The sequence below is a fragment of the Hylobates moloch genome, unplaced genomic scaffold, assembly GCF_009828535.3.
Source record: "Hylobates moloch isolate HMO894 unplaced genomic scaffold, HMol_V3 SCAFFOLD_7, whole genome shotgun sequence".
Classification (NCBI taxonomy): domain Eukaryota; kingdom Metazoa; phylum Chordata; class Mammalia; order Primates; family Hylobatidae; genus Hylobates; species Hylobates moloch.
The window spans coordinates 100,077,197-100,140,260 of NW_026652282.1; the positions used below are offsets into that span (position 1 = coordinate 100,077,197).

Genomic DNA, 63,064 nt, shown 5'->3' on the forward strand with positions numbered 1-63,064 from the left:
TGAGAATTAAAGGAATTTCTGAACTTTTGATATAAAATAATTTTTAATGATGATTGAAAAGATATTTTTCCATGTGCTCTCCTCATTTGCTCCCCATTTTTAAAGTTGTTGAACATCTCCATTGTGTCCTCATATAGAGCCCTCATTTAGTCTTACTTCAATGTGTGGAGATACGCTTGATGCTCACTACCATTTTTTATGTCAACATTGCTCCAGTCATTTGGGTTGTTTGAAGCTCAAAAGTTTTCTCAGGAAGGATTCATGGGACCAGCATTTCCTGAATTATTTACAAATTGATGGAATTCACTACATTTATCATTGAAAGTCATTTTGGCAAGATATAAAATCCACGGCTCATAGGTCCTGCCTTGCGTATCTTAAATGTGTCATCCATTTTCTTCTGGCATAATATGTTTTTGTCAGAGTCAGCAGACGATATAATTTTCCTCCTGTATTAAAACACTTGGTCTTTTTGGCTGGTTGTCAAAGGATTTTTTCTTCAAAGTCCAATAATTTTACCAGAATATGTGTTGGCGTTGTGATTTTTTGCGGTATATGGTGTGCTTTCTCAGTATGTAATTTTAGATCTATTTTTTTTTAATTTTAGTAAAAGTTTCTTCACTTACAGATTTTAGTTGTTCTGTTCCCATGTTTTCTTTGACCTTTCACATCTTCTTTTTTGTTTTGGCACAGGATCTTGCTCTGTTGCCTGGGCTGGAGTATGGTGGCACCATGATAGCTCATTGCAGCCTCCAACTTCTGGGCTCAAGTGATCCTCCCAACTCAGCCTCCTGAATAGCTGGGACAGGCATGTGCCACCATGGCTGGCTAATTTTTAAATTTTTTTTAGAGACACAGTCTTGCTGTGTTGCCCAGTCTGGTCTTGAACTACTGGCTTCAAGTTATTCCCCAACCTGGAACTTCCAGAGTTCAGGAATTATAGGTGCGAGCCACTGCACCCAGCCCTTCCAGCCCTTTCACATCCTCTTGAATAATTTTCATCCACCTTCATTTCATTTTTGTTAAAAAATCCTACTTTTTAATCTATTTAAGATCTTATCTGATGATATGTTGTGTTTATTTGCCCTGTGTTTCTTCTAGCTTAGTCTTCAATTTTGAAATGATTATTTTCTTTTACTTTTCTTTTGTTTTATTTTTTGAGATGGAGTCTCCATCGCCCAGGCTGGAGTACAGTGGTGTGATCTTGGCTCACTGCAAACTCCGCCTCCCAGGTTCAAGTGATTCTCCTGCCTCAGCCTCCCAAGTAGCTGGGATTACAGGCACATGCCACCACACCTGGCTAATTTTGTATTTTTATTAGAGATGGGGTTTCACCATGTTGGCCAGGCTGGTCTCGAACCCCTGACCTCAAGTGATCCACCCACCTTGACCTCCCAAAGTGCTGGGATTACAAGCATGAGCCACTGTGCCCGATCTTCTTTTACTTTTAATTCTTCTGTGAGTTTTGTTATCCAATTTCTGAGTTGTTTATATTGACTTTTAATATATTCTTCTACATTGTTTACTTTTTTTCATATCATGTAACTTTTTAAATATACTTCAGCTAGTTTTGAAATATTAGGTTATAGTTTTCATCTATTTTTGTGGATATATCATTCTGTTATGTTTTAATTCTGTAAGAGTATTATTCTGTGGCTCATTTTTATTTTATTCTTTAATTTTAAACATTTTTTATTTTAAAAATAATTGTCACTTTGGGAGGCTGAGGCAGACGGATCACAAGGTCAGGAGTTCAAGACCAGTTTGGCCAACCTAGCAAAACCCCGCCTCTACTAAAAATACAAAAAAATTAGCCAGGCTTGGTGGTGGGCGCCTGTAATCCCAGCTACTTGGGAGGCTGAGGCAAGGAGAATCGCTTGAACCTCGAGGCGGAAGTTGCAGTGAGCCAAGATCACGCCACTGCACTCCAGCCCGGGCAACAGTGTGAGACTCCATCTCAAAAAAAAAAAAAAATTTTTTTTTTGCAAAGGTGGGGTTTCACCATATTGCCCAGGCTGGTCTCAAACTCCTGGGCTCAAGCAATCCTCCTGCCTTGGCCTCCCAAAGTGCTGGGATTATAGGCGTGAACAACCACGCCTTGCTGCTGTTGTTCATTTTTGTATGAAATCAGTTTCCTGAACTTTTAGAAGGAGACTTGATTGTGACAAGTTTTTTTTCCCCTAATTTTATAGCTATAGAGCTCCATCCTCTAGTGAATTACATTCTGAAATCTCCTGGCCCTTTCTGTCTACCTTTTCTGCTTTGATCTAGGCTTTCTTTTTTGTCTCTCTTGTCCCTGTCCTGGCCAATTTGTAATCCAGTCTCACCAGTTTCTCCTCAGAGTGCAGCTTTGCCCTGGAAGGGATTAAGGATTAGTTTTGAGTTTCTGGAGGCCCAGGCTGCTTTCAGTCTAGACCATGGACTCCTTGCACTCAATCACTGTTTGAAGATGCAAACCCTTCCCTTTATCAGTTGTTCATAAATTTGCTTGCTGAAGTTGAGTTATTTTACAGTTCTCAGATCTATAGGGTGCCATGTTGAGTCCGTTTATATACTCTTCCACAGCTGATACCATTTTGGTCCTGTAACTATCTCTAATTTGTCTGCATTCACTCTTACTCTGAGGTTCATGGGGGAAACGTTTTCATCTTGTTTTGTTGTAGATTTCGTCTTGTGTTGGTAGATTTTGGATTTACTTTCCTATGGGGGGAACCAGCCCCCAATATTTCAATGTAGGTTCTTTTCTATTTTCCCTAAGTGTCGGCCGGTCTGATAGATAAAGGGAAAGAGTACAAAAGAGAGAAACTTTAAAGCTGGATGTCCGGGGGAGACATCACATGTCGGCAGGTTCTGTGATGACCCCTGAGCCATAAAACCAGCAAGTTTTTATTAGCAATTTTCAAAGGGGAGGGAGTGTACAAATAGGGTGTGGGTCACAGAGATCGCATGCTTCAAGGGCAACAAAATATCACAAGGCAAATGGGCAGGGCAAGGTCACAAGGCCAGGGTGAAACTAGAATTACTAATGAGGTTCCTGGTCCCACTGTGCACGCATTGTCATTGATAAACATCAGGAAACAGGGTTTGAGAGCAGACAACCATTCTGACTAAAATTTACTAGGCAGGAATTTCCTAATCCTAATAAGCCTGGGAGCGCTGCAGGAGACTAGGGCGTGTTTCATCCCTATCTATGACTGCATAAGGCAGACACTCCTAGAGCAGCCATTTTAGAAGCCTCCTCCTGGGAATGCATTCTTTTCCCAGGGATGTTAATTGTTAATATTCCTTACTGGGGAAATAATTCAGCGATATTTCTCTTACCTGTTTTCGGCAATAAGAGAAATATGACTCTGTCCTGCCCGGCTCCCAGGCAGTCAGACCTAATGGTCATCTCCCTTGTTCCCTGAACATTGCTGTTATCCTGTTCTTTTTTCAAGGTGCCCAGATTTCATATTGTTCAAACACACATGCTTTATGAACAATTTGTGCAGTTAATGCAATCATCACAGGGGCCTGAGGCGACATACATCCTCAGCTTATGAAGATGATGGGATTAAGAGATTAAAGTAAAGATAGGCATAGGAAATTATAAGAGTATTGATTGGGGAAGTGATAAATGTCTATGAAGTCTTCACAATTTATGTTCAGAGATTGCAGTAAAGACAGGTGTAAGAAATTATAAAAGTATTAATTTGGAGAGCTAACAAATGTCCATGAAATCTTCACAATTTATATTCTTCTGTCATGACTTCAGCAGGTCCCTCCGTTCAGGGTCCCTGACTTTGCGCAACACTTTCCTATTTATATTTCCGACTTGTGTTTTTTTATGGTGATATTTGGGAAGATTCAAAAACGATGCTGCTACCACCATCTTCTTCACAGAATTTTTCTGCAAACTATAGACCAAGGGGCAAATTCTGCCTGCCACTTGTTTTTGTACAGTGTTTAACCTAAGAATAGTTTTTGTGCTTTTAAATAGTTGGGAAAAAAATGTAAGAATACTATTTCATGGCACATGAAATTAAGATTTCAGTGTCATACAGTTTCATTGGCCAGGCCCATTCATTTATATATTGCCTGTGGCTGCTTTCATGCTACAACAGCAGAGCTGTGTTATAGGCACAGAGACTGTATGGCCCCCGAAGTTGAAAATACTTCTTATCTAGCCATTTTCAGGAAAAGTTAGTCAACCCTGGTCCCCTATAATATAGCTTTTAGTGGCTAAATAATATTCCATTGTGTGCACATATTATAATGTACTTAACAAAATTCCTATTGGCATTTGGATGAATCCTAAATTTCATTATATAGGCATCACTTCACAGCTAAGTATAAGCATATGTATTAATATTTTATTACTGTCTTAGGATAAATTGTTACAAGCCAAATTGCATGATCAAGGGGGAGGGTATATATATTTTAAACTCTTTGACTGATACAGACTGAGTATTCCTAATCTGAAAATCTAAAATCTGAAATGCTCCCAAATCTGAAACTTTCTAACGTGATGTTCAAAGGAAATGTTCATTGCAACATTTTGAATTTCAGATTTTTGCATTAGTGATGCTTAGCTGGTAAGTATATAGTACAAATATTCCAAAAGCTGAAACACTTCTGGTCCCAAGCATTTTGCATAAGGGATACTCTACCTGTATTGACAAATTGTCATCCAGAAAGGTTGTACAAATTAAATTCCCATTAAGGAAACTGGCTAAATAAGTTATGGTGCATTCATACAATGAAATATTATGTAGAGGTTAAAATGAGGTAGATCACTTTTACTGATGTATAAAAATATAACATACACTGTTAGGTGAAACACCCAGGTTACATATGGAGAGTATGATTCCTTTGTGTTAAGGAAACTGGGGTATTAAAATGCGCAAACAAATTTTTTCGTAAGAAGCATAGATTACAACTAAGTTGTGCCAGTTCATATACCTACCAGCAGTATGTTCGACTGGTTGTTTGACCATACTTTTGCCAATATGATATTACCTAATTTTAAAATTCTTGCCAAGTTAATAGATGAGAAAAGAGCATCTTAATTTTACAGTCAGGTTTTGTACTTTTTCCCAAGTTCATTGGCTTGAATTAATTCTTTTGTGAAATTCTTGTTCCACGTCCATTTTTCCTTGTTGTATTCATCTTTTGGTGGTTTGTAAAGCTCTTTACATATTAGATATTAACCCTTTGGCTTCTTATCCATGTTTTCCTTTGTATTGTATTTAGGGTGATTAATGATGTACAAAAGGTTTTTCCTTTTTAATGCAGTCAAATCTTCCTGTATTTTTAGGTGTAAAGAGCCCTTTCCACCTTAGATTTATATAGTTGTTCCTCTACATATTTTTCTAGTACTTATTTGATTTTTTGTTTACATTGAGATCTTTAATCCATCAGGGATTTATTCATGTAGGCTATGAGGTAGGGTTTAGCATTGTTTTCAAATGCTTATATTACCCAGTTGTCTTAGTGTCATTTATTAAATAAGCCATTTTTTCAAGGTTATGTAATATTTTTCAAATTGTTTTTATTAGAAATCTGTACATGTCACGTTTTAAAATCAAGTTTGAGGTGTAATTTACAATAAAATATACTCTTTTTTGAGTGTTCAGTTAGAAGAATGTTAGCAAATATATGCAATTTTGTAACCACTGCTCCAATAAAAATATAGAATATTTCCATCATCTCCTAAAAGTTATCTTGTGGTCCTTTACAGTCAACCCCCTCTGTTAATCGTAGATCCTTGCAAACGCTGATCAATTTTCTGTCCCTAAAGTCTTACAAGATGTCCTATAAATGAAATCACACAGTACATAGCTTTTTTTTGTTTTGTTTGTTTTGTTTTCTTCTTTTTTTTTTTTTAAATGATAATTTATTTTTATTTTTATTTTTATTTTTATTTTATTATACTTTAGGGTTTTAGGGTACATGTGCACAATGTGCAGGTTTGTTACATATGTTTTTGAGTTTGGCTTCTTTTACTCAGCATAATGCGTTTAAGAGACATCCACATTGTGGTGTGTGTCAGTAGTTCATTTCCTTTTATTGCTGAGCAGTATTCTATAATATGATTGTACCACAGTTTAACCGTTCACTTGTTCAAGGACATCACAGTTGTATCTAGTTTTTAATCTATTATTAGTGAAAATGCTATAAACATTCATGTAGAAGTCTTTGTGTGACATGTTTTCATTTCTCTTGGGTAAATACCTGGGAGTGGGATTTCTGGGTCATGTGGTAAGTGTATGTGTTATTTTATAACCAAGTGTCAGACTGTTTTCCGTAATGACTGCACTATCTTATTTTTACCAACAATATATGGAGATGTAGTTTCTCTGCGTTCTTATGAGCACTTGGAATTGTTGGTATTTTTAATTTTAGCCATTCTAGTAGGTGTGTCAGGATTATATAATTTGTTTAGAATAATTTGCATATTTTGAGCAGTGTTTCCCAACTCATCCCCTCATCCCTTAACTTGCCCAGTCCATCTTCAATTGCACAACCTGTGGCAGCTCTTGTTTCTGTTTTTCTTCTTTCCATTTCTTTTCCTAAGAACAACTGTGCAGAAAACGAGCTTAGACATAATCTAATGCAGGGTTTGGCAGACTTTTTCCTGTAAAGGGCCAGATAGTAAATGATTTTTTTTTTTGCAAGCCATTCAGTCTCTGTCACAATTCAACTCTGCCATTATAACATGAATGCAGGTGAAGGCAATATGAAACAAAGACCAGCATTCAGCCAGATTTGACCTGTGGACCATAGTTTGCTGACCCCTGGTTTAGTATAACAACTTTATTTTACAGATGAGAGGACCGAGCTCATGTTTCACCCTTTCCTCTGATTTACAAGTAAAAGTAAAAAAAGGCAAGCACCAGGATATTGGCTTTTACCATAAGAGACATGCTTGAATTGGGTTCAAGATAAGTGTACTTTATGTGTAATTTCCTGTTCTAGCAAATGATGTTAGATGAAGCTCTTAATATAGGGTCTTTCAGCAATTTCAGTTGCAGTAAGACTTTAGGAACATCTTATGTTTTACCATTCATCTCGATGCTACTTGACTTTTTGAACCGATTATGTCTCTGGAGCAATGAGCATTAAGAAAATAAAGGTAATAAAGGTCTCAGCAAAACAGTTGGAGTAAGAAGGGCATGACATCTTTTTATTCTTCTTAACAGATTTTATTTCCAATGTTGGAAATGTCCAAATTTATTTCTGGAGACAGTCATTGTACATCATGTAACTATCTCATGATTCCCACCTCCATTTAATGTTAATTCCTGATTGTTCTGTTTCATTAATCATTCAGATAGATAAAGATTCTTAGGTCAAAAAAAAAACAAAAAAAAAAAACAGGAACTCATACCCCTACGGTTCCATCCACACAAACCTAAAAATAAGCGTTGGCACTGAGTACTCAGGGAAAGAACACTGTTTAGAAATGTCATTGTGTATGTGTTTTTTTTCCTCCCTTCTAGCACTGGAAGAAGTACGACATCTGTGAGAAGCAAACCAAGGAGGAAACTGACTCTGTAGTGCTGATAGAAAACCTGAAGAAAGCCTCTCAGTGATGGAGATAATTTATCTTTACCTTCATTGTGACCTTGAGAAGATTCTTCCCATTCTCCGTTTGTTATCTGGGGACTTATTAAATGGAAACTGAAACTACTGCACCATTTAAAAACAGGCAGCTCATAAGAGCTACAGGTCTTTATGTTGAGTCGCGCACCGAAAAACTAAAAATAATGGGCGCTTTGGAGAAGAGTGTGGAGTCATTCTCATTGAATTATAAAAGCCAGCAGGCTTCAAACTAGGGGACAAAGCAAAAAGTGATGATAGCAGTGGAGTTAATCTTATCAAGAGTTGTGACAACTTCCTGAGGGATCTATACTTGCCTTGTGTTCTTTGTGTCAACATGAACAAATTTTATTTGTAGGGGAACTCATTTGGGGTGCAAATGCTAATGTCAAACTTGAGTCACAAAGAACATGTAGCAAACAAAATGGATAAAATCTGATATGTATTGTTTGGGATCCCATTGAACCATGTTTGTGGCTATTAAAACTCTTTTAACAGTCTGGGCTGGGTCCAGTGGCTCACGCCTGTAATCCCAGCACTTTGGGAGTCCGAGGCAGGTGGATCACTTGAGGTCAGGAGTTCGAGACCAGCCTGGCCAAAATGGTGAAACCTCGTCTCTACTAAAACTACAAAATTTAACTGGGTGTGGTGGCGCGTGCCTGTAATCCCAGCTACTTGGGAGGCTGAGGCAGGTGAATTGTTTGAACCTGGGAGGTGGAGGTTGCAGTGAGCAGAGATCATGCCACTGCACTCCAGCCTGGGTGACAGAGAAAGACTGTCTAAAAAACAAACAAACAAAACCTCTTAATATTCTGGAGTCATCATTTCATTCGACAGCATTTTCCTCTGCTTTGAAAGCCCCAGAAATCAGTGTTGGCCATGATGATGACAACTACAGAAAAACCAGAGGCAGCTTCTTTGCCAAGACCTTTCAAAGCCACTGTAGGCTGTTAGGGGCAGTGGAGGTAGAATGACTCCTTGGGTATTAGAGTTTCAACCATGAAGTCCCTAACAATGTATTTTCTTCACCTTTGCTATTCAAGTAGCATTTACTATGTCTTTGGCTTGTGCTAGGCCCCTGGCTGTGAAGCACAGACCCCTTCCAGGGGTTTACAGTCTATTTGAGACTCCTCAGTTCTTGCCACTTTTTTTTTTTTTAATCTCCACCACTCATTTTTCAGACCTTTTAACTCCACAACTCCAACACTGATTTCCCCTTTTGCATTCTCCCTCCTTCCCTTCCTTGTAGCCTTTTGACTTTCATTGGAAATTAGGATGTAAATCTGCTCAGGAGACCTGGAGGAGCAGAGGATAATTAGCATCTCAGGTTAAGTGTGAGTAGTCTGAGAAACAATGACTAATTCTTGCATATTTTGTAACTTCCATGTGAGGGTTTTCAGCATTGATATTTGTGCATTTTCTAAACAGAGATGAGGTAGTATCTTCACTTAGAACATTGCTATTTGCTTGAGAAAAAAAGAATAGTTGAACCTATTTCTCTTTCTTTACAAGGTGGGTCCAGGATTCCTCTTTTCTCTGCCATAAATGATTAATTAAATAGCTTTTGTGTCTTACATCGGTAGCCTGCCAGCCAAGGCTCTGTTTATGCTTTTGGGGGGCATATATTGGGTTCCATTCTCACCTATCCACACAACATATCCGTATATATCCCCTCTACTGTTACTTCCCCCAAATTTAAAGAAGTATGGGAAATGAGAGGCATTTCCCCCACCCCATTTTTCTCCTCACACACAGACTCATATTACTGGTAGGAACTTGAGAACTTTATTTCCAAGTTGTTCAAACATTTACCAATCATATTAATACAATGATGCTACTTTCAATTCCTGCTCCTAGGGGAGGGGAGATAAGAAACCCTCACTCTCTACAGGTTTGGGTACAAGTGGCAACCTGCTTCCATGGCTGTGTAGAAGCATGGTGCCCTGGCTTCTCTGAGGAAGCTGGGGTTCATGACAATGGCAGATGTAAAGTTGTTTCCTCCTTGTGCTTTTATTCTTGAAGTCAGATTGAGGCTGAGAGACAGCCATAGTAGATGTTCTACTTTGTTCTGCTGTTCTCTAGAAAGAATATTTGGTTTTCCTGTATAGGAATGAGATTAATCCCTTTCCAGGTATTTTATAATTCTGGGAAGCAAAACCCATGCCTCCCCCTGCCATTTTTACTGTTACCCTATTTAGATGGCCATGAAGAGGATGCTGTGAAATTCCCAACAAACATTGATGCTGACAGTCATGCAGTCTGGGAGTGGGGAAGTGATCTTTTGTTCCCATCCTCTTCTTTTAGCAGTAAAATAGCTGAGGGAAAAGGAAGTTATGGGAATACCTGTGGTGGTTTTACAGTCACTAAAAAGTGATCCCTAGGTCTTGGGAGCTCTTGGAGGTGTCTGTATCAGTGGATTTCTCATCCCCTGTGGGAAACTAGTAGGCTCATTTACTATTTTAGGTCTAGCCTATGTGGATTTTTTCCTAACATACCTAAGCAAACCCACTGTCAGGATTGTAATTCTTATTCTTTCATTCAGTTAAGTTTTTCCTTCATCTGGGCACTGAAGGGATATGTGAAACAATGTTAACATTTTTGGTAGTCTTCAACCAGGGATTGTTTCTGTTTAACTTCTTATAGGAAAGCTTGAGTAAAATAAATATTGTCTTTTTGTATGTCACCCAAATGTTTTCCTTTGGTCTTATTTTGGGGAAATGGTGGGAGGTAGAGAAAATTGGAGTTAAAAGAAGAAACATTATGAAAAAATTCCAAGCCAGGTATTTTATCTTATAATCATTCATCATGAGCTTCTTTGATGTTCTGGATGTTCTGGTGTGCCTATGTTTTCTGATAAGGGCATGAATACACTTAGTTTAATATTTAGCCTTTGTAAGCAGCACCTGAAGGGACTTAAGTATTCAATAAATTGTAGTTATGATAATTAATGGAAATGGAGGGTTGGTCCTTTCTAATATTAAGCTAAAGTGGAATGCAATATGATTAATTATATACATGAGGTGTGACGTCTAGTCACAAGGGAATATATTAGCAGGTTAGACTACAGACTAAGAAAGTCAGTTTTCGACCGGGTGCAGTGGCTCACGCCTGTAATCCCAGCACTTTGGAAGGCCGAAGTGGGCTGATCACGAGGTCAGGAGATCCAGACCATCCTGGCTAACACGGTGAAACCCCATCTCTACTAAAAACACAAAAAAATTAGCTGGGCGTAGTGGCGGGTGACTGTGGTCTCAGCTACTCGGGAGGCTGAGGCAGGAGAATGGCGTGAACCCGGGAGGCGGAGCTTGCAGTGAGCCGAGATTGCGCCACTGCACTTCAGCCTGGGCAACAGAGCGAGACTCCGTCTCAAAAAAAAAAATCAGTTTTCAATAGCTGTCCTTTTAAAAGCAGGTGATATAGTTTCATATTTTCTATGACTACAGCAAAATGGTTTTAATGTCATGGAAGTTTTCTTCCCCTCATTTGTGTTAAGCTCAAGGAGTGTGTCTTCAGCCAGATCACCATTTGCTAATTACCCTGAATCTTTATAGAATCCAAACCCTAGGGTAACAGTGAGGGTGCTGATCTTGGTCAAGTTATTTCTTTATCTGGAATTATCCAGGAAGATTCTGAAAATCCGTTTCTAGGTAAGTATAGCTGTTTTGTTGTTGTTCTTGTTGTTATTTTTAAAATAAGAAACCTCTTTTCTGATTCTTAACACATCAACACTGAGTATTATAACAGAAAATATTTAAAATTGAGAACCCCCTTGAGGTCGTAAATTTGTATGAGATCTATGGAAAACAAATTCCTGTAGCCACAAACATGATCACTTTGTCTCAGGGGTAGAGGAGCCAGAATGATCTAAGCACATTTGATTTCCAGAGTAATTTATCATTTCCTTGTTTCCATGAACTCTTGCTCTTTTAAAGGTGTAACTTATGCTCACATGAATAGCACATTATGCTACCAACTTACTAGTAGTTTTAAAAGAAAGCAAGAGGACAAGAACATTTATTTCAGAGACTCTGTTTTCTTTTAAACCCTAACGGTTGAGTCAAGCAAAGTCTTTTTTGTAAATACTGTAGCTAAATCTTGGCATGCTTTTACTTTAAGCAAGGGAGGAGTTTTACTGACATTTGGATGTGCTAGATATTTTTGACATCAATCCCCAAGATGATTTCTTCCTGAAGGTTCTCTGGCTTTTTACTATCTTTCCTAATGGTCACATTTTTAGTTTACCATTAGCAACAGGAAAATATTTAACTGCTGGTTTTCAGCATTTATTGGGTAGACCATTATAAAAAAAAGAAAATCGTTTCTGAGTGGCTCCTGTGTGCCAAGTTACATGTGTGATTTCACATAATCTCTATGCTGGTCCCATGAGTTAGGTTGTGTTGTTAATGTCATTTTACAGATGAAGAAACTGAGACATGGAACGATTGAGCTATGTATGCAAGATCACATAGCTAGTAAGAGACTAAGACAAAATTGGGAAACAAGTCAGCCTGACTTTAAAGCCTGTGTAATATAGTCAGTGGTATATTTACTTGTCCCCAGAAGGCAGTTACCTAAAGAAAAAAAATCTTATTTCGCATTTTTGCCAAATTGCTTATCAACTGGAAGATTTCTGATTTTAAATCATTATTTGCAAAGTGAGCATTTTATAGCGTCTTTTTTGTTTTGTTTTGTTTTTTTGAGATGGGGTTTTGCTCCTGTTGCCCAGGCTGGAGTGCAATGGCACGATCTCGGTTCACCACAACCTCTGCCTCCCGGGTTCAAGGGATTCTCCTGCCTCAGCCTCCCATGTAGCTGAGACTACAGGTGACCGCCACCATGCCCGGCTAATGTTTATATTTTTAGTAGAGTTGGGGTTTCTCCATGTTGGTCAGGCTGATCTCAAACTCCCGGCCTCAGGTGATCCACCTGCCTCGGCCTCCCAAAGTGCTGGGATTACAGGTGTGAGCCACCGTGCCTGGCCTATAGTGTCTTTTAAGAGACTCATTTGTGCATTCATTTATCTGTGAGCTAGGCAATGTGTTACGTAATAGGAATTTAGAAGTGAATAAGATTTGGCTTAGTATCAGGTGGTTAGTTAAGGGAAGGCTACTTTGTATAGGGGAAAGAAACCTGGATTAGCATTTAGGAGTTCCAAATGAATGTGGGCAGATAACTTTCTCTGTCTAGGTCTGTTTCCCTATCTGTAAAATGAAGGTGTTAGACAGTGATGTATAATCCCATCCATGACTCCTAATGGTGACCATAGGTTGTGGAGTTCATTTGGAAGTGAGAATCTTTGCTATAAACACTAGCTCTCGGCATCTCTAGGCATCAGTGTTCTCATCTGTAAAATGATTAGCTCTATTAATTTTGACGTCCAATAAAGGTTAAGATGATTTTTGTTTTACAAATCAAGAAAATACCTCTTATTCACTACAGGTTGTAGCCAAACTGCCAAAAATAGAGGAGCAGGCCCTTTAATGCAGTGGGAAGAACAAAGGAATTAATACATTAGATGAAACCTGTGGTCTACCCAAATCAGGATTTTCACAAGGGCCCAGCCATGCTTGTGTCTAACAAATATTTCTTAATATGCATGTATGATACTTTAAAAGCCAAAGAGTATTATAGGGCTTATCATTTTAAAAAAGCAGTCTCCTGTCCCACTCCTCCTTACCCCTGATTCCTGCTCCTAGAAAAGATGTCAACACCCTAATTCTGGGACCTGTGACTATGTAACTTTACATGGAAAAAGGAACTTTGCAGATGTAATTGTGGTTCAGGCCTTAAGATAGATTTTCCTGGATTATCTGGGTGAGCCCAGTATCAAGCCCTTAGAAGCCGAGAGATTGGCTGCTTTGGCTGAAAGCAGAAGAGGGAGAAAGAGCCAAAGCAACAAAAAGGGCTCAAAGTGCTGTTGCTGGCTTGAGGATGTAAGGGGCCATGTAGGAAGTGTGAGAAGGAACTGGATACTACCAGTAACTTGAGTGGGCCTGGATGCAGATTTTCTCCCAGAGCCTCCATATAGGAGCACAAGCTGGCAGATGCCATAATTTGGGCTTTGTGAGACCCAGAGCAGAGAGTGCAGCCACACTGTGCTGGACTTCTGACCTACAGAAGTGTGATATAATACATTTGTGGTATTTTAAACAACAATTAACATGTTTTACCTGTTTCTTTTGGTATATAACCCTTTACTTTTGAATAATACCCTAATATTGCAATTTCTTATCTTTAGATTTAGAAATGATCTAACTTTCTTCTGTGGAAGATGAGGAATTAGCTTGCTTTTATGCCTCTAAACACACACATGTGCACACATACTCACACTTCTCTTCCAAAAATATAAATATTTTGGTTAAAATAGTCAATATTTGCATTATATTTATGTAAATATTGCTTGTGGTTAACTTATGCACTGTACCATTAATTATATATTTTTTGTTTTTTTCCCATATTATCTCCCTTTCTTTGATTTGCTTTTATATGTACCTGTCGTGAGTTCAATCTCAAACTTTTCTGAAGAACCATAACACTTCACTCAATATGATCAAACGTATTAGGTAATCCATGAGTTTCACGTATTTTTGGGGGGAGACAGCCCTCTTTAGAGTTTGCTGCCCTCCTGAAATGGTTGTTCTCTAGGCCAAGCACCTAGCTGCCATCCTGGGAATTCCCTCCGCTTCCAGCTTCTGTTTCCTGCATTCCCAGTTGTCCCCCTTCTTGGATTATGCCCTGGTTTTGCTGGACCACACCATTTACTAAGTTCCTTAGAAAGGTTGCATGGGAGGTGATTTTATTTTATTTTTTTCAGACAGGGTCTCATTCTATTGCCCAGGCTAGAGTGCAGTGGCATGATCACGGCTCACCGCAGCCTCGACCTTCTGGGCTCAAGTGATCCTCTCACCTCAGCCTCCCAATTAGCTCAGACTATGGGCACATACCACCATGCCCAGCTAAGTTTTATTCATTTTATGTTATTATTTTTTTTTTTTTGAGACAGGGTCTCGCTTTATCACACAGGCTGGCGTGCAGTAATACGATCTCGGCTCACTGCAACCTCCACCTCCCAGGTTCAAGCGATTCTCCTACCTCAGCCTTCCGAGTAGCTGGGACTGCAGGCACTTGCCACCATGCTTAGCTATAATTTTTATTTTTTTGAAAAGATGGGGGTCTCCCTATGTTGCCCAAGCTGATCTTGAACTCCTGGGCTCAAACAATCCTCCCACTATGGCCTCCCAAAGTGCTGAGATTACAGGCATGAGCCATCGCTCCCAGCCAAGGTGATTTTTGTAAAATCATTTTTCGTCTAAATATAATCTTCACACATGATTAAAATTTTTACTAGGTGAAGAATTACTAATTGGAAACAATTTCCTCTGAGAATGTTGAAAGCATTATTCTGATGTGTTCTTGCTTCTAGTGTTGCTTTAGAAATGTCTGATTGATTTCTAATTTTCTACGTGTAACTTTTATCTGCAAGGTTTTCTCTTGGCCTCTTTTCTCTTGGTGTTTTAAATTTTAATGATATGCCTTATTGTGGATCTTCTTCCATTTACTGGGCTGGACTTTGTGAGCCCTTTCAATCTAAAATCTCATGCTTCATTTTTGAGACATTGCTTTCTATTATTTCTCACACAATAGCTTCCCTTCTGTTTTCTTTATCTCTAGGATTCCTATTAGTTGTATATTGGACATCTTGGACTGATTCTGTAATTTTCATATCTTTTTTCTCCCATGTTCCCTTTATTTGTCTTTTGGTTCTGCTTTTTGGGAGATTTTCTTAACTTGATCTACCTGAGGCTCAGTCCTCATCTGTAAAATGTTGATAGAAGGACCTACCACTTAGCGTTGTTGTGAGGTGTCAATGAAATAAAACATAAAATGCTTAGCACAGTGAACTTTAATAAATGGTAGTTGTGGTTGCACATACTGTTATTCTGGAACCAACTTCTTGTCCCTTCTCATGTGAAAATGACAATCCTGGTTTACAATATCATATTATACTATAATATTTGCCTTCATTGTAGTGAATTTGTAATGGCATGGCATTTTTTCCAATTACACTGTTTTTAGAAAAAAATTCTATGGTATAAATCCAGTTAGCAACATTAATTCTTATTTATGCTTCTACAAACACTTAAAAGTATTTTTTTCTTTTTTCTTTTCTTTCTTTCCACTCTCCCCTCTTCCCCGGGGTAGATGAGAACTGGAAAAATAATGCTGGATATCCACTCCCTGACAGTAAAATAGGTAGTTTGGAGCCCAAATTAATTACTTTCTCAGGATGAGAGTGCAGATCAAACCTTTAACATGTGAGGGTTGCCATACACTCTGCCTGCCATGCAGCCCCAAATAAGGCTGGCCAGTACCTGGGGGCACTGAGGAGTCTAATGGACAATTAACAAACCTCAAGTCCAGAGGAGGCCTGGATTCGCTGTAAGCTTCGCAGCAAAAGGTGGCCCTGCCTGCGCACTTAGGGACCCATGAAGACTAGAACTAGAATTACAGAAAAAGAATGTCTGCAAGTCAAGAACAATCTGGCTTTACTACTTTATTTTCATTCATTCATCTGTCTAATTGGGGGGTGATATTAAAGCTATGTGACATGGGCACCAACCAATCAGGTCAGATGCTGGCTATAATTAGTTGGTAGGTATGTATCAACCCTGGATTCAACAAATACTTATTGAGTGTCTACCATGTGCCAGCCCTGTGCTACCTAGGTACTGTATGATGCACGGGCAAGTCTCTTTCTTTCTCTGAGCTTCAGTTTGCTCACTTGTGAAAAAAAAGGAATAAGTGATCTACAGGGGCTCCTTTAGGTCTAACATTCGCAATCAGTAAAATGGTAACTTTTGATTGTTTTGGGAAAATAATGGAAGCAGGTATAGAAAAAAAGCAGCTGACCTAAGACTTGTAGATTTGAAAATGGGGGAAAAAACAGAAAATTATTCTGAGTTATTGTTTGACTTAAGATTTGGATTAAGAATCAGTTCTACATGTCTTATTTTCATGATGTTTCCAAAGGGAGACAAAGATAGATCTAATCAAGGAGTGAGTTTGTTTTACAGCCTTGAACATTCAAGCTCCACCCCACTATCCCCCACCAACATACATATACAAGCCACCTTCCCCCTAAGGAGTCTACTACTTTCTTTTAGCATCCTCTCTCCAGCTGCTACACTTCAAACCCTTTCATTCAGTGGTTGGCAATAGCTTGTCCACTCTGGCAAGAGTCCGTATTCTAAGCCTTTCTTAACTTCCTCTTTTCAGACTTGTCCTGCCTCATTTCCTGTTCCTTGTGGCCTCTGCCTCATAAGATGTTTGATCAATTCATCTTTGCTAATGTAGCCAAGGAGGGCTAAGAAGTTTGTGGGTTACCATTTCTAGATAAAATTCATATCACAAGGAGCCTCCCCAAACCATGCTACCACTTTTATGGTGGATTTAAAAAAATATTTTATTACAGGAAAGTTCAAACATATATAGAAGTAAGGAGACTGTTACAGTGAATGATCATATACCCATCAACTAGCTTCAACAATTATCAAAATGGTCAATCTTATTTCATCTATGACGCCACCTATTCCCTACTTCCTACACAATGAATTATTTTTAAGCAAGTCCCAGACATCATATCATTTCATCTGTAAATACTTTAGTATATATCTCTACAAACTAAGGACGCTTTTTGTTTTAAAAAACTGCAATACCATTATCACACTTTAAAAATAAACAGTAATTGCTTAATATTCTCAATTATCTCGTCAGTGTTTACATTTCCCCAATTGTCTTATAAGTCTTTTTTTCCTACAATTTGCTTGAATCAGGATACAATAAGGCTCATGGTGATTTTTTAAATAATGATGCTTTGTGATATACAGGGGTGAGAATTTGGGAACGAACGATTGCTTGGCCTTTAAAATCGTACTACATTGGCATTTAGGAATGAATACAGCCCTGCTGCCACAAAGTAGCTCTTTTTCCCTTCCAGATTGCTTTGACTAAAAATTTGTTTAGCATCCCATTGGATTCTGGAAATTCTTCTTGTTTTCTCTTTTCCTTCCCTTCCTTCCTTCCTTCCTTCCTTCCTTCCTTCCTTCCTTCCTTCCTTCCTTCTTCTTTTTTTTTCTTTTTTCTTTCTTTCTTTCTTTTTTTTTTTGGACAGAGTTTTGCTCTTGTTGCCCAGGCTGGAGTGCAATGGTGCGATCTCGGCTCACTGCAACCTCTGCCTCCCAGGTTCAAGTGATTCTCCTTCCTCAGCCTCTCAAGTAGCTGGGATTACAGGCGCCCACCACCACGCCTGGCTAATTTTTGTATTTTTAGTAGAGACGGGGTTTCACCGCGTTAGCCATGCTGGTCTCGAACTCCTGACCTCAAGTGATCCACTTGCATCAGCCTCCCAAAGTGCTGGGATTACAGGCGTCAGCCACGGTGCCCAACAAATTCTGGAAATTCTTTATAAGCGTAGTCAGACATCTGTGAAAGAAGTGAAAACTCAAGTTTGGCCTTGAAGCTTAGAAGTTCTCACAACCAGGACATAGCCTTCCTTAAAATAGAAAAATAAAACCAGCCATGCATACATACACACACACACACACACACACACACATACATACACAAACGCCAACTTCTAATATGTCTATGGAATGTTTTTGCAAATGGTAGTACAGAACATATCTGTGTTGTATAATTTTTTTCCACATGATAAGGACCAATGTAAACAAATTGGAAATGTGATACTGAAAGAGAGTACTTCAGCATGGATTAATTAAGACCAATATGGGGCAATCCTTTTCTGATATTTTACAATGCACTGAAAATTTTAAAGCAGAGTGGAAAAATAGGCTTATGGGTCTGAATGTTAGGTTGAGAAAAATTATCTGTGGTCAAGTGTGTGCTTTGTAAATCTGCTGAGTTTACACTTGATAATGCAGTTTTCCATAAGTTGCTGGCTTGAATACCGCTGGGAAATATACAAACCATGTGACTATGAAACCACCCCAATTGTCCCACAGAGCTGATGTTTCTGATCTCTTTGAATAAACATAGAAATTGATCCTTCCAGTCTTAAAACTTGAGAAAGTTACATTTGTCTTATCTGAATTCCTTTCTCAGGAAACAAACCATCAGGCCTCGCAGATAGTATCAAGGATCTGAAAATCACCAAATCACCACATCCGGACAGTGAGAAGCCAGATCCCTCACCCTTCTTGATTGGCTAACAAACCAACTGCTTCCTGTTGACCAACTCCTCTTCCTTATCCCTCCCTAATTCCTGTTTTCCCACACATGGTTTTGCTTCTTCCCTGCTATACAAACACCTAATTTTAGTTGGTCAGGGAGATGGATTTGAGACTGATCTCTTGTCTCCTTGGCTGCTGCACCTGATTAAAGCCTTCTTCCTTGGCAATACTCATTGTCTCAGTGTTTGCCTTTCTGTGCAGTGAGAAACAGGACCTAGATGGAACTCCTGATGTTTTGGTAACATTACTACAGACCTCTCAGAATGGCTAAAATAAAAATAATGACAACACTTCAATAATAGTAAGGATGCAAAGAAATCATATCACTCATATATTTCTTGTGGGTACATAAAATGGTACAGCTACTCTGAGAAAGAGTGGCAATTTGTTTAAAAACGAAACATGCAACTATCACATGGTCCAGCAATTGTACTTTTGGGCCTCTATCCCAGAAAAATAAAAACATATGTTCACACAACAAACTTTACAGAAATGTTTATAATGGTTTTATTCATAATTTACAAAAGCTAGAAAAACTCAGATATCCTTCAATGGGTGGGTGAATGATTGAACAATTTTTGGTACAGTCACATCATGGAATACTACTTAGCAATAAAAGTGAATGAACATCACCTCACACTCATTAGGATGGCCACTATAAAACCCATAAAATAAAAAGTGTTGGTGTGGATGTGGGGAAATGAGAATCCTTGTGTGCTATTTGTGGGATTGTGAAATGGTGCAACAGCCATGGAAAACAGAATGGTAGTTCTTCAAAAAGTTAGAAATAGATCTACCTGGGCTGGATGTGGTGGCTCACGCCTGTAGTCCCAGCACTTTGGGAGGCCAAGGTGGGCGGATCAACTGAGGTCGGGAGTTCCAGACCAGCCTGACCAACATGGAGAAAATCCGTCTCTACTAAAAATACAAAAATCAGCTGGGTGTGGTGGTGGGCGCCTGTAATCCCAGCTACTCAGGAGGCTGAGGCAGGAGAATTGCTTGAGTCTGGGAGGCGGAGGTTGCAGTGAGCTGAGATCGTGCCATTGCACTCCAGCCTGGGCAATGAGTGAAACTCCGTCTCAAAAAAAAAGAAAAAGAAAAAGAAAAAGAAATAGATCTACCATATGACTCAGCAATCCCACTTCTGGGTATTTATGCAAAAGCATTAAAAGCAGGGTCTTGGGATATTTGCACACCCATATTCATAGCAGCAGTATTGAAACATGGAGTCTGGGAGCAGCATTTGTATGATCAATGTCTATGCTATTCCACTTTGTGCTTTTATTAATTCATTCAAGAAGGCTTTTGACGAATATAGATTGTGTACGAGATGCTGTAGTAGATTCAAAGAATAGGGCATGCTTTCTTTTCTTTTTTAAAAAATTGAGATGGTGTCTCACTATTTTGCCCAGACTAGTCTCAAACTCCTGGGCTCAAGTGATCCTCTTGTCTGCCAAGTAGCTGGGACTAAAGGTGCAGTGTATACTTTCTGTCCTATTATTGCTGATAGTCCAGTGCAGGAATGGCAAATTTGTTTCATTTTGTGGATCAGTTCTTCTGGAATACTGTTTCCAGAAGGATTTTGAGATTGGGTTTGGGCTCAGTGGGAAGATGGCTGAGATCTATTAGTGATGTCTCTTGTTGGGTACTGGTGTGGGGGGGTTGTTGATGTACTTGTGCCACATGGTTGCCACCTTGGCTAAGGGCTAGAGTGACATATTCATGTATATAAATAATGGATTATCAACAAGGCAGAATATTAGCAATTAGAGTTATGAAAGGAGGTCCAAGTAAAGTGTTGTATACAGGCAGTGGAAAAAATGATGGGGGTGTCGGGGCTGGGAGGATACCCAGAAAAGTTTTTTGAGGGCAGTGCTAGTTGGTCTGCACATTAAAGCAAGGGTAGAATCTGAAGAGATTAACAAAAGGGGTCATCCCTGTCCTCAGAAGGAGTTTGAGTAGAGTGGATGGATTGTGAGAGAAAGATGACAGAGATAAGCTGATGACCTAGGGATTAGGCAAGAGGTGGAGAGGATCCGTTCCATGCCTGGCAAACAGGAGAGGAGGGCACAGATCTGAAGTAGTTTAGAGGTGGACTCACCAGGACTCCATGAATGGGAGGGAGATGGTCAAAATGTTATAGAGAAGCACAGGCTTGGGTGGGGAATGGGGAGTGGATGAGAAATACGAATTTCGTTTTGGACATGTTCACTGTAGTATGCTAGAAGGAACCATTAGGTTATGATTTCCTACAGGGTTGGGAACACTCATGGATGGCAATGAGAGGAGGGCAGCTTCAAGAGTCAGGGTTATGGGAGCCAGCTGCCAGGGAAAGACCAATGAGGTCATTCCCAAAATAAGACACATTGCAAGCCCTCTCAGCACAGTGTGAGGACAACCCAAATCTAAGCTAGCTCTGGGGGCAGTCATGGGATGGTGGGTTAGATGTCAAAGAGGAGCCTTCATCACGAACTTAGCAGCCCAAGAGTAACACACTGCTGCCATCCTGGGGCCGCATGTAGAAATTGTAATGGCAGCTTCGTGAAAGCCACTTAATGAGAGAGGACATTATTTTGGAACTAGCAAGACCCTTCCTCTCAAAAGCCTTTTATAGTTCTTCCTTGAATTCTTTTCAGCCTAGTTCTACTTCTCTGTCCCCAATGAAGGAAACCATGGGTGCACATGTTCTGTAGCATATTTCCAGAAGGACTGAACCCCTGAAAGCAGAATACTTTCAGTCAGCTACAGCATCCTAGCACTGAATTGAGATCCTCCACGCTGCTGCTGCTACTGTACTCTAGCAACTGACCAAAGTTCTTGCCTGAACCACCCTCTGCCGGATCTCCCAAATCCCCTCATTTTGACTTCGTCACTGCCTGGTTCTGACCTTTGATACTAGAATACTGAATTTTTGCCTCCAGAGGCACAATTTACTCTTCTATGTTTTCTTTTGCTAGCATCTTTTTCCTAAGTGGAACTGGATTTTCATTTACTCATTTTTCATTCAACAAACATTTATTGAGTGGCCACAGTGTGTCAGGTACTAGGATACACTAGGGAGCAAAAATAGATGGGGCCCCTCAGAAACCTGTATTACAGTCTAACTGTAAAGACAGAAAACAATCATTTTAAATGTGATGATTGCTATGAAGGAAAGGTCAATGATGCAGTGAGATGTAGTGAGGTGAGATGAAGAAAAGGTCGATGAGGCTGTGAGAACAGGTAACAGGGGATTCTGACCTAGTCTTGCAAGGTAGCAAAAACTTTTCTGAGGATGTGACATTTAAGCTGAATTTTAAGGATTGGTAGGAATTAGCCAGAATTAACTGTTCTGAGAACTACGAAATCTATAAGGCTGGGAAAGAAGCGGCCATCCTCCTTGTTCCTCTGTCTTCTACAATGATAATGCAGCAGGGAGATTCGATTGCTTTACATAGGACAGTCTGTGGGAAAATCTTTCATTCTGAGTTAGCATGTCAACTACAGTGAAAACATGTCTAAAAAATAACAATTACAACAACAACTAGAAAATCAGGAAATGTAGAAATAAAGAACCCCCCCTAGAACTCCTCCAAATTAGACTGCCCTAATGAAAATAGGAATAGGTATAAACAGACAAAGAAATACTAATGTTCTTGAAGTCTTGAAATACTATCTTTTGGTTTATTTCTTTCATTTTTATTTTTCATTTAAATAATTGAACCGATTTTTTATTTTTTGAGACAGAGTCTTGCTCTGTTGCTCAGGCTGGGGTGCAGTAATGCAATCACACCTCACTGCAGCCTTCAATTCCTGGGCTCAAGCAATCCTCACACCTCAACCTCCTGAGGAGCTGGGACTACAGGTGTACACCACCACACCCACTAATTTTTTTTTTTTTGTATTTTTAGTAGATACAGGATTTCGCCATGTTGTCCAGACTGGTCTTGAACTCCTGGGGTCAAGTGATCTGCCTGCCTCAGCCTCCCAAATTGCTAGGATTACAGGCGTGAGCTGCTGTGCCCAGCCGTACTGCTTTTTAAAAATCTCCATATACACTTATTTGAATAACTTGATCATAATTTCTTAAATCTTTTAACACATCAGACCTGAACCAAATCAAGATACCAAAACCCACCTGAGCTTCAGATGCCTCATCGGTAAAATAGGGATTATAGTATAGTAATAGCTACATCTTAAGGCTTTTGGAGACTCAATGAGTTGACACTTACAAAGCGTACCATTGCCCAGCCCATTGTAAGTGCATAATACATGTTAATATTATTATTCCAGGGCTGACCTGTTTGTAGAAGGTGTCAGGGGAAAATATTTCCAGGCTGATGGAACGTTGAGGTTGCTTCAACCCCATGCCATGGTTGGTTACTTCAGCTACCCAAGGACCAGCCCTGACATGAGAAATGATAAGTGAAAAAAAGAGAATCAAGCCCAGTACACAGCATATAATTCACCTGGCCTGCAGAAGTACACACAAAAGCTTATTCTGTAGTTCATATTCATAAGAGATATCCCCTCCCTTATTCCTAACAGGTAATCATCTAGTCTCTGCCTACATCCCTGCAGCAACAGGGAGTGCGCTATTTTTGGAGAAAGGCCATTTTATTTATTGATAGTTCTAATTTTCTGGATCTATCTTCAACTTCCAGAGTAAAAAATCATTTTTGTCATGTATATTCCCATTAATCTTCCTTATGCCCTGGAGAACCAAACAGAACAAAAAAAGTCCTGACCCAAAATTGGCAAAATTGAGTAAGGACATAGATTACAATATTGCATCACTATCAAGTGGCCTAATTTTGGTAATGGTCTTCTATAAGAATGGCCGTGTCCCTGGGAAGTATGCATTGAAGCATTAGGGAGTAAAGTGGCGTGATGCATGTGACCTGCCTGCAAGTAGTTCCTAAAAAAAAGAACATTAATATGTAAGTAATGAGAGAGAGTGATAAAAACAAATTGCCAAAATATTTAAAATTGATGGGATCTGCATAGATGGTATATGGGAATTATTTGTTCTACTTTTACAACTCTTCTGTAATTTTTAAATTATTTCTAAATAAAAAGTTAATAAAAATCCTGGGCTGGGCATGGTGGCTCACACCTGTAATCACAGTACTTTGGGAGGCTGGGGCGGGTGGATCACTTGAGGCCAGGAGTTTGAGACCAGCCTGGCCAACATAGCTAAACCCCATCTCTACTAAAAATACAAAAATTAGCTGGGTGGTGGTGCACACCCGTAGTCCCAGCTACTCGGGAGGCTGAGGCAGGAGAATCGCTTGAACCCTGGAGGCGGAGGTTGCAGTGAGCCAAGATGGCACCACTGCACTCCAGCCTGGGCGACAGAGCGAGACTCTTTCTCACAAAAAAAAAAAACAAACAAAAAAAACCCAGATAATAAAAATCCTCTCTCTTCCATAGAAAAGCTCTTCAAAGGTTTGAGAGCAATTACCACATTTATTCTATTCTACATTTCTATCTCACTCATTTGTTTGCTCTTCACTCATTCATTTATCCTTTGATAAATATTGATTGAGCACTTGCTTTGTACTATGCCCAGAGCTGGGCACTGTGGAAGTGGTGGAGAAGAAAGTCATTTCTACCTGGCTCTCATGGAATTCAGGGGCACTTGGTGAAGTCCAAAGGTAATCAAATTATTCTACAAGTAATTGTATTATTTCTAACTCTGATAGGGCTATGACATAAGAATCAGGGAGGGTGGGGTGGTATGAGAGAGCCTGCCAGAATGTTCTGAACCTGCTAAGTGGACCCAGCATTTAAAGTTGTAGGGGTGCAAAGGGCCGTGTGCCAAAGAGATTAGCATTCCTTTATGAAAAATCCCTTGGCTGAGGGGAAGGATTTGTGAGCCCAGGTGAGCAGCTTTGGACAAGCTGTTCCATTTGTCAAGTTGTTCCATCTGCTTCCTTAAATGTCACAAAGTATTGAAGAGACATTGCCTGGGCTTGAATGACAGCTGCTGTTTCCTAGCCATGTAGTTGTGAAAGAGGATAGCAGAGCCTTGGTGCCTTCATGCAGATTGAGATCCTTGTCCCCCATCAATCATAGCTATGCCTGATGGCATGGCTATGGCAGTTGGGTCCCTTGCCACACAATTTCAAGCCTGGGCCTGAGTTGAACCCAGATGAGTCCTGGGAACAGAAACTCCAACAAGAATCATGCCGGTTTCTGTAACAGGATTTGCCTTGCAACCTAGATGAGAAAACTGAGCTTTAGAGTCATCAGCATGTATTTTTTTCCCAAGAAAAATAGCCATTAAATGTGGGGGTGGATTTGAAGATCAAGCTGAGAATGTGCATGTGAAGCTTAGCACTTAGAACATAATACGCCTCCAACAAATGGCAGCTATCATTCTTTTCATCACTGATACCAAGGGGGCTGGGTGAAGAAAAATGAGGTGGCTGAGGATGCTGGATATTTAATACCTCCAGGGCACTGTCAAGGGACAGGGGACAGGGCTCCAAATGGAAGGATGCAAGAACTTGCTTTTTTTTCTTTTTTTTTGAGATGGAGTCTTGCTCTGTCGCCCAGGCTGGAATGCAGTGATATGATCTCGGCTCACTGCAGCCTCCACTTCCTGGGCTCAAATGATCCTCCCACCTCAGCCTCTCAAGTAGCTGGGACCACAGGTCCACATCACCATGCCTGGCTAATTTTTTATTATTTGTAGAAATGGGATCTCCCTATGTTTCCCAGGCTGGTCTTGATCTCCCGGACTCAAACAATCCTGGCACCTTGGCCTCCCAGAGTGTTGGGATTACAGGCATGAGCCACCGCACCCAGCCAAGAACTTACTTTTGCCCATCTCATAGTTTTGCTTGTCATGATCACCTAATATTCTAAACAGTCAGTACTCGAACTCTAGTGCAATATTATTCATTCAGTGAATGTTTATTGAGTGCTTGCTGTATGACAGACACTGTCCAGGTGCTGGGGCTACACAAGTAAACAAAACAAGTAAACACTTAGCTTTCATATTTGTATATACCATGAGAGTTTTCACAGTGCTTTCATGTCCATGATTTCATCTGTTCCTCACAACAATCCAATGAGATAGGTACTATTATTATTTTTATTTTATGGGTGGGGGAACTGATATATCCAGGGATTAATTAATTAACTCAAGAGTGATAGAACCTGGGCCCCCAGGCTGTAGTTTAATGCTTCCTTCACCACACACACACATTCAGAATGGCCACCATCCTGATCTACCTCTTGCCAGTCTCCCTCTTGCCAGTGGGCCCCCAGGGCTTTCCAGCCTGACTTCTGCCTCTGGACCCCACCCTCCTCCCCCACTTGCTCTAGATCTTGTCTCTGCCACAGCAGTCCAGTTGATCAGTCAGCAAGGATTTCTGAAACACTCAGCACCATGATTTTACCATGATTTCCCAAAGGGCTACTTGGGTCTCAGTCATCTCAGTCAATCCAGACCAGCAGGCTGGCCTACATTTTCTGAGGTGTTGCAGCTATACAGAATTGGTTGGACTTTTTGCTGGGCCCCTCTACTTTTTGCTGGGAGGGCACTCTCCTGTGTTCAGATACCTGGGGCAGAATTAGAGGAATTAACAAAATAACAGTTTTGGATGCCAGGTTCCCCATTAGGAGTTTGACTCTGCACTCCCTCAGATTTGGTGGCATGTGCTCTCCTGCTGGTAATACACTTCCTGTGACCTGGAAATCCTACTGCTATATTCCTTAGGTTTGGTCAGACTTTAAAACCTGCCAGATCATTGCAACTTAAGCAACTTCTAAGAACATCTCTTTACCAGGTGTTATTTAGAGAACGCAAGAGATTTAGGCCTGCTCTGAAATGTTACATTGGCACTACATAAACTTTCCCAGTACACAAAGCACTCAGGCTTTTGAACATGTTTTCTCCTATTAAGTCATATAAATAGCTTAATAAAACAGTATTTGGTTAAAAATTATTTGAATTCCCCACTGAACAATGGTTATATTCAACTCCAAGAAAACGTGGAAAGTGCAAAGGCTTTGGAATTAGATGGATCTGTTTTCAAAACATTACTCCACCTCTTAAAGCTGTGTGACTCTAGGCTTCTTACTTAACCTCTCCAAGTGTCAGTTTCAATTACACATACCGTGCCTGTAATCCCAGCACTTTGGGAGGCCAATGGGGGTGGATCATTTGAGGTCAGGAGTTTAAGACCAGCCTGGCCAACATGGTGAAAACCCATCTCTACTAAAAATACAAAAATTAGCCAGGCGGTAGTGGTGCACGCCTGTTATCCCAGGTAGTCAGGAGACTGAGGCAGGAGAATTCCTTGAGCCTGGGAGACGGAGGTTGTAGTGAGCTGAGATCACGCCACTGCACTCCAGTCTGGGCAACAGAGTGAGACCTTGTCTCAAAAAAAAAATGCAATTGTATTATTTTCATGTACGGTATCTACAATAAATGGAAAATAGGACAATAACAGACATACAACAGGGACTCAGAATTAATGTATCTCATAATGAGCTTTAGGAAGAAATAATAACAGATGCCAGTTATAGAGCACTTACACGTCAAAAAACATACTCAGCTGGGTGTGGTGGTAGGCACCTATAGTCCCAGCTACTCGGGAAGCTGAGGTGGGAGGACTGCTTGAGGCCACAGTGAGCTATGATGAGTACAGTGAATGGCCACTGCACTTCAACCTGGGCAACAGTGAGGTCCCTTATCTAAAAAAAAATTCACAAGGTATTACAAGGATAATCTTCTTTAATATGCATAGTAACATTTTAGCTAGATGCTATTACAGATATGGAAACTGAGGCCCAGAAGGATTATGAAACTAAAACTTAAGTGGTAGATGCAGAACCTATTTGGTTTGGCTGTAGAGCCTTCATGCTTTACCACTATTTCCCTATCTTTAGTGCTTTGCACAGGAACCAAAGAAGTACGTCTTTTAGGAAAGTCAAATCTTCCTTCTACTCTACCCAACACTCTCTCCACTCCTATTCCCTTTTTTAATCTTATGGACACTTAATTTAGGAACCCTTTTCTTGAAATATCTGGAATCAATAGCCTGGTTCAGTCCAATATTTTGACAATTCAGTGTAGTCCACATACACTCAGGTGAATGAGTTTAACAGTTTATTGAAAATAGAACAGATATACAGAAATGTGCATAAAACATGTATGTAGATTTTAACAAATCATTAGAAAAGAAATACCCATGTAATCACCAAGAAAGATCAGAAATCAAACACTAGGATGCCACAGAAGCCCTCTGCGGTTCTCTTTTTAATCAAAGCTCTTCTCTCAACCCCAGGCGGAATCACTAGCCTGACTTTTATAGGAATAGTTCCATGATTTCTTTTAGTTTTTGATCATCTCTGTATGCAAGTCTAAGCAATATAGTTTAGTCTCACCTTTGTTTGAACTTTATATAAATGGATCCACACCATAAATATTCTTTTTTAAAAAAAATCTTTATTGTGATATAGCATACATCTTTAAAATTCATCCTTTGAAAGTGTACAATTCAATGGTTTTTAAATATATTCAGTTATATGACCATCATCACAATCAATTTTAGAACATTATCATCACCACAGAAAGAAACCCTGTACCTATTAGCAGTCACTCCCTTTTCCTTCCTACCCCCAACTCCTGGCAACCTCTAATCTACTTTCTATCTCTGTGGATTTGTCTCTTCTGAACATTTCATATAAACAGAATCATACAATATGTGGCCTTTTGTGTGGACATCTTTCACTTAGCATAGTGTTTCCAGGGTTCACCCATGTTGTAGCATGTAAAAGCACTTCTTTCCTTTTATCCATTCATTAATTGATGGACATTTGAGTGGTTTCCCCTTTTCGGTTATTAATAATGACACTATGCACATAAGTATACAAGTTTTTGTGGCTGGGCACGGTGGCTCACGCCTGTAATCCCAGCACTTTGGGAGGCCAAGGTGGGCAGATCACGAGGTCAGGAGATTGAGACCATCCTGGCTAACACGGTGAAACCTCGTCTCCACTAAAAAATACAAAAAATTAGCCGGGTGTGGTGGCGGGTGCCTGTAGTCCCAGCTACTCAGGAGGCTGAGGCGGGAGAATGGCATGAACCTGGGAGGTGGAGCTTGCAGTGAGCTGAGATCACGCCACTGTACTCCAGCCTGGGTGACAGAGCGAGACTCCGTCTCAAAAAAAAAAAAAAAAAAAAAGTTTTTGTATGGACATAGGTTTTCATTTCTTTTGGGTATTCACCTGGGAATAGAATTGCTGGGTCATATAGTAATTCTGTATTTAACCTTTTGAGAAAATTTCCAAACTATTTTCCAAAGTGACTGCACCATTTTACATTCCTGTGAGCAGTATTTCAGGATTCCAATTTCTCCATATCCTTGCCAACACTTGTTATTATCTGTCTTTTTAATTATAGCCATCCTAGTAGGTATAAAATGATATCCAATTATGGTATTCATTTGCATTTCCCTGATGACCAAATAATGTTGAGCATCTTTTCATTGGCCATTTGTATATCATATATATTCCCTGGAGAAATGTTTACTCAGATCCTTTGTCCATTTTAAAATTAAGTTGTCTTTTTATTGTTGAGTTGTAAAACTACTTTATATATTCTAGATAAAGATCCTTCATCAGATATATAATTTCCCTATACTTTCTTTTATTCTGTGGATTGTCTTTTCCCCTTCTTGACAGTGTCTTTTTTTTTTTTTTAAACAAGGTCTGGCTTTGTTGCCCAAGCTGGAGTGCAGTGGCGTGATCTCGGCTCACTGCAACCTCTGCCTCTCAGGCTCAAGCCATCCTCCTACCTCAGCCTCCCGAGTAGCTGGGATTACAAGCAGATGCCACCATGCTGGCTAATTTTTGTATTTTTTGTAGAGACGGGTTTCACCATGTTGGCCAGGCTGGTCTTGAACTCGTGAGCTCAAGCAATCCACACCCTTGGCCTCCCAAATTGCTGGGATTACAAGTGTGAGCCACCATGCCTGGCCCTGACAGTGTCTTTTGATGCACAAAAATTTTAAGTTTTGTGAGCCAAGATCATGCCACTGCACACTAGCCTGGGCGACAGAGTGAGACTCTGTCTTAAAAAAAAAAAAAATTAAATGTTGATGAAGTCTAGTTTTTCTGTTTTTTGTTGTTGTTGTTGTTGTTGTTGTTGCTTATGCTTTGGTGTCATATCTAACAATACTTTGCCTAACTCAAAGACACAAACATTTACTTCTATGACTTCTAAGAGTTTTTATAATTTTAGCTTTTATACTTAGGTCTATGATTCATTTTGAGTTAATTTTTGTACATGGTGTGAGGTGGTAGTCCAAATTCATTCTTTGCTTGTGACATGCATTTGTCCCCGCACCATTTGTTGAACAGACTTTTGTTTCCCCATTGAATGGTCTTGTCATCCTTGTCAAAAATTAACTGACCATAAATGTATGAGTTTATTTTTGGACTCTCAATTCTATTCCACTGATCTATATATCTATCCTTATTCCAGGACCACACAGTTTTGATTACTGCAGCTTTGTAGTAGGTTTTGAAATTGGGAAGTGTCAGTTCTCCAACTCTGTTCTTCTTTTTCAAGATTGTTTTGACAATTCTGGGTTTACTGCATTTCTTTCTTTCTTCCTTCCTTTCTTTTCTTTCTTTCTTTTTTTTTTTTTTTTTTTGAGACAGGGTCTCACTCTGTCACCCAGGCTGGAGTGCAGTGGTGTGATCTTTGCTCACTACAACCTCTGCCTTTCAGGTTCAAGCCATCCTCCCATCTCAGCCTCCTGTGTAGCTGGGACTACAGGCTCAGGCTTGCACCACCATGCCTGGCTAGTTTTTGTATTTTTAATAGAGACAGGGTTTCACCATGTTACCCAGGCTGGTCTCAAATTCCTGGGCTCAAGTGATCCACCCACCTCGGCCTCCCAAAGTGCTGGGATTAGAGGTGTGAGTCACCACACCCGGCTCCCTGCATTTCTGTATGAATTTTAGGATCAGTTTCTCAGTTTCTACAAAGAAGCCAGCTGAAATTATGCTAGACATAACATTGAATCTACAGATCAATCTGTAGATTGCCATTTTATCACTATTTGGTCCTCCAAACCAGGATGATCAAATGTCTTTCATTTATTTATATTTTTAATTTCCCTCCACAATGTTTTGCAATTTTTAGTGTAAGCTTTACACTTCATTTGTTAAATTTATTCATAAGTATTTTTGATGTTATTGTAAATGGAATTGTTTCCTTAATTTCATTTCTAGATCGTTCATTGCCAGTGTATAGAAATACAATTAAATTTTGTGTAACAATCTTGTATTTTACAATCTTATTGAACTCATCTATTAGTTCTCATAGTTTTTCAGTGGTATCCTTAGAATTTTCCATGTACAAAATGATGTCATCATTCAATTCCCACCTATGAGTGAGAACATGCGGTGTCTGGTTTTTTGTCCTTGTGATAGTTTGCTGAGAATGATGGTTTCCAGCTTCATGTAAATGACGAGTTAATGGGTGCAGCACACCAACATGGCACATGTATACATATGTAACAAACCTGCATGTTGTGCACATGTACCCTAGAACTTAAAGTATAATAAAAAATGATGTCATCTATGAATACAGATGGTTTTATTTCTTCCTTTCCAATCTGGATGTCATTTATTTCATTTTTATCTTGTCTAATTTCCCAGGCTAGAACCCCTAATATAATGTTGAATGGAAGTGGCAAGAGAGGACATTCTTGACGTGTTATAACATTGCTTTCTATTTCACTAATTTCTATTTATAATATCATCGTTTTAAAATTTTATTGGGCTTATTTTGTTTGTTTTCTTACATCTTGAGATGGACAATTAATTCATTAACTCATTAACTCGTGGATTTTCATCATTGCTTACAGATACAAGGGTGTGTTTTTTTGTTTTGTTTTGTTTTGTTTTAGAGTCAGGGTCCGGCTATGTTGCCCAGGTTCATGTGATCTTCCTGTCTCAGCCTCCTGGGTAGCAGGGACTACAGGTATGCAGCACTGTACCCAGCTCCCACAATTTTTGATATGAGTATTTCCATTATTGTTCAGCAAAAAATATTTTTAATTTCACTATCATTGTTCTTTGACTCATCAGTTATTTTAGTGTATGTGTCTTGGTTTCCAAACATACTGACATTTTCCAGTTATCTTTTTATTATTGGTTTGTAACTTACTTGCATTGCAATCAGATTTTAATTCTTTGAAATTTGTTGAGGCCTGCTTTCTGGCCTAACATATGGTCAATTTTTTTTTTTTTTTTTTTTTTTTTTTTTGAGATAGAGTCTTGCTCTGTCACCCAGGCTGGAGTGCAGTGGCATGATCTCGGCTCACTGCAAGCTCCACCTCCCAGGTTCACGCCATTCTCCTGAGTAGCTGGGACTACAGGTGACCGCCACCACACCTGGCTAATTTTTTGCATTTTTAGTAGAGATGGGGTTTCACCGTGTTAGCTAGGATGGTCTTGATCTCCTGACCTCGTGATCCGCCCGCCTCGGCCTCCCAAAGTGGGTCAAATTTTATAAGGGTGTTGTATGTATATTCTGTAGTTGTTGGCCGTGGTGTTCTATACATTGGTTAAAAACATTATTCAAAAATTCTATATTCTTAGAGACATTTTTTGTCTCCTGATCAACTACTGAGAGAGATGTGGTAACACTTTGCATTCTAATTTTGTATTTGCTTATTTCTCCTTTAGTAAATTAAATTTCCTTTATATATTTCAAGGCTTTGTTATCAGTGCATAATCATTCAAATTTGCTAAACTTCCTGGTGAGTTGGAACTTTTATCATAATAAAATAACCTTCTATATCTCTCATAATGCTTTTTGCTTTTAAGTATATTTTGTCTGCTATGAATATAGCTGTACAAGTTTTCTGTCATATATTATTTGCATGATTTTTCTGTCTCCATGTTTTTACTATCAACCTACGTGTACCCTTATATTTTGGATTTGTCTCTTTTCAACAGCATGTAGTTGTGTTTATTAATCCCATTTGATGTTATTTTTTAACTTGAGCCTTTAGATCTTAAAATCTTTTATGTTTTGTAATTTAAAAAATCCTTTTATTGATACATACTATTTATACATATTTATGGGATACATGTGATCTTTTGATACATGAATACAATATTTAATGATCCAGGGTAATTAGGATACCTATCACCTTGAACATTTGTCATTTCTTTGTGTTGGGAACATTTCAAATCTTCTCTTCTAGCTATTTTGAAATATACAACATATTGTTTTTAACTATGGTCACCCTATTGTGCTATTGAACACTATAACATATTATTTTAATGTAAGCCATTAACTAATCTCTCTTCAACCCTCCCCACCACACACACCCTTCCCAGCCTCTGGTAACAATCATTCTACTCTCTACCTCCGTGAAGTACACGTTTTTAGCCCCCACAGATGAGTGAGAACGTGCAATTTTTATCTTTCTGCGCCTGGCTTATTTCAGTTAACATAATGACTTCCAGTTCCATACATGTTGCTGCAAATGATAGGATTTTATTCTTTTTTATGGCTGAATAGTATTCCATTGTGTATATATACTCCATTTTCTTTATCCATTCATCCACTGATGGACATTTAGGTTGATTCCATATCCTGGCTAGTGTGAATAGTGCTATAATAAACCTGGGGGTGCAGGTATTAATTCAATACACTAATTTCATTTCCTTTGGCTATATATCATATGATTTCTGGATGGTATGATAGCTGTATTTTTCGTTTTCTGAGGAACCTCCAAACTGCTCTCCATAGTGGCTGTACTAATTTACATTCTCAGCAACAGTGTATAAGAGTTTTCTTTTCTCTGCATCCTTGCCAGAATTTTTAATTTTTGTCTTTTGATAATAGCCATGCTAACTGGGGTCACTGTGGTTTAGATTTGCATTTCCCTGATGATTAGTTGAGCATTTTTTCATATATTTCTTGGCCATTTGTATGTCTTTGAGAAATGTCTATTCAGATCCTTTGCCCGATTTTAAGTGGGATTACTTGGGTTTTTTGATGTTGTGGATCATAAACATTTAATAAAATTATTCATATATTTGGATTTAAAGCTATAATTTTATTTTGTGCTTTTATTCGTCCCATTTATATTTCTTTCTTGATTTAAAAAAATTGAAAATTTTGTGTTGATTATTCAACTTTTTCCCCTCCCTACTATTGATAGCTTGGAAATTTACATCCTGTTGCTATTATTTTAATAGTCACATACTATTAATTACTAGATATATAATTACCTTATCAGAATGTAAATTTAATAAATACCTAAATAACTTCCAATATGATACCAGGCCTTAGAAAAGTTGAAATCCATTTAAGCCCCTCCTGATGTTTTTTCTGATTATACAATACATTAAGTTTATTTTTTAAAAAGGAGAATAGATGTTTTTCTGATTTCTTCTTCGCCAATGTTCTCTTACATTGCCCACGTACTACCACTTCCTTTGCTCTTCATTCCTTCCTGTATTTATTTCTTTTAAGGTCATGTTCCTCCTGAAGTACATACTTCAGAATTTCCATTAGCTTGGTTTGCTGGTTACAAACTCTCTGTTTTGTTTGTCTAAAAATAACTATTTTATCCTCTTTTTGAAAACTTTTGTGAGTGATGCTGCCCTTAGAATGCCAGGTTAATATGTGCAGCATCTCCCATAAGCACCCCCATCCAGTCTTTGATATCCCTGAGCCGAAGCCCGAGTTTGAAGTGACCATATGCTCTCAGAAACCTTGGTGAAATAACAATGCCTATGTGAATAGGTTTGATGAGACACTTACATGAGATAAGGATGGAAAATTCCTGGCACAGAGGTTGAAGGCAACTAAAGGGAGTTATTCTTTCAACTGAAGGCATTGGCTCTGAATCTTAAGGATTTTAAGTTTTTTTTGTGTTTTGTTTTGGTTTTGTTTTGGTTTTGCAATTGGAAAATAAAATGTGGCCTCCTTAGGACTACCAGATCTAGAATTCTTGTAATTGGAAGCCCCCTAACCCCCAACCCCTCTCCTATAATATGAGGCCAGATATAAGGTATGCTCTTTATCCAACTGGAGCCAGTTTAGCAAATGCTCCTCCAAGCCCTATATGAAGAGACCTCCACTTGGTTCTCATGACCCAACCCAGACACCTTTACACAATGAAAATTTTTTGCACAGCTCCGAGATACAGTCTTCGTCCTTTCTGATGCCACCAGGTCCAACTGCAGAACACCTGATTTGGCGATGAAGCCAATTTAAATGTAGAACACGATTCTGCTTAGAGGCCAGGGTCAGATGTCATAGTATTGGGGAGCAGAAGCAAGAGTCTGAAGAAAACCCCTAAGCTATTGCCAGCATCACCCCCGACTGTGTGAAGTAAGCAACCTGCCTCCTCTGCACCTCCAAAATCCTCCACCCACCACCACCACCACCATTCCAGTGTTCTATCCACAAGAGAAAGGTCATGCCCCTGAGATGAAGGTGCTTTGTCTTTAAATGTAGATTGTTTACTCCAAGGAATTCTAGGTATTGGAGTTGGAAATAAGAAGGCAGAAAGAAGCAGGTAAAGTACCTTGGCAGGGTGAAGCTGAACTTAACAGCAGCTGAAAGGCATCAGACTGTTCACTCACTTCCAAACATCAGGAATCAAGAACAAGCAACTCCTTTGCACTTGGGCAGTCCAAGTGCACGTGGTCTTGACCCCCCCAAAGTTCCCACAGGAGTCTCTTAACCACACTTTACATAAGAGAAGGAAGGCTTGCTTTCCCAGAACCAGAAGTAAGGGAAAATGGAGTGCTGCAGGCTGAATTATATTCCCCCAAATTCATCATAATCCTAACCCTCAGTACCTTAGAGCGTGACTGTATTTAAAGATAGGGCCTTTAAAGAGGTAATTAAGGTAAAAATGAGGCCCTTAGGGTGGGCCCTAATCTGACTTGTGTCCTTATCAGAAGAGGAAATTTGGACACACTGAGACACCCCAGGGGCACATATACACAGAGAGGATGGCCAAGCAAGAGGGCAGCCATGTGCAAGCCAAGGAGAGAAGCCTCGGGAGAAACCAACTTTGCTGGCACCTTGAAGTTGGACTTCCCAACCTTCAGAACTATGAGCAATACATTTCTGTTGTTTATAAACCACCCAGTCTATGATATTTTGCTATAGCACCCCAAACAGACTAAGACAGCACTGTAACAAATTATCACAAACTTGGCTTAAAACAAGAGAAGTTTAATTTCTCACAGTTCTAGAAGCCAGAAGCTTAACATCTGTTTCTCTGGGCTGAATTCAAGGTGTCAGTAGGACTGTGCTTTATTCCTTGCCTCTTCCAGTTTCTGGTGGCTGCTAGCATTCCTTTGCTTATGGCCACATCACTAATCTCTGGTCATTGCCTTCTCTTCTTGGTGCACCAACTCTCCCTCTCTTATGAGGGCACTTGTGATTTAGATTTCAGCCTGCCCGGAAAATTAAGTCAAAAAGCCTTAACTTAATCACACCTGCAAAGACCGTTTTACTTTATAAGGTAACATTTACAGGTTTCAGGGATTAGGACTTGATACATTTGGGTGGCCATTATTTAGCTTCATACAGAGTCCAAAATCTTTGCATACAATTTCAGGAAGATCATGGACTCCAGGTAGGCACATCTGCTCTGGAGTTGCATTTCACCACAGATGCCTGTGGACAGATATCGGAGACAGACAGGCTCATTTACTTATTCACAAACCTCGCTACACCTCAGAACAAACTGCAGCGCTGGTTAAAAATACTAAATACAAAACCACATCCCAACCCCTAGTCCTAGTAAATCTGAATCCACCAGAGTTGGGGCCCAGAGCCTACATTTCTTTTATTTTCTTTTCCTTTTTTTTTTTTTTTTTTTTTTTTTGAGACAGAGTCTTGCTCCCTCCCCAGGCTGAAGTGCAGCGGTGCGATCTTGGTTCACTGCAACCTCCGCCTCCCAGGTTGGAGTGATTCTCTAGCCTCAGCCTCCCAAGTAGCTGGGATTACAGGCACGCGCCACCATGCCCAGCTGATTTTTTTTTTTTTTTTTTTGTATTTTTAGTAGAGACGGGGTTTCACCATGTTGTCCAGGATGGTCTCGATCTCTTGACCTCGTGATCCGCCCGCCTCGGCCTCCCAAAGTGCTGGGATTACAGGTGTGAGCCACCGTGCCCGGCCAGAAGACTGCATTTCTAACAAGCTCTCCCAAATGACTCTGATGTCTTGCACCCATACTTGAATGGGTATTGGTTGAGAGCCTTGTTCTCCAGCTCTCCTCTCTGTTAAGTGGACATACTGCTACTTCTTTCACAATAAAAGAGGAGATGTGTGTGAAAGCCTGCTTCCGCAAAGCACTTGCTGATGCTCTTCCCGCCCCTTGCCCTCTCCCCCCTCTTTCCCCTATCCCAAGGTGAAGAACTTTTATTATTCACTTGATTTTGGACCCACTTCGTGTTTAATGCACCTGGCCTAAGATGCAGAGTTGAGCCCAGGGAGAAGGGAAGGGTTGGGGGAGGAAGAAAGAGTCGCAAATTCCCGGGTAACAGGCAGATTGGCTCCATCGGTCTAATCAAGCTGCGCTTGACGCTCCGCGGGCCTGCTGAGCCCCCGCCCCCTCAGGCGAAAACTCGCCTCTGCCCAAGGCTGTGCGGGGCGTCCGCCCCCGCACTTTGCTGATTGGCCGCACTGGCCCGCTCGTCACGCTCTTTTGTCTCAGCTGGCATAGGATAAAAGCCGCCGCGGCTGCCTTAGGAACCGCGCTGCCTCGTCTCGGCTACCCCTGGTTGGGCGGCCCTGCGAAGCAGCTCCTTCGGGCAGCCCCGGGTCGCTTAGCGGCCAAGGAGGCTTCAGTTCTTTGCCCCCTGCAGGGCGGAGGAGACCAGAAGGCGGAATCCACAGCTGGCGACGCGGGAGCATCAGCCGCCCACCAGCGGAGCACAGGTAAAGAAGGGGGGTGTGATTGCACGGCGGGGAGAGGGGTGGGGGAAGACCCACCAGTACTGGGCGGCTCCCCGCTTGGAGAATCGGTGACTGCGAGGCAGGGGTAGGAGTACTCTCGTGGCCCGGCTGCGCTGAGGGAGGAGGTGGGGTTCACCTGGATACTGCGGGCTAGGTAGGATTCGCCTGGATTTGGGGGTGGGAGGAGAGGCGAGGGGTAGCTGGGGGAGGAATCTCAAGCTGTTTGCTTCGAACCTCCTTTGCATCTCCTCATCTCTTTCTGGGAGGAATATGTGGGTGGGTGTGTCCAGCTCCTATTCCCTTTCTCCGTGGCAGGCCATCAAAGCCGCATCTGAACTTGAATTCTGTGCAGCTGATTGCAGAGCTGGTAGGCCGACGGCTTCCCGGGGGAAATGTAATGCTGGAGGGTGGGGGGCTGGTCTCTGGCTTATAGTCAGGAGCGGGCAGAGAGAATTTTTCGCCTGGCAACAGCGGAGGTGGTGGGTAGCAGGATGACGGGTGAAGCTGCTTCTAACCCTTCCCTTCTCTGGCCTTCTCCGCTGTGGCGCAATCTTGAAACCTCAAGGACCCGGATCTGCGACCCCCTGTGGACAGAGGTTTACCCCGGAGAGGAGCTTTCTCACGGAGGGCACTGGTTGCAGAGGCTGGGAGTGAAATAAAGGCGCGCTCTTGTTTCAGAGTTCGTGTAAGAATCTGAGAAATATCAAGGGGGACGGGAGTGGGGGGCACTTTGAGAAGGGGGTGTAGTTGAGACCAGAGACCATGAGGTTAATGAGATCTTATTTTATTTCCACAAATCTGCGATCATTGTACTCTATTTGGAGAGCCCAATATCAGCTCCAGACACTGCTACACCTAGAATTTGAAGCAACAGTTGCCCTCCCTCTTGGAGGACTGGTGGGAGGGATGGATGTGGCTGCAAAAAGCACCTTGCTAGCACGCAGGCATCGGGTAGCTCTGGGAGGTTGTAAGTGTCAATCTCCTACAGGATTATTTTTAGGGTAGTGGGCAAATATAAAATGTACTGCAGGATATTCAGGTAGGGAGAGAATGCAGCTGCAGCCCGCTCCCTTATTAACCAGCCCCCCTTTCTTTTTTTACAGCCCCTGCTGAGATAGGAAGGCAGAGCCACCTCCTCTCCTCTCCCACCTGCAGATTAAGCTTTTCTAAAAAGCCTAGGCATCTTCTTATATTCAGATACCCTATCGTCGTCAGTCATGGCTAGCATCATTGCACGTGTCGGTAACAGCCGGCGGCTGAACGCACCCTTGCCGCCTTGGGCCCATTCCATGCTGAGGTCCCTGGGGAGAAGTCTCGGTCCTATAATGGCCAGCATGGCAGACAGAAACATGAAGTTGTTCTCGGGGAGGGTGGTGCCAGCCCAAGGGGAAGAAACCTTTGAAAACTGGCTGACCCAAGTCAATGGGGTCCTGCCAGATTGGAATATGTCTGAGGAGGAAAAGCTCAAGCGCTTGATGAAAACCCTTAGGGGCCCTGCCCGCGAGGTCATGCGTGTGCTTCAGGCGACCAACCCTAATCTAAGTGTGGCAGATTTCTTGCGAGCCATGAAATTGGTGTTTGGGGAGTCTGAAAGCAGTGTGACTGCCCATGGTAAATTTTTTAACACCCTACAAGCTCAAGGGGAGAAAGCCTCCCTTTATGTGATCCGTTTAGAGGTGCAGCTCCAGAACGCTATTCAGGCAGGCATCATAGCTGAGAAAGATGCAAACCGGACTCGCTTGCAGCAGCTCCTTTTAGGCGGTGAGCTGAGTAGGGACCTCCGACTCAGACTTAAGGATTTTCTCAGGATGTATGCAAATGAGCAGGAGCGGCTTCCCAATTTTCTGGAGTTAATCAGAATGGTAAGGGAGGAAGAGGATTGGGATGATGCTTTTATTAAACGGAAGCGTCCAAAAAGGTCTGAGTCAATGGTGGAGAGGGCAGTCAGCCCTGTGGCATTTCAGGGCTCCCCACCGATAGTGATCGGCAGTGCTGACTGCAATGTGATAGAGATAGATGACACCCTCGACGACTCCGATGAGGATGTGATCCTGGTGGAGTCTCAGGATCCTCCACTTCCATCCTGGGGTGCCCCTTCCCTCAGAGACAGGGCCAGACCTCAGGATGAAGTGCTGGTCATTGATTCCCCCCACAATTCCAGGGCTCAGTTTCCTTCCACCAGTGGTGGTTCTGGCTATAAGAATAACGGTCCCGGGGAGATGCGTAGAACCAGGAAGCGAAAACACGCAATCCGCTGTTCGTATTGTGGTGAGGAAGGCCACTCAAAAGAAACCTGTGACAACGAGAGTGACAAGGCCCAGGTTTTTGAGAATTTGATCATCACCCTGCAGGAGCTGACCCATACCGAGATGGAGAGGTCAAGAGGGGCCCCTGGCGAATACAATGACTTCTCTGAGCCACTGTAAGGGACCACCCCCAGGTTTCAGTGAACCCTTACCTATATTCAGCATTCAGTAGTGGGAAAACTGGGGTGGGGGTGGGGCTTCTAACTGCATGAATTAATCCACAAAGCGGCTATCTTTTGGGGTGGAGGAAAAAGGGTCTTTGATACCAGCACATTGGAGGGAGATAGCCTGACCTCTGTCCTTGCTCCTTCTCCCTGCTGCCTACGGGTCTGTTTTCTGTGTGTGCCCATTTCCTTGACAGCTTTATTCTTTGTGAAAGTGGTATAATTTATTGTTAAATATTTCAACAATAAAAAAGGTACAAAAAGTGAAGTACAAATTACCCAAATCTCTCCACCCTTATATAATCATTGTCAACCCTTTGATGAGTGCCCTTCTAGATATTTCCCTATACCTATGTACCCAGATAGATATATGCATAGATAAAAGTGATGAAATATAAGTGCTGTTCTATCTGTATTTTTTCACCAAACAATATATGTTGTGAGCTTCTATGTCAATAAATATATATATCAGCATCTGCCTTAATGTGTCTGTGCTGTTAGGAAGAATTTAAAAAAAGAAAATATAGTAAACTGTAAAGGCGGGTTCTGAGGTGGCGTTTTTAACCGCATTTTGCAGATGAAAAAAAAAAATAAATGGGCTGAGATACTTCCCAAAGGTAAAAGGACAGAGCCCCCTTACCACAACTAACCTGTCCCTTCGCTCAGAGAGCCAAATTGTGACACCCACTTGTTGACAAAACACCAGTGCTTTCTTCTCTGATATACCCAGGAGCCTGATGGGGGACGGGGGAGTCTGGTGCTGAGGTAATAGCCCAATATGGGGATTCCAGGGGCTCCATTTCTGTTCACTTTGGGGATGGGCAGTTCTTCATCTGGGCAGATTCCTTAGATCGTTGTTGCCGTTGCTGCCTCTGGACAACGTCCTGGTCACAACAAGGAATCTCTCCCGTGGGCTGACACCACCTTCTGCCCCCTCCCCAATTAAGGAAAAGAGAGAGCAGCCACTCATGAGAGCTCAGCATTAGCAGGCTCAGCTCCTGACGGCGCCAGAGCCTCCCCCTATAAACTCTGAAGCTATGCGCTAGAGGACACCGGCAGCCCACGGACTCCAAGTTAGCTTGGGAGGCACGAAAAGCAATATATTTGCTGGAGCACGTGAAGGAACATGGGAATCGGAAAGCCAGGAAGCCCTGCACTCTATGTAAGCAGAGCCAAGGGCATTCATGGGAGAGGGAGAGAAAAGAGGGACCACCACCTCCTCTCATCCTGGAGGGTGATAAAAGAGGACTTGCGTGTGACCTCAGGCCCCAAAGGTCCCTATGTTTCTTGTAGGTGCCTAGGTCCCTATTTTTGCGAGCAGGACAAGGCTGGGGAGTGGGGTGGAGGTAGTTGCACTTAAGGCAGAGGTCGAGTGTGAAATGAATATGCAGATTTGGGACCCTCAGGGAGTCTGCCCTGCTGGAAATAGGGGCTCCACGGAGCTGAGAGGATAGAGTATGAAGCAGTGAGCCCTGCTGTGTCGAGGAGAAGCACAGGGCTGGATGGGCGGGGGAGAGGAGAGAGTGCTGTGACCAGTCAATTCACAACTTCATTGACTGGGATAGGGGCCTGGGAGATATCATAGACCCTAGGGTTTCAAACCGGTCTCTGGGCTGTGTTGTACCAGAAATGGATCAGGTTGAAGGTCCCATGGAGGGGTATTGGGGTTCTGATTATGTTGGCAGTTGATGGTCCACTCCGTGGGGACAAAGGGGGTTCAGTCTGAGTCCCCGAGGAAGGAGTGGTAGCCAGGCACTACGAGAAGTGTTCCCTGGGCTGCCATGCCAAGAATCTGGCGTGAAGTGCTTCTCTTTCTAGAAACAGGCTCTCAGCTACTCCCTGGCTTATTGCCCCTGCTCCACTCATGACCCCACCATTTGACCTTGCAACCACCACCCCACTGCCCTCCTGGAGCCACGTACAGCTGCTGGTGGAGGGTGTGGAGCTCAGTCTCCTGTGCTCTGCCCAGTCTCCCTTCCCTCCTCCCCACAGCATTCAACGTTTACCTTAAGCCTCAGCCTCCTTTACCCTCATGGCCAAAAGGAGACTGGGAGGGCCCTTCTGCCTCTGACTCTTTTTATTTGAGATGGAGTCTCGCTGTGTCTCCCAGGCTGGAGTGCTGTGGCACGATCTCGGCTCATCACAACCTCCACCTCCCGGGTTCAAGCGATTCTTCTGCCTCAGCCTCCCGAATAGCTGGTATTATAGGCGAACGCCATTGTGCCTGGCTAATTTTTGTAGTTTGAGTAGAGATGGGGTTTTGCCATGTTGGCCAGGCTGGTCTTGAACTCCTAACCTCAGATGATCCGCCCGCCTCAGCCTCCCAAAGTGTTGGGATTACAGGTGTGAGCCACCGCGCCAGGCCTCAGCTTCTGACCTTTTAGCTTAACAAAAACTGGGTCAGGAGCAGAGACTCAAGAGGGCCACTCCTTGCATCCTTCTGGGGCATCTCTGGGCCCCTGGCAGCAATCTCAGTCTCTCCAGAGCCAAGAAGGACCCCTTGTGCACCCCCAGACAGGAGGCAGCTCCACTCAGGCCCCCAAAGTCAAAGAGACCCCCAACATTCTCCAGCTTGCATAGAGTTTAACCCTTAATTCCTCCTTAAATCTACTCCTGGGTGATAGCTACCCTTCTCATCTAGTACAGATTCGAATATTGTTCCATTTCCTGCTCACGTTTTTTGGTTTTACTCTATAAACACTTGTTGAGTGATTTGTCCAAAGACACAGATTATGCTGCTATTTCTTCCTATTACCAGGGGGAGTAGAAAAATGAAAAGAAAAATGAATAAATCCTATCCATACCACTACCTTCCCTTTCACTGGAGTGAGCTTGGAGGTTCAGTATAGATCACTGTTTTCACTGCTTTGAAAACCTGTTTTGTGACTCATTCCCTTTCATCCTCGCTTCCCCCACCCCTTTTTTTTAACTCTGTGTGACACTGGCTTTTAGTTTATTCAAGAAATATGCATTCTTCCTAATTGGATACCTGGGCATTCAGATCAGATGAATAGAGTTACCTAAAAGGCTTTTAGAGAATTTTGTGTCGGACAGCCTTCATTTAAAGATATGGGCTTATTTTCTTCCTTTCTGCCTTCATTCTCATTGGTCGCTAAGAGATGAGAAATTGCTATTTCATCTTGTCAGAAGAAACCAGTCTCTGAGTGCCCTTTTACACAATCTCCCCGCTTCCTGGCATCTTGTCCCTCCGTTTCCATGACATCCCCCCTCACAGTTCCCGCTTCCTGACCTTTTGATGCCCACTTCTTGGTCTCCTTTGCTGAATCTTCTTCTTCTTCTTCCTGATCCTTCCATAATAATGATACAATAAACATCATTAAAATTTTTATTTTTTTTTGAGACACGGTCTCGCTCTGTTGCCCACGCTGGAGTGCAGTGGTGCAATCACGGCTCACTGCAGCCTTGACCTTCCTGGCTCAAGCAATTCTCCCATCTCCCGAATAGCTGGGACCACAGGTGCATGCTACCATGCCCGGCTAATTTTTTAATTTTCAGTAGAGACAGGGTTTTGCCATGTTTCCCAAGCTGGAAAATTGCTATTTTTAAGAGCTTATTGTGTGCCAAATATCCTGTATCAGGCTCTTTGAAGGCGTTGGTTCCTTGAATCTTCATCTTAACCCCACATAGTATTGCCATTTTTACATATTTTAGATGAGGAAATAAGCTGAAACATTAAGCAGCTCACCTAGGGTCAGGCAGCTAGTTAGTGGTAGAGCCAAAGGTCACATTTCTGGGGACTGGCTCCAAAGCCTATAATTCTTTTTCTTTTTCTTTTCTTTTTTTTTTCTTTTTTCTTTTTTTTTTTTTTTTTTTTTTTTTGAGATGGGGTCTCGCTCTGTCACCCAGGCTGGAGTGCAGTGGTGCAATCTCGCTCACTGCAAGCTCCGACTCCCGGGTTCACACCATTCTCCTGCCTCAGCCTCCCGAGCAGATGGGACTACAGGCGCCCGCCACCATGCCCGGCTAATTTTTTTTTTTTTTTTGTATTTTTAGTAGAGACGAGTTTTCACCACATTAGCCAGGACGGTCTCCATCTCCTGACCTCGTGATCCACCCGCCTCAGCCTCCCAAAGTGCTGGGATTACAGGCGTGAGCCACCACGCCCGGCCCAAAGCGTATGCTTCTTACGGTCTCCCATGTTCATGGCACCCTATCATGTAGGTGTTATTATCTGCATGTGACATGTAACGAAATTGAGGTTTGTAAAAATTCAGGATAATAAGGCCTGCCTTTCCAGGTGTGCCCTTTATATGAGTGATTAACACAGGGTTGGTCCATTGTAGACTCCCACAGACTCTCAAGAAATGGCAGCTACTGGGCATCTGCTGAAACGCATTACTCTGCTACTGAAGGAAGGGCAGAAAAAGTTAAATGCTGTCCATGCCATGCATACAGTGCTTATTCAGTATTAATCTGAGGATATGACAGTCTGGTTTCAGGAGCTACACTGAGCTTGGCCCCTGACAGGAGTCCTTTACAATTCAGGTGACCCTGAAATCCTGCCACTGCCAGAGTTCTCAGGGGCAGGATAAAAGGAGGCAGCGAGACTAGCCCTGGGTCTTGAATTATCATCCTGGCAGGAAATATGTATGGATCCTTAGCTGCAGCAGCTCATCGCAGACCAGAGCTGACAACTTAGGTTGGCCTCACACAAATTCTTCTTCCAGATATGTAACATGTTCATCATCTCAATTTTACAGACTAGGACATTGAGGCACACACAGTTATTGTCACTTGCCTAAGATTACACGGATAGTAAGGGTTGGGGCTGGAATTGAACTTCAGATATGCCTCTCCCCAGAGCCAGAAGTCTTTACAGTTATACTATAAAGTCCTTCCTAATGGGTACAATATATCTGATCATTCTGTTGGTTGCATCCTGGGAACCAATTTCTAATTGCCATACTCACGACCAAAAGCCTGCACAGTAGCATAGCCTCGGTCTCATTTCTTTTATTAAACAAGACAGAAAAAAATGATCAGTTTAGGAAACTCCTTCTTAGAGCCTGTAACCATCTTCTCTTCATATTTATTTTTATATACAATTTATGGGATAAGATACTAAAAATAACAAACTGTTGATGAGGATGTGGACAAGCAGTCTCTCTCCCACACTGCTGGTAGGACTGAGGATTGAGGCATTCTTGCTGGAAGGCTGACCAGGAAATGCATCAAAGGTTGAAATATAAAAATCCCTGGATCCAATAGTATGATCTGCTGAAATTGATGCTGAGAACATAGCTGGACAAGTGTAAAAAATTTTCATGAACAAAGATGTTTACCCTAGTTTATTTTGTGTAATAGTGGAAAACTGGAAACAAGTTAAAAGACCATAAGTAAAACTTGGGTGAATAAATTAGGCTTCATACTTGCAAGACAATGCTCTGCATTTAAAGCTCTCGGTGTGCCTTCAGATCATTGAGTCTAATTGGAAAAATTAAATGTGGCCGCTCTAAAAACGGGCTTAAAACACCAGGCCATCTGTGTTTTCTCTGACCCCCAGTGTGTGCTCCATCAGTCTGGAACTCTTTTCACCTGGCAAAACCCTTGTCAAACTTCAAGTATCCTCTCATCTGGCACTCCCTCGGGCCAGCTTGCCCTGACCCTGCTAAAGCTCATTCCCCGAATCTTGGGTAGCATTTATCACTGTGTTGTAATTGCATGTATAACTAGCTGTCTTCTCCACTAGGCTTTTATCCTCCTAAGCCTAGTACAATGTTGTTGGGGCATCTTGACACAGACTTCAGGCACGTTCCCACCTCACCAGTTTGCACTGGTTGTTCTCATTGTTCCTCCAAATAGCCCTGTGCCTTAATCCTTCCCCATGTTCCCGTATTTGCTCAAATGCCATCTTCTTATTGAAGCTGACCCTGAACATCCCATTTAAAACAGCACATCTGATCATCAGCACTCCGATTCTCTCTTGCCTGCTCTATTTTTCCATCACATGCCTTTCTTCTAGTATACTACATAATTTACTGACTTATATTGTACATTGATGTCTCTTCCCACCAGACTCAACGACAGCAGACATTCTAGTTAGCTGCAGCATCACCAGCCCCTGGAACACTCCCTGGAACAGAGCTCATTCTCAATAAATATTTGTGGCTGGAATGAACAAAGTGCCTGGCACACAGTAGGCACTCAGTGAATGCCAGCCTTTGTTACTGCCTCCTACCTGGAACAAGTGCTGCCAGAAAGGAGACAGTCAATGAGAGAATAGTGCACCTTGCTGAGCCACCACCCACCTAGCTGATGAAATCACAAACCTGGAAGACATTCTATATCCATTGCTTGGTTCTCACTTCCCCAGGGTATCACTTATTAGTTGGACCATTCACTCCTAGCATGGCAGAAAGTGGGAAATGGGTTTCTTTGTAGCTTCATCTATGTCATACTATCAAACTTTGGGTTTAAGAGTTTCAAATCCCCAGGCCAGGCATGGTGGCTCATGCCTGTAATCCCAGCACTTTGGGAGGCCAAGGCAGGCGGATCACGAGGTCAGGAGATTGAGACCATCCTGGCTAACACGGTGAAACCCCATCTCTACTAAAAATACAAAATATTAGCCAGGCATGGTGGTGGGCGACTGCAGTCCTAGCTACTCGGGAGGCCGAGGCAGGAGAATGGCATGAACCTGGGAGGCAGAGCTTGCAGTGAGATGAAATTGCGCCACTGTACTCCAGCCTGGGTGACAAAGTGAGACTCCGTCTCATAAAAAAAAAAAAAAGTTTCAAATCCCCAATCATCCCAAGTGCATTTGTTTTGTAATCCCATGGGCATTTGCAAGATGCCCCAACAACATTGTGCTAGTCATAGGAGATATAAGCCTGATAATAACTCATAGGTCCTGAAGCTAAACTGCCCGGATCTGAAGCCCAGTCCCAGCATTTACTAGTCGTGATCCCAGTCAAGGTATTTGCCCTCTCTGTGCTTCAGTTGCCTGTCTCTAAAATGGGGACAATAACAGTACCTATCTTAGAGAGTAGTTGTAAGAAATACGCAAGTTACTATATGTGAAACACATATTACAATGTCTGGAAACAGGCAAGAGCTCTATAAATGTTAACTATCACAAGCCATTAGCATTTAACAAATACGAATGCCTATAGGCATGAGTTTAAGGAATGAATAAGAGGGAAGTGGAGACATTAAATTTATATTTTTCTTTACCCAACTCATGAAATATGGGGAGATCAGAGACAGGTTAATATAGCTAAAGAGAACTGCGGGGTCAATTCCAGCATTACACTTCCTTTATCAACCCCCATTTCCTGGAAAGTTGCCCAGTCCTTCCTTTTCTGCTCCTATGTAGACTTTTACCATAATACATATAAAACTGTCACAAAGACCAGGTGCAGTGGCTCACGCCTGTAATCCCAGCACTTTGGGAGGCTGAGGTGGGTGGATCACCTGAGGTCAGGACTTCAAGACCAGCCTGGCCAACATGGTGAAACCCCGTCTCTACTAAAAATACAAAAAATTAGCTGGGCGTGGTGGTGGGTGCCTGTAACCCTAGCTACTTGGGAGGCTGAGGCAGGAGAATCGCTTGAACCCAGGAGGTGGAGGTTGCAGTGAGCTGAGATCGTGCCATTGCGCTTCAGCCTGGGCAACAAGAGCGAAACTCCGTCTCAAAAAAAAAAAAAAAAAAAAAAAAAAAACTGTCACAAAACATGTTTGTTTTGTTATTTACTCATGTGTTTAATATCCACAACATTCATGTTTTACATGTCTTTTCTCTATCCTAGAATCCAGGCTCTTTGAGTGCTGGGGCTATGTCTTACTTGTCTTTATAAAAGGATTTCTTTGTTAGTGCTTTATTTTTAGAATATGTTCACATGCTTAGAGTAAGGAAAACCACTAAAGAGAGAAAGACAAGGAATTGGCTAAATTCCTTAAAAATATGAAACTACCCAGGTTTGGGGATAGTAACTGACCAGGAGGGCATTATTTTTTTTTTTTTTTTTGAGACAGTGTCTCGCTCTGGAGCCCAGGGTGGAGTGCAGTGGCGTGCAATCATGGCTCACTGCAGCCTCGACTTCCTGGGCTCAGGTGATTCTCCCACTTTTGCCTCCTGAGTAGCTGGAACCATGGGCATGTGCCACCACACCCAACTAATCTTTGTATTTTTGGGGTAGAGACAGGGTTTTACCATGTTGCCCTGGCTGGTCTCAAACTCCTGGACTCAAGCGACCTGTCCACTTTGGCCTCCCAAAGTGCTGGGATTAAAAGTGTGAGCCACTGCACCTGGCCCATTTTATCATTTGACTGGGGCTTTGGGAAAGTATGAAGAGGTTAAGAAGGGAAGTTAAGGAAAATCATAGCTAGTAGTCCCAACTTCCTCTATAAATTTTAACATAAGACATCTTCGAGAGACTATGCTTAATTGAGGGAGTAGAATTTGGTGAAGTCTCCTTGCATGTGCCTAACTTCAATTCCTTTTCATGAACATTTTCACCATCTATTGCAATTTCCCTGCAGTTTACTATTCTCTTTCAAAAAGCAGTACTATACAGAGTATTCCAGATGTCATCAGATCCATATAGTGGGACTACCACCTTCTTCAATCGAACATGGGTCAAATGGAAATAATAGTCTCAATCACATAGTGTTGTAAAAATTAAATGAAACATTTAAAAAAGAAAATAACTGTCTTGAAAAATATGGGTATATTGGGTACTCTTTGCTACTTTCCTTCCATTAAAGAACAAACAAGAGTGATAATAGGACCGGGCATGCTTGCTCAGGCCTGTAATCCCAGCAATTTGGGAGGCCAAGGCACACAGATTACTTGAGGTCAGGAGTTTGAGACCAGTCTGGCCAACATGGTGAAACCCTGTCTCTACTAAAAAAAAAAAATTAGTAGGGCATGGTAATGTATGCCTGTAATCCTAGCTAGTTGGGAGGCTGAGGCAGGAGAATCATTTGAACCTGGGAGGCAGAGGTTGCAGTGAGCTGAGATCGCACCACTGCACTCCAGCCTGGGTGACAGCCTAAGACCCCGTCTCAATAAAAAATAATAATAATAAATATGATTTTGAATCACTATGTATTGAACATGTCAATAATATAGTAAGAATTCTTAATCCCATTTAAGAGAAGATCAATGAGTCTCAGCAAAAGATAGTAACAGGACTAAGGTCATACAGTCAGTAAGTGAATGGTAAGTTGGGCGGCTCCAAAGCCTGTGAACCTTCCATCACATATTTTAAGTAAAAATATTGACATTGCTTAGAAAAACTGTATCATAATGGAAGATTAGTTCTTGGGGCAGGAGAAATAAGCAGATATGAATATTTGACCAATTTCCTATTCATCAAGGCAAAGCTGTTTGAAAAACTGTAAGTAAAGGAACTTAAATTTTACTAGTTGGAACATGACAGAGGTTTTTTTTTTTTTTCCTTTTTTTTTGAGACGGAGTCTTGCTGTGTCACCCAGGCTGGAGTGCAGTGGAGCGATCTGGGCTCACTGCAAGCTCTGCCTCCCAGGTTCACGCCATTCTCCTGCCTTAGCCTCCAGAGTAGCTGGGACTACCACCTACTACAGGCACCTGCCACCACGCCTGGCTAATTTTTTGTATCTTTAGTAGGGACGGGGTTTCACCGTGTTGGCCAGGATGGTCTCGATCCCCTGACCTCGTGATCCGCCCACCTTGGCCTCCCAAAGTGCTGTGATTACAGGCGTGAGCCACTGCGCCTGGCCAGAGGTTGGTTTTAAATATCCTGGATGGACCAAGATCTAATTTTGGCTCAGGAAAATATACTTTAAGATAGAATCTTGGGGCTGGTTATGGTGGCTCATGCCTATAATCCCAGCACTTCGGGAGGCTAAGGCAGAAGGATTGCTTGAGCCCAGGAGTTCAAGGCCAGCCTGTGAAATATAGTGAGACACATCTCTACAAAAAAACTTAAAAATTAGCCCGGCATGGCGATGTATGCCTGTGGTCTCAGCTACTTGTAAGGGCTGAAACGGGAGAATAGCTTGAGCCCAGGAGGTCAAGGCTACAGTGAGCCCTGATCATGCCACTGCGCTTTGGTCTGGGCAACAGAGTGGGACCTTGTCTCAAAAAAAAAAAAAAAAAAAAAATCTTGGCCAAGTGCAGTGGCTTATGATTGTAATCTCAACACTTTGGGAGGCCCAGGCAGGAGAATTACATGAAGCCAGGAGTTCGAGGTTGCAGTGAATTGTGATGGTGTCTGAGCCTGGGCAATGAGACTGTCTCTAAAAACAAAACAAAACAAAACAAAACAAAACACACAAAAAAGAAAAGAAATGTAAATTTTTTCCTTCTCTGTTTGCGAGAATGTTTGTAAAACTATTTCATTTATTAAATTACTTTAGGTTTGTTATAAAAGTTGAATATTTAGAATGTCACAAAATTATGTAAAATATAGTTAATAAATAATCATAAAAGTATACAGTACAAGAAAAAATAAATCATAGGTAAACACTGAATATTTTGGGGTATTTCTTTTATTTCTTTTTTATTTTTTGAAGACAGGGTCTGGCTCTGTCACCCTGGCTGGAGTGTAGTGGCACTGTCTCAGCTCACTGCAACCTCTGCCTCCTGAGGTCAAGCCATCCACACAACTCAGCCTCCCAAGTAGCTGGGACTATAGGCATGTGCCACCACACCTGGTTAATTTTTGCATTTTTAGTAGAGATGGGGTTTTGCCATGTTGCCCAGGCTGATCTTAAACTCCTGGACTCAAGAGATCCTCCCACCTTGGCCTCCCAAAGTGCTGAGATTAGAGGTGTGAGCCACTATGCCCAACCTGGCATATTTCTTTTAAATCTTTTTTCTAACCCTGTGAATGTAGATACATGTATAATTTACTTTATTGGGATTGTACTCTCTAAAAAGGGAGTTTCACATATGAAGTATTTATAAAATTGTTTTTTTTTTTTTTCTAATGACAAATGTGATAATTTTCAGGGCAAAATTAAAGATTATTTGTCAAAAAAGAGGAATAAAGGGGTAAAGCCTGAGCAAATATAAAAACATACTAATAAAAAAACTATAATAAACACTGTGTTGTTACTGGCTGACAAATATCCATCATCAGTTGTAATAAATATGACTCTTTTCCTAGAAAAGGCAAGAGAATTGATGGAAACACAGCTGAAAGTAAAACAATGAGGGACAGTAACGTAAAACTGAATGACTTAGGAGAAGAAAATGATACCACTCTTTTGAGTGCACCTGTTAGAAGATTTGAATGAATGGAGAAAACTCAAGCTTAGCTGGAGGGTGGTGGGCCTGGTGGCTGGGGTAAAGAGGAAGATATCACCATAAAATCATCCAGGTCCCAGCCACATCATAGGCCAACCTCACCATTAGAATGCAGGGACCCCCTGCTCCAATAGGCTTGCCAGTATGTGAAGTAGTTCACTGGGAATGAAACAAGTGGGGGCCCGGCTCGGTGGCTCAAGCCTGTAATCCCAGCACTTTGGGAGGCCGAGGCGGGTGGATCACTTGAGGTTACGAGTTCGAGACCAGCCTGGACAACATGGTGAGCCCTCGTTTCTACTAAAAAATACAAAAAGTAGCCGGGTGTGGTGGCGCGTGTCTGTAATCCCAGGTACTCAGGAGGCTGAGGCAGGAGAATTGCTTGAACCTGGGAGGCAGAGGTTGCAGTTAGCCAAGATCATGCCGCTGCACTCCAGCCTGGGTGACAGCGAGACTCCATTTCAAAAAAAAAAATCGTGCAAATGCTTAGCTAATTATTCCAACACCATTAATTGAATAGTGGGAAGATCACTTGAGGCCAGTAGTTGGAGAGCAACCTGGGCAACATAGCAAGACCCCATCTCTAAAACAATAAAAATCAAATGCTGGCTCCCCATATATCACCAATGCACCTGATGATATGACGAAGCTGCATTTATTGCTTCCCTCACTATAGGAGAACACCACTTCGTGAAGCTTTAGCGGTGCTTCAGACAGGAAAAGAAAGATCAGAATTTATTGAGAAATGAAAAAATGGGCTTAAGGCGGTGAGTTTTTCAATGCCGGGATTTGATTGGGATTGGGTAAGAACCACGAGATACCAGCATTCTAGGATTGGTGTAAGCAGCAAGAGGAGGATTTTAATGAGAGGCATTCAAAAAATTTTAGAGTGCAAACTGTTGGTGCTGTCCATTGACGAGTTGGTGGGCCTTTGCAGAAGATCCTGTAATGCAGAAACTCTTTGCCTGCAGAGAACGTCCTGGAAAAGTAATGCGAATGAAGACAGTGGATTAGCAAAGTCCTTTTTATGTAGATGCTAAAGTGGGGTTTTTGATTCTCAGTGTCCAGGCCGAGTTTGGGGATAGGCGGTTTTAATTCCCATATACATACATTTTTAATGGACAATTCACCTTAGGCACGTGTTTATTTTATAGTGTCAAAATCCTTTCATTTCTCGAAGGTGTTTACTGAGACCTGAGTTAGTTGCTAAACTAGCTAGTTTAAAGCTAAACAAGTAGCTTTAACCTGTCTGCTAAAACCTTCAGGTGGATTATTTCATTTGCTCCTCACAAACACCTGTGAATCCTCACAAACACTTCACCATTATTGTCCCTATTTTATAGAAGAGGAGAATGAGACTCAGAAGTAATAATTAGCTCACAATCTCGGGGCTACAAATACATGTTTTCAGGAACATCAGCAAAACCCTCTTAATCAAACAAACAAACATAAACTCCAAAACCCTGCCTTATTCTTCTGTTTTTGCACAAGGAGCTGGAATCCAGGTTCAAGATAATTATCTGGCCATTCTGTCTTCTCAGGGGTCCTTTTCCCTTTCGGGGAAAGAGAGGAAAGGGTGGAAGCGGCTTCCACCCACTCCAGTTCGGGCTTGAGTCAGCTCCCTGGGCGTCGCGGAGCATGCCCTGGTGCCACCGGCGGGGCCATTTCCGCCGCGGGGGCCCAGACAGCGCCGCCGGCTCGCGTAGGGTCCAGCGGACCGGCAGGCTCGCGCTCGCGGCGCCAGCTCTGCTCTCTTCTGGTCACCAGGGGGCGCCAGAAGCAATGGTGTATCCCGAAAGGGACGGCGGCCACGTGACAGGGGGGTCATGCGCAGTGTCGTGGGGGACAGCCTGGGGATCCCTGGACGGCTGCGAGGAGTGAGCGGTTGGCTCGGGCTGCTTTCCTCCCTCCACCGCCTGCTTGTTTCGCCATGCGCCGGCCGGACGGTGGGGCTGCAGCGGCGAAAGCGACTGAAGTCCGGGAGCAGTCGCATGAGCTTCCCGGTCACCAGGAGGCCCCAGGAACAGACGCCTCACCCTGACATTGTAGCAGGTTTGGCCCTTCCCGCAATGCAACAAAGGAGGGACTTTGTCCCAGCTTTTCCCCTAGGCAGGAGAGATGCTGTTAAATCCCGTTGTGCCCCCCCAACCGGCCTTGGAGAGATGAGCTTTCCCCTGTAGTACCCCAGGGGACGGGCCGACGGATGGACTTTGTATCTTTTGGCTGATCTGGCCGGACATCCTTCCTCAATAAGCACTTACCCAGTTGCCCACACTCCAAAAAAAGGAGAAAATCAAATCAGTAATTTGATCGGTCATTTTCATAGATCGGCTGTAATAGAACAATTCACCTGGTTGTGAACTGGGCTGGGGAGTTTCCAGACGTGAGTTTGTTAACTGACTAGTTTCTTGCTTGGTGTAGAGGCCTTAGGCACTCTCACACTTAAACTGGCAGAAAGGCCAGGGAGTATCTAGACTACACACTGGGGTCACTCAACTGGAAACACGTTGTACGCCTCAAGACATCCTACAATTTCACAGACTGAGATGCTAGCTGTGATGTCTATGCAGCACAGCCCCAAGTCCCAACTGACAGAAATGTCTCAGAAACTTAATTCACCACGGTCTTTTTTTTTTTTTTTTTTGAGACAGAGTCTTGCTCTGTCACCCAGGCTGGAGTGCAATGGCGTGATCTCGGCTCACTGCAACCTCTGCCTCCTGGGTTCAAGCAATTCTCCCGCCTCAGCCTCCTGAGTAGCTGGGATTACAGGCGCCCGCCACGACACCCGGCTAGTTTTTGTATTTTTTAGTAGAGATGGGGTTTCACCATGTTCGCCAGGCTAGTCTTGAACTCCTGACCTCAAGTAATCCGCCCACCTTGGCCTCTCCAAGTGCTGGGATTACAGGCGTGAGCCACCGTGCCCGGCCTCACCACAGTTTTTTTGTTTTGTTTTGTTTTTTGAGACGGAGTCTCTGTCACCCAGGCTGGGGTGCAGTGGCACGATCTCGGCTCACTGCAACCTCTACCTCCTGGGTTCAGTCAGTTCTCCTGTCTCCACCTCCCGAGTAGCTGGAATTACAGACATGCCACCACCACGCCCGGCTCATTTTTGTGTTTTTAGTAGAGACGGGGTTTCACCATGTTGGCTAGGCTGGTCTCGAACTCCTGACCACAGGTGATCTACCTGCCTTGGCCTCCCAAAGTGCTGGGATTACACGCGTGAACCACTACCAAAAAAATAAATTTAGCCAGGAGCGGTAGTGCACACCTGTAGTCCCAGCTACTTGGAGGCTGAGGTGGGAGGATCACTTGAGCCAGGGAGGTCGAGGCTGCAGTGAGCTGTGATTGTGCCACTGCACTCCAGTCTGGGTGACAGAGCAAGACCCTGTCTCAAAACTAAACAAATAAACAAAAATAAATTTATGGAGTTATGCAACCATCACCACAGTACAGTTTTAGAACATTTCCCCTGTCCCCCACGAATTCCCAGAAGCAGTTTGCAGTTGATCTCCTCTCTCATATTTAGCCCTAGGCAACCATTTGTCTGCTTTCTGTCTGTATATAGTTGCTTTTCCTGGACATTTCACATGAATGGACTCATACAATATGTGGCCTTTTGTGTCTGGGTTCTTTCACTTAACATGATGTTTTCAAGGTTCATCCATTTTGTAACATTATCAATACACCCTTCCTTTTTCTGGCTAAATATTACATTGATAGATACACCATATTTTGTTTTTCCACTCATCAGTTGATAAACATTTGAGTTGTTTCCACTTTTTGATTGTTATGAATAATTCTGTGAATATTCGTATACAAGTTTTTGTGTGGACATGTTTTGGGTTCTCTTGGGTATATACCTAGGAGTGGAATTGCTGGGTTTTATAAAGTAACTGTATGTTTAACTTTTTAGGAACTTCTGGATTGCTTTCCAAAGTGGCTGCACTGTTTTCTATCCCCACTGGTAAATGTATGAGGATTTCTATTTCTCCACATCCTTACCAATACTTTCTTGTTTGTCTTTTTGATTGGTGTCTCATTGTGATGTTAATTTGCCTAGATTGAGTGATTTTTGGTTGTATTTGGTTTAGCTAGTTTCACTTCATTTAATGAATGCCTTTTTTAGTGTTATAAAAATTAGGAGCTGAAATGAATAATACATAGTCCTTCCTTGCAAGGAGCTCATAGTTCCTTCAGGAAGACAGACAACAAAACAATGACAGTACAGCTTGTTAAGTGCTCTGAAGGGAGTTGAGGACAAGATGCTCTGGGGAGCAGAGAAGAGGAACACTTAACCGTGCTTGAAGGCGGGTGGAGGAAAGTATTAAGGAAACCTTTTCCAGAAGAGGTCTTAATGTGCCTCTGGTTTTCTTTTGTTTATTTTAATCAAAATTATACAAGTACATACTGTAGGTTTTTTGTTTTGAAACAGCATCTCGCTCTGTCACCCAGGTTGGAGTACAGTGGCACATGCAATTACAGCTCACTGCAGCCTCAACCTTCAAGCAATCTTCTCACCTCAGCCTCCCAAATACCTGGGACTACAGGTGCACACCACCATGGTTGGCTAATTTTTAAATGTTGTGTAGAGACAGGGCGTGGTGGTGTGCACCTGTAATCCCAGCTACTCAGGAGGCTGAGGCAGGAGAATCGTTTGAACCCAGGAGGTGGAGGTTGGAGTGAGCTGAGATCACGTCACTGCATTCCAGCCTGGGTGACAGAGCAAGACTCCATCTAAAAAAAAAAAAAAGAACAAAAAAAGACAGGGTTTTGCCATGTTGCTCAGGCTGATCTTGATCTCCTAGGCTCAAGCGATCCTCCCACCTCAGCCTCCCAAAGTGCTGGGATTACAGGTATCATACTGTAGTTTTAAAAATCAAATAGTTCTACAAGATTTGCTTTTTTAAAAAAATGAATCATTTGCTTTCCTTCCCATTCCATGTTGCCCCCAAAAGCAACCACTTTCTGTTCTTTTAACTCTTTGAATATTTACCTGTATATCTTTAAAGAGCATATTTATATTTGAGAAAAAGAAGCCCCAACATAGGCCAATTACTGTCCTCACTTGCACTGATTTTTAAATCAGTCAGCCCTATTAAATATTAACACATGGTTAATTATGAAAGTGACGGTCACAGTGCAGCCTACCTTCTGTCCATCTAAATGAAAGAAGACAGGCATGCTCAACAGTCAGCTACTAGAATAACTGAAGTAACACAATACATACTTTTAAAAAATGTGGGCTGGGCGCGGTGGTTCACGCCTGTAATCCCAGCACTTTGGGAGGCCAAGGTGTGTGGATCACCTGAGGTCAGGAGTTCGAGACCAGCCTGGCCAACATAGGCGAAACACCATCTCTACTAAAAATACAAAAATTAGCCAGGCGTGTGCCTGTAGTCCCAGCTGCTTGGGAGGCTGAGGCAGGAGAATCGCTTGAACCTGGGAGGCGGAGATTGCAGTGAGCTGAGATCACACCACTGCACTCCAGCCTGGGTGACAAAACAAAAAAAAAAAGTGGCTGAGGAATTGTTTTTCTCATTGGTGCTTTACTATCATATAGCTCCAATAAGCCAGCACCCAAATGTAACTGTCAATTATGAGGAATGTTATTTTCACTTAAACTTTAAAAGAAAAGCAAACCACAAACAAGCTGCATGATGTAGTATAGGAATTGGCAATCTATGACCTGTGAGCTAAGAATGTGTTTTCAGATGAACAGTGACAACAAATTTGATGATAGGGAATACTAAGTTTCAACCCTAATGAAGCAAAATGTTATTTTTCTATTCTAATCTTTTCATTAGTAGAACTGTATTATAAAACCTTATAGTCAATTGTTATTACATTTTAAATTTCATTAATTAAAAATTTGTACAATTTTGTTTTCTCTCATTATGTAAATACTTATATAATATCCTCAATTTTGCTTCTTGGTTCATAAATTCTAAATTATTAATTCTCTGACCTTCACAGAAAAGCTTGCTAACTCCTGGTTCAATAGAATAAAAAGGGCTGGGCGCAGTGACTCACGCCTGTAATCCCAGCACTTTGGGAGGCCAAGGCGGGTGGATCACAAGGTCAAGAGATTGAGACCATCCTGGCCGACATGGTGATCAAAAGATTGAGACCATCCTGGCCAACATGGTGAAACCCCGTCTCTGCTAAAAATACAAAAATTAGCTGGGCATGGTAGCGTGCACCTGTAGTCCCAGCTACTCAGGAGACAGGCAGGAGAATTGCTTGAACCCAGGAGGCAGAAGTTGCAGTGAGCTGAGATTGTACCACTCTACCCCAGCCTGGCAACAGAACGAGACTCCATCTCAAAAAAAAAAAAAAAAAGGTATGGAAAGCAATTGACATGTACTTGCTGTGTGACCTTGGGAAGTCACTTTATGTCTCTGGTCTTTATTATCTATAAAATGGAGCTAAAGAGTAATGGGTTGATGAGATAAACTCTACCATGAATCCCCCAGTTTTTGATTAATTAATTATACAAATATTTATTGAGTTACTGTTATGTACCAAGAACTGTTAAATGCATTGGGAATACAGCATGAAACACAATTTTTGTCCTGAAAGAAGACACTGTTCTCAATGAAAAGAGACTTAAGATGCAGTGTGTGGTCTGAGATTGGATCGTGATTTAAACAAACTTGCTTAATGGGACATTTTTGGGAAAATTAGGGAAATTTGTATATGGATGGTTATTAGATGATGTGAAAACTTATTAAGATGAAATGGTGTAGGTCATTAACTGAAAAGGGTAGTTGTAAAACATTTTGTACAGTATTTCATTTTTGGAAGAAAATGCATATATGTATTACATATACTTAGAAAAAATATCTGAAAAGATATATACTAAGCTGTTAATGGTGATTTCTGTGTGATGGGAACACAATGTTCTATTTAGTTATTTTTGCTTTTGAATTTTTCACAATGAATACATACTGCTTTTGTAAAAATAAGTTTCTAATTTAAAAAATAATCTCTCTTTTCACAAAGCTTATAGCTAATGCTTCTTGAAAGTATTCATATTGCCAATTTGTCACTTTTTTTTTTTTTCAGGGCAGGAAAACATCTAAGAATGGAGGCTCCCCCTTCCCTTGCAGGTAACAAAGTATCGGGGTGATCTCTGTGACATAGCTACTGAATGTAAACTGATGCTACTGGCATTCCTCTGGGACTTTTACTGATAAGTAGAGCTTTCATAGTCTTCCCAATTTCAGATGACTCGAGATTGAATTTCTTTTTCTTTCCTTCCTTCCTTCCTTCCTTCCTTCCTTCCTTCCTTCCTTCCTTCTTTCCTCTCTCTTTCTTTCTTTCTTTTTTTTTTTTTTGACAGAGTCTCGCTCTGTCACCCAGGCTGGAGTGCAGTGCCACGATCTCGGCTCACTACAACCTCTGCCTCCCAGGTTCAAATGATTCTCCTGCCTCAGCCTCCCGAGTAGCTGGGATTATAGGCACCCACCATCGTGCCTGGATAATTTTTGTATTTTTAGTAGAGATGGGGTTTCACCATGTTGGCCAGGCTGGTCTTCAACTCCTGACCTCAGGTGATCTGCCCGCGTTGGCCTCCCAAAGTGTTGGGATTACAGGCATGAGCCACTGCACTTGGTCTAGATTGGATTTCTTATCTTGCAAAGCCAAGGTGAAGTCCAGACCATGAAAAAGCAGAAAATGTATCAAGATAAATGCTACCTTGTGAGCCCTATCAATAGTCCTACCAATAGCTTTCTGATAATGGAGGCTTTCAAATGAGATGGGTTTTTTTTTTAGGGTGACCAGCAATTAAAAAGAAGTACTAGAGAGGCAAATATTGGCAGTATACATCTAAGCACTGGTCAGAAAAGAAGGAACTCAGCCCAAGAACTTGCCCAATCTGATACTGGAGGTAGGTGTATCTCTGTTGCATCCATGAACGCATCAGGCCACCAAAGCCCGATGTGATTAAGCATTTGAATCGTGTAACTGCTTCTCTTATTGTAGGCCAGGAGTCAGCAAACTTCAGCATGTGGACCAAATCTGGTCTGCCATCAATTTTTGTAAATAAAGTTTTATTGTTTATTTGTTTATATACTGTCTATCACTGCTTTTACCCTGTGATGGCAGAGTTGAGTAGTTGGTGACAGATGCTGTATATGACCTACAAAGCCACAAATATTTACTATCTGTCCATTTATTCATTCATTCATTCATTCATGAGACAAGGTCTCCCTCTGTCACCCAGGCGAGTGGAGTGCAGTGGAGTGATCACAGCCCACTGCAGCCTTGAACTCCTGGGCTCAAGCAATCTACCCACCTCATCCTCCCAAGTAGCTGGGACCACAGGTGTGCCCCACCATGCTCAGCTAATTTTTAAATATTTTGTAGAGGTGGGGTCTTACTGTGTTTCCCAGGCTGGTCTCAAACTCCTGGGCTCAAGCGATCCACCTGCCTCAGCTCCCCAAAGTGCTGGGATTACAGGTGTGAGCCACTATGCCCAGCCTATATGGCCCTTTAAGTAAAAAGTTTGCAGACCCCTCTTCTAGATTCACCAGAAAACTGCCTCAGTATACATGCCTGTGGAAGAGAATAACCACTTATATTATTTTCTTTTTTTTCCCTATACATTTAAGTAGTGTTCCTTTCATCCAAGGGAAAATGAAGAGAGGGACTTTCTTTGGTCCCTGCCTGTGTTCACCTTTGCCAAGGACCTTTCTCTCATGAATCCCTCTCTGCTCTTTTCAAGGAGGGTTTCAGGTTCTGTGTTATCACACAAATTGTGACCTTTACAAAGCCCTGCTGGTCTGCTTGGAATTTCACATGATGTGCCCTTCTCTAGATTTAGGTCTTTACATGTAGTACTTGCTTATTTAAATTTTATTTGTCTTTCAAGGTGCCATCCAAGAACCACTCCCTCCAAGATGTTTTCCTGGATTTCCTCAGCCTAAAGTAATCCCTCTTTTTCCTGGGTGAGTCATATCTTTTAGTTTATTTCTCTTGTTTGGCTTATATTCACTGATTTACATCCATACTCATTGCTTTGTGCTTATTTGTATTTGTGAGTTACATTCTCTACCAGATTTTAAATTCCTTGAGGGTAGGTACATATGTTGTTCAACTTTTTTTTTTTTTTGAGACAGATTCTCACTCTGTTGCCCAGGCTGGAGTGCAGTGCACGATCTCAGCTCACTGCAACCTCTACTCCCAGGGTTCAACCAATTCTTGTGCCTCAGCCTCCCGAGTAGCTGGGATTATGGGTGCATGTCACCACGCCTGGCTAATTTTTTTTAACAGTTTCTTCATGTTGGCCAGGCTGGTCTCGAACTCCTGACCTCAAGTGGTCTGCCCACCTTGGCCTCCCAAGATGCTGGGACTGCACCCAGCCTTTTGTTCAACTTTAAATAAATTATTTTTTCCCCATCACCAGATGCAAAAGAGGTTCAACAATAAAATAAATTTGTAAGTTCCCCCATGTACTTCACATCTAATCTTTAGTTCTCCAATGTTTCCACTGAGGATTTTTCCTGTGAAATGCTGGAGTCACTTCCTTTGTCCCTAGTGATCCTTGTAATTTCAAGCACCAGGCTGTGATTTTCTATTCCATTGCTTTGATGGAGTTACTTCCACTAGGGGGAGCTCCTTACTTTGCTATATAGTCAATTTCCTTCTCTTTGGGAGACAAAAGAAGGGAGACTTCCTCAGACAAAATGTCAAAACAATGGTAGGAAGTAGGAACTAAAAACATCTCCTGGGGCTTGACTAGGTCTCAGCACTAGCTGGCTCCTCAAATGCCATTTCATTTGTCATTGCGATTTGGTATAATTCTGGCCCATGTGTCAAGATTTCCCCCTACCCAATCTACTTCATTCATTCCATTTACAAATACATATTGAGTGCGTACTTTGTGTCAGGTATTGCTGTAGATGCTGGGGCTTCATCTGTGAATAAAACAGACCAAGTCCCTGACTTTATGGAGCTTATATTCACATATGGGCAGCGGACAATAAGTGAGATGAACAAAGAAAATACACAGTCTAGCAGATAGGGATAAATATAAAAGAAAAAAGCAATGCAGCATCTTGTAGGCTATTGTAAGAATTTTGAATGTGATGGGAAGCATTGGGGAATTTTGAGTAGGGGAGTGATATGATCTGACTTATATTTTATAAGGATTGCTGTGGTTGTTTTGTGGAAAGTAATTTTTTTTTTTTTTTGAGACGGAGTTTTGCTCTGTCGCCCAGGCTGGAGTGCAGTGGTGCGATCTCGGCTCGCTGCAAGCTCCACCTCCCGGGTTCGCGCCATTCTCCTGCCTCAGCCTCCCGAGTAGCTGGGACTACAGGCGCCCGCCGCTGCACCCGGCTAATTTTTTGTATTTTTAGTAGAGATGGTGTTTCACCGTGTTAGCCAGGATGGTCTCCATCTCCTGACCTCGTGATCTGCCTGCCTCGGCCTCCCAAAGTGCTGGGATTACAGGCGTGAGCCACTGCGGCCGGCCTGTGGAAAGTAAATTTTAAGGGGGCAAGCTTGGGTCAAGGGAGGAACAGTGGACTTGGGGAGAAGTTGTTGGATTTTGGATACATTTTGAAGGTAGAGCCAACTGGATTTGCTAACAGATCAGATGTAGGATGTAAGAGGAATCAAGGAAAGCAGGGTCACCATATGGCATAACACTAATAGCATTGACAAAAATGTGACTGGTGCCCCCTGGAGTTCTGTAACACAGCATCTCTGTCCAAGATGATGCCAAGGCCTTTGGCCTGAATGGTCGGAAAGATAGAGTTGCCACTAACTGCAATGAAGACTGTCAGATGAACAGGGTTGGGAGTGTATTGGAAGTTCAATTTTGGATATGTTTAATTTGAGCTGCCAGTTAGACATCTAAGTGGGGATGTTGAATAAGCTGTGGGATGTATGAGCCTGGCATTCAAAGGAGTGGCCTGGGCCAAAGATAAACATTTTTGAGTCATAGGCATCTACATAGTATTTAAGGTATGATATGGACAAAATCACCAAGGAGTGAGAAGAGTTAAAGAGAAGGAGACCGAGGACCAAGCCCTGAGACAGCTCAACATTTAGAGTTTAGGAACGTAAAGAGGAACAAATAATGGAGGCTAAGAAAGACTGGCCAGAAGGTAGAAGGCAAACCAGAAGAGAATGGTATCCTGGAAGCCAAGTGAAGAAGGCGCTTCAAAGAAGAGAGAATGATCGACTGTGAAAAATACTTACGGTTGGCCAAGTAAGATGAGGTCTGGGAAGTTTTGGTAGAATTTAACAACTTAGAGGTCACTAGTAGCCTTGATAAAAGCTGTTTCAGTTGACAAAAGCTTGATTAGAATGGTTCAAAAGGGAAAGAGAAGAGAAAAATTGTAGACAGGGAGTATAGACAAATCTTTTGAAGATTTTTGTTTTAAAGGTGAGCAGAGAAATGAGGCAGTAACTCAAATGGTATGTGGGGTCAAGAGAGGGTGTTTTGAGTGGGAGGAATAATTGCAAGTTTGCTCCAGGAGTACTTAGCGACAGTTGAGTTCACTTGTACTTATTCACCTGCATTTCTTGGGGGTAGTACCCAGTAATCCTCG

The 63,064-nt window shown here is 41.9% G+C and overlaps 2 protein-coding genes and 1 long non-coding RNA gene across 4 annotated transcripts in view; all 3 read left to right on the top strand.

The window, feature by feature from the left end:
* The window catches only part of IL13RA1 (interleukin 13 receptor subunit alpha 1), a 71,194-nt gene extending 60,930 nt beyond the window's left edge, over positions 1–10,264 (top strand). Inside the window, exon 6 of the mRNA XM_032756253.2 lies at positions 7,482–10,264. Coding sequence (XP_032612144.1) covers positions 7,482–7,574 — 93 coding nt within the window. The 3' untranslated portion in view covers positions 7,575–10,264. The remainder of the gene's footprint in view (positions 1–7,481) is intronic.
* A 27,295-nt stretch (positions 10,265–37,559) lies between these two features.
* ZCCHC12 (zinc finger CCHC-type containing 12) lies at positions 37,560–40,726 on the top strand. Of its 2 annotated transcripts, XM_032757508.2 has the most exons (4): positions 37,560–37,764; positions 38,098–38,149; positions 38,348–38,467; positions 38,886–40,726. In XM_032757508.2, the coding sequence occupies exon 4, from the start codon at positions 39,000–39,002 to the stop codon at positions 40,206–40,208; it is 1,209 nt and encodes a 402-aa protein (XP_032613399.1). In that variant the 5' UTR covers positions 37,560–37,764; positions 38,098–38,149; positions 38,348–38,467; positions 38,886–38,999; the 3' UTR covers positions 40,209–40,726. The 2 variants fall into 2 exon arrangements, with proteins under 2 accessions (XP_032613399.1, XP_032613400.1); XM_032757509.2 differs by lacking the exon at positions 38,098–38,149.
* A 12,653-nt stretch (positions 40,727–53,379) lies between these two features.
* LOC116811380 (uncharacterized) lies at positions 53,380–60,454 on the top strand. Its single transcript, XR_004370457.2, has 5 exons — positions 53,380–53,555; positions 55,417–55,467; positions 58,569–58,612; positions 59,280–59,394; positions 60,379–60,454. It is a non-coding gene; the product is annotated as an uncharacterized LOC116811380 (long non-coding RNA).
* Positions 60,455–63,064: the final 2,610 nt, after the last annotated feature.

Excerpts from the sequence above, each read along its gene's own strand:
- ZCCHC12 (XM_032757508.2), top strand. The coding sequence starts at position 39,000 with ATGGCTAGCATCATTGCACGTGTCGGTAACAGCCGGCGGCTGAACGCA.